Below are 71,743 nucleotides of genomic sequence, written 5' to 3' on the forward strand. Positions count from 1 at the left end.
TCTCCACATACTACAGACCCCTAACGGGCAAGCACCGGAATGACTCCTACCAATGGCTCAGTAAGGTGCAGGCACAAGCCGGAGACCTTTCCATTCTAGTGAGGGGAGACCTTAACGCCAAGCATGAAACATGGGGCTACGCCAAAGCTGACCCGAGAGGACGCATACTGCACGATGCAATAGAAATGTCAACGCTGGACATATGCAACACACCAGAAACACCAACCCGCATAGGGCTACACGCGCGACAAGACACAACGCCCTATTGGACACTAGCCACTCCAGGGTTCATAAGGCCATGGGACATAGAATCGACGACATGGTGAAGCAACCATTTACCAATAATCATCATGCCCAATCGCAGAAAGTTCCGAGAAAGGAGAGAAATGGTGTTTTTTTACGGGAAAAAATTTCGTTTGCAGACTTTGAACAATTCAGCGCCATGATAGTGGAGGCACGGCCGGAGGCCAGAGAAACTATCCCATGCGATGACACTACAACTCACATGGATATGCACCTTGCAAATCTATGGCGGAAGGTCAACCGCCTCACACAGTGTGTATCGGTATAAAGGAAAGCATCACAAAGATCTAATGCGCCTTAAACATCAATACCGACTCATCAAGGAATACCAACAACTCGAAGCAGACACGTGGCACAATATGTGCGTGAAGCTTGGCCAGGAATCCGGTCCAAAAAGGCTATGGCAGACTTTAAGGAGCCTGCTTGGGAGCAAGAAAGGCGCGCCTCCTCTCGCGACGCTCCTTTTGCGAGAAGAGCCTGCCGTGCTGGAGGACCGCATCATCCACACTTATTTACACTTGCTGCCGAGGCGCCTCCAGAGCCGCTGCCTTCTGCCACGATAGACAATGCGAAAGAGGAGCTAGACATGCCCTTTATGCTGAGTGAACTCGTAGCGGCTTTTGCACAAGGCAAAATGAAGTCAGCTCCCAGGCGTGATGGAGTGACTTCGCAAGAACTTCGAAACCTCAGCAATGAAGCTCAAGAACCGCTCTTAACAATTGTCAATGAATCCTGGGAATCCGGACTATTGCCAGATTCACTAAATCTATCTCTCATCTACCCTATACTGAAGCCAGGCGAAGACCACACAAAACCAGCTAACCTACGCCCCATAACTCTAACGTCAACTGTCTGCAAATTGATAGAAAGAATGCTACACACAAGAATGCAGCACTACACCGAATATGTACAACCGGGTTTGCATCCTGCGCAGGCAGGTTTTCGGCCGAACATGGGCACACATGACTGCCTTTGGTTGCTCTGTAGAGTGAGCAACCGCAAGTCTTGCAAACAGATGCCTGACTAGATTCTTGCAGTCTATATGCGTAAAGCATTCAATAACGTGAAACAAGAGGTCATCTTACAGGAATTGGCAACCAGGTACCCTAGCCAAAGAACATACAGCTTCCTCCAAAGCAGACCAATCCAGCTCCATGGCAAGGCACCGGGATGGAGTCCGAAGACCTACTACTTGGATAGGGGAGTGCCCCAGGGCTCCATTCTCGGACCTATGCTATTCAATCTGGCCATGACATGGGTGGCAGAAAGTCTTGAGCGAGACAATTCGGCCGGTTTTACTATTTACGCCGATGATTTAACAATATGGACGGAAGCTGCGGAATATTCCTATATACAGAGCATGCAAACTGAACTGCAAACAGCGATCCTGAGCTTTAGCAACACTTTAGATAACCTTGGACTGCAACTCTCGCCAGAGGAGACGGAATTGATCAGCGTAGACGGAAACAAAGCAACCAATGTAAATAACCAGATCACTTTACACATCAGCCAAAGCGATATTACGTCGACCAATGGACCAATTAGGATCCTCGGAGCACAGATTGCTAGCTGCAACAGCCCCCAGCTATGGATTTGCACACTAAAGCAAAAATGGAGACCGCTGTTGCACATGGTTAGACGAATATCGAGCAAGTATGGCAGAGCACGTCAGAAAGCGTGCCAAATGCTTCCAAAAGTGGTCATGGTTTGAAGGATTCTTTAAGGGGCACCCGGGTTCAAATTCTCTGAATGAGACCTCGGCGATATCAAAAAGTTACACAGGGCCACCCTCCGTACGATCACTGGGCTACCGAAGCACACGAGGAACAAGGACCTGCTCAAGCTCGTAACGATTCCACCCATATGGTACATAATCAATGAATCACGAATTCGAATTCAATCACAGTTGGAGAACACGACTCAAGGAAAACAGATCATGGCATGGGACAAACAAGTCCATGGAAACACCACTGGGCATACGGAGGTAACAACGCTCTATCGCCAGACGAAACATCGAAGCTAGAAAAATATCTGAAAAGAGATTGGAACTAAGAATGCCGCAGCACACCATTGACATCTACATGAATGCTGCAATCACAAACGACATAGCAGGCATGGCCGGGGTTAGCACATCTGCACCCCAATGCAATGGCTATCACACATGTGAGCTTCCAGGGGATGCAACCTTGCATGCTGAACTCTTAGCCCTTACTGATTTGTACGAAGCGGTGACTGAATTAACGGTGCCTACGACAGATGATGCTGCTGCCACTAACACCAGAAAAAAGCTAAAGAGAATACAGGACAGTGGGGCAAAGGTTGAAATTCTATAGACACCAGGGCACACCGGCACGGATGGGGGCAACGCAGCCGTTCACATATTTGCCGCGCAAGTGGGTGGGCTTGATTACACGTACCAGCTCCCCACACTCCATTTCCTCGCCAAACTGCACAGACCAAAATCCATACCTAAGGATATTGACCAAAGGCTCTCCTAGCAAAGCACTGATGCATTACATTCGCACTAAAACAAAAGCAGACAGTTAACGAAGACTATTAGAAGCTACACCAGTACATGTGTTTGATGACAAGAGTGGGCTTACTCGCATGGAAGAGGTTTTTTTGAATAAGGTTATGGCCAACGCTGCATACACAACACACATTCTTGAGAAATGGCATCAAACCAGCCAAGCTACGATTGCGAACACTTATACCCGATGCATACATTGCCAGGAGTCATGCAGAGCAGACTTGCAACACCTCACTTGGAGCTGGGCAGCGTTTTCACAAGGGAGATCCAAATCCAACATTCAACATTTACTACACGGAGACATTAGAACACTAGGAATTGGAATACAAACTAACCCTGAAACACAGGAAGCCATTGCGACATATGGCAGACAAAGTGGCTTATTTTGAGTAGCGTAGAAGGGGTTGACCAGCCCATGCGAGAGCGGTGGAACTAAACATGCACCTGAGTCTGCAAAAAGTGGAAAATCAAAGACTGAGATGAAGATGTGCTTCTGCCAACAATCTGGGAACCCACATTGCTTTCCCACCTAATCCCCATCAGCGGCGTAGAGCCGTCCCCTTCCTTAAAATAAAGGTTTTATTCATACATTTAAAAGTAGTCTCCATGAGCATTTAGACAATTGACCCCCTGACTAACGAGTCGCGCGATTCCCGTCTCATAAAGATCCTTGGGTTGCTGCTTCAACATACGGTATCTGTAACTGACTCTTTCATGTCATTGTCCGACATGAGTCTAATTCCCTTGAGCTGTTTTTTCAATTTTCCCAAAATGTGCAACTAGCATGGCGACAGGTCTCGGCTGTATGGAGGATGTTGCAGTGTTTCCCACTTGAACTTTGCCAGTTTTGTATTAACCACATCAGTGACATGGGGACGTGCATTGTCGTGGAACAAGGTGACTCCATTTGTCAATTTTCCATGTTTGTTCTTGATTGCGACACGCAGCCAAACTGACGTTTCACAATATATTGGAAACGATTGAGAGTCTCTCCAGGTTTAGCAAATTCAATCAGTAATGGCTCCTGACGATCGACAAATAAAAGTCAACAACACCTTCCCGGCGGAAATGACGGCTTTTGCTTTCTTTGGGGGTGGTGTATTCGAATGTTTCCATTGTGAGCTTCGCCGTCGTGTTTCAGGCTCGTAGTAGTGGCATGATGGTTCGTCTTCGATCACAATTGCAGACAAGAAATCGTCACCCTCATTGTGATACCGGATCAGATGAGTCAAGGAAGCACCGAACCTCTCTGTCTACTGGCGATGATTCAAAATCTTGGGCATCCATTGCGCACATAAGAGCCGATAACTGAGTTGTTCGTGAATACTATGAACCAAACTGTGACTGATGTTCACACGCTCTGCCAGTACGATGCGTATCCTCCATTCTTGTCGAATCAGCTCATCAACCTTTGCAATTGTGTTGGGGGTGATTGCACAGTAGCTTTGGCCCAGTCTTGGATCGTCTTTGCAACTTTCACATCTTTCTTTGAACCGTTTGCTCCAAGGCTTCACAGTGGCCAATGAAATGCAATGTTCAACGTACACAGCAGCCCTACAGTGACTAATTTCTTTTTGGGAAACACCTTTAGCTGTGAAAGACCTCACGACACCACGCTGTCCAACTTTTGGAGCATCCATTATGTCACATAACCATGTTCAACCCAATGTATAAGAGCAATAAAGAACATTTATCCTCAAACCTGCATGTCACTTTTATAAATGAGAGACAGAGAACCATACGCAAACTGCTCGGTATCCTACACCGGCGAGACGAGACTTTCCGGAGAGGTTGTGCTCGAGCGAACGCATTGCAATCTGTTGAGTCCACACAGTGAAGGCTGCGAGCGACCATTGTTTCTTTTCCTCGTCTGCTATCCAGAAACCGTCCAAAACTCTGCCAGGCGAAAATCCACTCGGCCAGAGAACAACGAACGCGCACCAAAGGGCGCCGCGTGGTGGTCGGGGCAACGCGAGAAAAACGCATGCGCTCTGGCTGGCTCTGGTAGCGTGCGGGTGGCGAGAACAAAAAAATTGAAGAGGCTCAATGTGTCCTCACTGATAAACGTCAAAGTAGAACCTGATGGATGACATGGATGCTTTGGTGCAGGTGAAGTGTTGGTGTTCTTTTCTGTGACATGACGGCACAAATGAAGCACCATAACGTTCCGTCTCATCGGACCTGGCTACGTGCTTCTCAACTTGTCTGATATTGTGTTGATTTGGCTTGTCTGGTTGTATGGTTCGATGTACAACTTTAGAAAAGTTGGTGCACCTTTGCCGCGAGATGCCGCGACGAGCCCACTTGTCATCAAAATGCCCTTGAAACTTCGTGCTCAGATGGGGCTGCTTTCGTTATGTGACTCCCAGTGCATGGGCGTTACCGCGAAATCTAGCACGAGTTTGCAATGTTCACGCTGAAATGTCTTTTCGAGTGTGAAAAAGACATTCTAAACAAAACCCAGAAAGATTTCCGGCGCCGGGAGTTGTTTTAGTCGGCGGTGCATAACAGCACGAGAAAATTTCGGAGGGTGGGTTCGACTTACAATCGAAGCCAAAACATGGCACTGCAAAAAAAAAAAGCGAGACCAACGGGATATCAGGGGAGCTAGCTGCACCCCTGATAGCCAGGTATCCAAGTTGGCATAAAAATTGTTTAATGAATTGGCACATGGGGTGAAGGATGTTCATTGAAGAACAGTACATAACCAGTGGCATACCTTGTGGCATATGCCACTAGGTATATGCGGCAGTTATACTGGGCATGTGCCGAGTGACTGCCGGAGCACAAACCAAGTGACGCATGCTCAATTTGGTGTACATCGATAAGGTTCATTGAAGAGCAGCCTATACCCTGTGGCACATACGCAGTCACAAATACACACGTGAATGGCCCACAGTTTTAGACTTCGCCACCTTTGGGATCACTTTAGACTTAACTTACCTTCGGTGTTACTATACTCATTATTCATTATTTTCACGTTTGTAACCACTGCATTTAATTGTCTCTGTATTTTCACGCTTAGCAAAAACATGTTACCATGTTTACACAATTGTAAGCAGACCTATTTCTTAAAATTTGAAAATCTGAAGAGGAGAGGGGGGGGGGTGTCAACTTACAATCAAAACCAAAACATGGCACTGAAAAAAAAAAAGCGGCACCAACGGGATTATCAGGGGAGCTACAATGTAGTTAGAGTTTTATGTTTGCTCTACGGCCCTACCTTTAGCTCTCCACTATCCTGCGCATTTGTTCACTTTTTGGAAGGGTTTTTCAACATTTCTGAGAGTTTTACAGCGCACACAGCACTCATTGGGGGATGTTGATAGTTCATGGAAGTGCCGCTGTTCCATTTGCGGCAGCACCCTCAGAACAGCGACACTTGTGGGGAGTATTGATGGTTCATGGAAGAGCAGGCACCGCTCACATGTTTCTCTTTTCCTGTAGCTCTTTAGTTGCATGCCTTCGATTTGGCTTCCAGCCACATGCTACTACCATGCTTCCTCAGTTGTCATGAGTGCTTTGAGTCCACTAAACATGTGGCACTTGTTCATAGCAGCGTTCAAGAGGGCTGCCATCCTTTATGCTGAAGAAACAAATAACTGCACAGCAGGCCGCAAGTTTGGTGTTTCTTAATAAGCGGTGCGAGAGTGGCGACTGTAGCGAAGCAAAGTTTTCCCCTGTGACGGCAAGCGAAGAGGTTTCCTTGGGCTGAAGTCGGGACGCTTTCCGGAGCTGAAGGCCAACCATACGTCGGTGAAATACGTGATCGGTCCCTGCCAGTTACGTGTGACATGGCCATGAGGTGAGCCTGGATCTTCGCCTTTTAAGGACCTGCTCCACTGTGAGTATGAATGGCTGGTGGCAGAAGACCGCGAACTTACGCCACCTGGACATGTCAAAAGAGCCTTCCTGACGGCATTGAGAATGGCAGCATTAGTGAGGACGATGGTACAAGTGAGGACGAGTAATCCAGTGACCATGCCAGCTACTAATAAATTTTCGTTATGGAATGCGCCCGCAGGTGTGCTCTCCTTTTCTTTTTTCCCTGTCGCACACAATATGGGAGCGGTCGACTTACATTCGAGTTGACTTACAATCGTGTAAATATGTTATTGTATAGGCTACACCATATTGCAGTGTATGTCATTGCTGATGTATGTCACTTCAACTATTGCTTTGTATCAGGTGATTGTAGACAGGTGTCCTGTGCCACGTCCGGCAGATATGTTTCCGTTGGTCCCAGTCTCTTGCAGAAATGTGCCAGATAAATTGGGATGAGGCCACAATCGCACATTCGCTGTTATTCTGTCTCCACAAACTGCAGCATGTGCTGCATTGCATAATGCATACGCATAAAGGCACATATGTGCTCGCACTGTTTCCATCAGGATATACAGACAGGAATGATGCGGGCGGATGAGTGCTAACATAGCTTACCAATGTCTTGCATTTTTTCCTTAACAAAAATCAAGCATTGCCATTGTCATTGTGACATCAATGTGTCGAGGCCTCAGAGTGCGCCTTTGCAAAAAAAGAAAGGTGCAATATTGCCGAAATTAGTAGTTATGTTTGCATCTCAGACGGCATAACTTGAGAAGGGTGTGGTGCATTAAAGTAACTATTGCATGACAGATTGATTCACAGGGTTGAATGTCCCAAAGCGATACCCTGGTTCAATGAGAAATGACACAGTGCAGGACTCAGAATTATGACCTGCTGCGGTAGTTTGACAGCTGCATGAAGTTAAGTATAAGAGTTTTTTTTTCCTTTTGATCTCTAGTCGAGGTTTCCAGAGGAGGTAATGGCAGCAGAGTCGGCGTATGCTACAGCCGCGGACGGAGTCCGGATAATGGAATGTAGAGCTGGTGGCTGTCCAAAATGCTCGTCGTCTTTATACATTAAGTCTATGGGGACGCTGGTAGTGCTGCGAAGCTGTCCAAATTACCTAGCATGTCCGAATTATCAGCGTCCAATTTATCGGTTGGCAACTGTACCAGCATGGGTGTTGGATGTTCATAACTTAATTTTTTGTGGGATCTTTCAGGAACCCTGCCACCACCAGCGCAGTGTGCTCAACGCCTCAACGACAACGCAAACCCAAGGGCGAAGGACCCCACGCATGTCCCATGTGTGAAAAGACCTTTGTCCGCAGATCGTGCGTCCAACGACACTTGAAGACCACGCATGAGGGCGAAAGACCTTACCAGTGCCCCATCTGCGAAAGGAGGTTCTCGCAGAAGGTGTCGCTCACAAGACACCAACACACACACAACGGCGAAAAGCTGCACGAGTGTTCCATGTGCGGAGGCAAATTTGCCTCCGAGAAAACCCTCAGCGCACACCAGCTGACGCACATCGGCGCAAGGCCGTACCAATGCCCCACCTGTCCAGCTGCGTTTGCCAGGAAGGACACGTTGAACTGTCACCTGCTTACTCACACCGGAGAGCGTCCACACAAATGCAATCTGTGCAGCGCAAGTTTTTCCGACAAGGCGGCACTCAGGCGTCACCGCCTCATTCACGTGCGTCAGGCCGTTGTCTCCGCGATCGAATCGGCGCGCCATTGCAATCTCGAAAGTCATGGTCAGGTGCCCATCACCTCAGATTCCCCACATTCATCTGGAACTTCTTCGCCCCTTATCACGCCACAAGCGGATGATGATGAACAGATGTATGTGAACGAGCAGTTCCCTTACCACTGCAGTCCATGTGGCAGGAACTTCGTTCGGAGGGAAACATTCACTAACCACATGAGACAACACGCAGATGGAAAGGTGCATGCCTGCAGCGATTGTCCAGTCACGTTTGCTCATAAAAGCCACCTGGACCGACACAAGCTCCAGCACTCCGGCAGGAAACCCTACGAATGCAACATGTGCGGTAGGAGGTTCACTAGGCCCTGGGGCCGGTCACGTCACTTGCGAGAAGCTTGCTGTGCTAGGGAGAAAATTGTTACAGGTGCACAGGCGACTGGCGAGGCTTCGCTGAGCAGCCACCAAATGCCAGCACTGTCAGAAGACAATGAAAACACCGCTTTAGGGCTTCATCTGTTCTACTTGCAGGCGGCTGGTAGGGCTTTAGTGAATAGCCACCAGATGCCACCACCCTCCGAAGGAGAGGATAACGCTTTAGGGCTTGATCAGTTCCACTCTGAGGTGGCTGTGAAGGCTTCACCAAGTGAACGCCGGACACCACCACCATCAGAAGGCGAGGATAACACCATCCTGGGGCTTGATCTGTTCCACTGCAATGTGGCTGACAAGGCTTCGCCAAGTGGCCGCCAAACAGTACCACCATCAGAAGACGACGGAAACACTGCTTTGGGACTTGAACTCTTTCACTCTGAGGTAGCTGTGAAGGCTTCGCCAAGTGAACACCGGATGTCACCAGCATCGGAAGACGAGAATAATGCGGTTCTAGGGCTTGATCTGTTTCACTGTGAAATGGCTGACAAGGCTTCGCCAAATGGAAAGGTGTGTTCATAACTTGGTCTGTCCTTTTGAGAGCCAATGGGTGTATCCTTCAAGGAGATTACTATCAAGCTTTCGCCAAAGAGCCACCAGATGTGTCCACCGTGAAGAAATTTGTTGCTGGTTTGTGGTTGGCAGTTATACCTTTATTTGCAGACTCAAGCAAATGCCCACTTTATCATGAAATACTGACACTGGACAGAATGTCTTCATTTCATTGTGCACTTCTCTAAACATGCAGTGATGAACCAAACAGCCAAGCAGCACCTTTAAATTATACTTCTGTTTCCTGAATATGTTACGTAATTTTTATAAAGGACTCGTGCCGAATATGTGTTTAAAAGAGCCCTTCATATAAGCCCCGTTTATTTCGGGAAATGCTTCAAATGCTAGCGCAGCTTTCATTTTGATATTTTTTTCATGTGCACTTAATCTCGTTATAACGAAGTCAAACGGGTGCCGATTTTTTTCGTTATAACCAGTAGTACGTTATAGCCACTGACTAGTTATTATACGGCTAATTATTGTACGCGAGGTTGTACTCACTACAAGTAAGTCATCGCAGAGGTAAGTCGAATCTCGTTAATTCGAGCTTCCGGTTTATTCGAACTGCAGCCGTGGTCCACTCAGTTATGTATGTTCGAATGGGCGAAAACGCCCGGTAATTCGAACGCGCAAGCATTTGCGACGGTCAATTCGAACGTACCGCGCTTCGACAACGTTTTTAGCGCGCCAAATCGCGAGCTGGTGCCTCCGACCAGCATTGCTCTGACCCTGCCATAGAGAGAAAGCTTAGGAAAAACCCCTCGACGCCGCGCGTGAAAAAAAAAATAAATCCGTGGCGGACATTTTCGCCCTTTCTCAAATCGCAAGGTCGCTGGTTCTGCGTCCCGTCGTAATGCCCCAGCCACATTAGAGAGTTTTAGTTTAGGGGACGTAAGCGCCTTGCGTCCTCTAACCTAAAACTCTCTATTAGCGGTAAAGCGCGCGCTGCGGGAGGCGTCGGTCCCGGGCCGATTTTTCGTGGCTAGTCGCGGTGGCAAGTGAGCTGTGGGCGCAGGAGACCAATAAGAGTGGTCCCTACAGTGACGTACGCGCGTGAAACTGGGATCATGCGGACCCGCCCGACTGCTCTGTTCATACTCGCGTCTGGTTCAGCCGGACCACTTGTTTCGCGTTATCGTCTGCTCGCTTCAGCTCTCGCTCGCGCTTGTTTTGATTGGCCTCGTTCGCGATTTTTTATTTTTTTTTCCAACGAGGCGTCTATGCCGAGACGTCCCGACCGAAGCGTTGTTGGAGACAGTGCGCCTTATCCGATTTAGTACAATACAGACCCTGTATATAAGGACGCAAAGGCGACACCCAATACCTCATTTTCCTTGTCTTTTGAACGCGGCGCCGCCGCAACAGAAGGGAGCACACCAACATGATTATAATCAGCGGCTTCGTCGTCTCCATAAGACATGAGTGGCGTTAAGAACGCTGGAAGAAGGCCATAATGCAAGCCCATAATGCAAGCGAAGTCTCTGCCTTTTCTCTGGAGTAGTGCCACCCCCACAACCCTTGTATCCAAAAACCACTTGAACAGCGCCTCTTCCACTGCTTCAAAGGCAGGAGATCGCAGCTTCCTCCGCGTTCATCTTACGCCGCGTGCAACAGGGCCAGTGGTGACTTCCTTGCTGAGAATCGTAGAAAGTGTGCTCGGCGCGATGCCGAAATCCGTGGCCAGTTGCCTTTTTTTCGTCCATGATGCAACAGCTCTTATTATGGCTGCCTTTTGATCCAGAGCGATAACTTTCCGTTTCGAGCAGGTGCTGCCGTCATTCATTTTCCTGCTGTGTAAACGGCAACGCGGCGTAAAAAGCAAACTGCTGCTGACTGGCCTACGCCCGCTTGCGAAGCAAAGCAAAAGAGAGCGCACAGCACGTTAACAGAAGTTAGGTTTGGCCAGCATAGCTTGGTCAGCTTTCCTTCGGGCGTAGCCGGTACAGGGCAGCCGCGGGGGATTTAATTTACCACATTAAGAGCCCTTAAAGCGCCGCGCATTTTAACAAGTATGTTGCGTGCAAAGCGGGCGGTTAATTGTAGTTTTGGAATGAAAATTTTTCGTTATATCTCTAGACCAGTATAAAACTTCCTCGTTAAAACGAAATTTTAAACACGGGTTTCTATGGGGACCTTCAAGGGAGGTTGATTATTTCGTTATATCCGTTATTCCGTTATAAACCGTTACGCTATAACGAGATTTAAGTGTGACAGATAGCATAACTCTTAAGCTTGATTATTGTTAGAGGCGGGCATTACTAGCACAACAAATTTATACATTCAAATAATTGACGAAAATTGTCAATTACAGTAGAACATCGTTCGTACGTTTTGGAAGAAAAACGTACTAACCGGGAAAACGTACAATCGGAAGTAACTAAAAATGTTGACAGACTCGCCTATTGCTGACGTCTACGTAATGTGAAGTGTCGCGCGTCGAGCTGGTGGTGCTGAGGCGGCCGGAGACTCGTTTTGTTGTTTTCCTATTGCGTAGTGTTTACGAGGACGACGGGACTCCGAAACGAAATTAATTTAAGGCACATATCGCAATTCGCGAATTGTGGCCGGTGAGTTTGCGAGACGTGGATCAACTTAGGATAACTCAAGGATGACATTAGTTTCACGATATTACTTCTCCATGTTTGGGACGAAATACATGGGCGTTCGATCCAGTTACTTTTGTGGTTCAGTGCATTGTAGCTTTCTGTTAAAAAGGTAAGCGGAACAACGGCGCATTTTTACGGTGAATTTGATGACGGATGCTTCCAAACTGGTGGATGGATGGAAACAACTTTATTCTGAATCCGGCAAATTTGATGACCCGGGCTCAGGTCTCCCATGAGGGGACTTCGAGGCCTTGCCTCGTCGCCGCCTCTCGGGCTTGCTGGACAGCCCACTCTTGTGTCTTGAGGTTGGAGCTGCGCAGAGCGGCGGCCCACTTCGACGCAAGAGCCTCCGGAGCTACTGCCATTGTAGCTGATGTAACCCGACACTCCCACAACATGTGTGACAGCGTCGCCCTAGTGTCCTGACATAATTTGCAAAGAGCATTCGGGTACTGCGCGGGGAAAATGTGCTGCAATCGCACCGGACTGGGGAATGTTTGTGTTTGCAATTGTCGCCAGATGACTGCCTGGCGACGTTTCAGCATGGGGTGAGGTGGGGGCAGCAACCGCCTGCCTAGCTGGTAGTGCTTGGTGATGTCATTATACCTGACCAGGCGTTCTCGCGTGCTTTGAGCCAGCAGTTCCGAACTCGAAGAGGCGGTCCCCGATTCTGCGCGGCGGGTCAGTTCTCGCGCAGAGCGGTGTGCTACCTCGTTCAAGTTAATGAGGACCTCATCGGTGGGGGTGGCGACGTGCGCTGGAAACCATATGATGGCGGTGTTATCGAAGTGCTGTCGACCAGCTTTCCTTAGAATCTGGAGAGCTTCGGAGGAAATGCGCCCCCGCACGTAGTTGCGAACTGCGGATTGTGAGTCGCTAAACACTACCTCGCAGAGGGGGTCGGTAAGCGCAAGCGCAATCGCTACCTCTTCTGCTGTTTCGGGGTATTCCGTTGCGACACTACACGCGTGCGTAAGCCTGGAGCTAACGTCTACGACTACCGCCGTGAACCGGCGTTCTCGCGTGTATTCTGCGGCGTCTACAAAGCGCGTAGTCCTCTTTCCACCCAAGGAGCGCAGCAGTGCCTTGGCACGGGCCTGGCGTCGGCCCCGATTAAATTCGGGGTGCATGTTTCGAGGTATAGGGGCGACAATCAGTGTGTCGCTGAGGTCAGGTGGAATGACCTGTTTCTGACCGTGTTGGACGTGGTAGTTGAAGCCGAGTTTCCGCAGGATGTACCGGCCCGTGGCTGTCAGAGACATGCGTTCGAGTTGAGAGGTTCTTTGCGCATCCACGATTTCCTCAAGCGTGTTGTATACCCCCAGCTGTAGCAGACGAGCAGTGCTTGTGGACTCCGGTAGGCCAAGGGCGATCTTGTAAGTCTTGCGTATAAGGGTGTTGATTTTCTCCCTTTCAGTGACATTCCAGTTGTGGAAGGCAGCCACATAAGTGATGTGACTGATTGCGAAAGAGTGTATGAGGCGCATGACACTGTCCTCCTTCATGCCCGTGTGCTTGTTTGTAATGCGTTTGATCAGGCGGGTAGCCGCTGTAACCTTGCCTTCGATTTTGCGAATAGCTTCTATGTTTGACCCGTTGGCTGTTATATGCATGCCTAGGATGCGTATCTTCGGGACTCGGGGAATGCAGGAGCCGTCTTGCGTATAGAGGATTATGTCGTCACATTGGCGCCATTCGGCTGTAGGCTTGGGCCGGCGGCGCGAGCGGTAGACGAGCAGCTCCGATTTCAGTGGAGATAGTCGGAGACCTGTGTCTTGTAGGTAGGTTTCGACTGCAGAGACCGCTGCTTGTAAGGTGCATTCTATCTGACCGTCACTGCCCTTGTTGACCCACAGGGTGATGTCATCTGCGTACAAGGCGTGATGGAGGCCATCGATCTCGTCGAGGTAGGCCGGGAGACCCAGCATCACGAGGTTGAAAAGGAGCGGGGATATGACCGATCCTTGAGGAGTGCCGGTGCTTCCTAGTGTATGTTCGTCGGATGTCATGCTGCCGACCGCGAGGGTGACTGTGCGGCGCGACAGGAAGTCTCTGACGTAGTTGTAGCTTCGCGCACCCAAGTTGAGCTTGTTTATGCGGCTCAGGATTGCTGCATGTGCTACATTGTCAAATGCCTTTTCCAAGTCCAGGCCGAGGATGGCCCGGTTGCCGCTAGTTGGGTCATTGATAATCTCGTGGTAGAGCTGGAGCATGACGTCTTGAGTGGAGAGGTGTGACCGGAAGCCCACCATAGTGGGTGGGTAGGCTCCAGTGTCCTCGAGGTGGTGGTTGATGCGGGAGAGGAACGCGTGCTCCATCACCTTGCCAACGCAGGATGTGAGGGAAATGGGCCGCAAGTGATCGAGGCTGGACGGCTTGCCTGGCTTCGGTATCAGGACTGCTTTAGAGCGTTTCCACGCCTCTGGGATGCAACCTGCTCGCCAGCATTTGTTGATGTATGCCGTAAGAGCGGTCATCGAGGCATCATCGAGGTTTCTTAGAGTCTTGTTCGTAACCTTGTCGGGACCAGGTGCTGATTTGCCATTAAGGTCGTGGAGAGCTGCGCGGATCTCTGACTCGTGAAATTCTTCATCGAGTGTCACATTTGTCTCTCCAGTGTAATCCCCGTGTTGAACATCGGGCCGTCGAGGGAAGTACTTGGCTAGCAGGCGTGTCACGAGCTGGTGATCACTCGTGGTAGCCTGTTCCTTGTGCAAAAGGCGTTGCAGGTTTGCTTGCTGAGCAGACTTGCTCTGCGTTTCCCCCAAGAGGTGACGAAGGAGACGCCACGTGCTGCCATTGTGGAGCTGCCCATCGACTGCGTTGCAGATGTCATACCACTGTTGGCGGCTTAAGGTCCGGCAATGGTCTTCCAGCTGGCGATTGATATGTGCGATCTTCTTACGAAGCTTTCGGTTGTGCCTTTGCTGCTTCCATCTTGCGTTTAGTGACGTCTTGGCTTCCCAGAGGTGGGCTAGTCGGCTGTCGATCTTGTCAACCTGGAATTCGGGTGCGAGCGTCTGCGTCGCCTTGTTCATGTCGTCGTTGAGCGTCTCCATCCATGCCTCGATGTCATCGATGTTCTCCTCACCTCTGTTCAGCTCGCTGCTTTCGGAATTTGTCCCAGTCCGTCCATTTGAATAGCTTAGGAAAAGGGGGTGTACCCGCCTGAGGAATTCGTGTTTCTATGATCATGTGGTCACTACCGAGATCTTCAAAGGTATTGCGCCACATTGCTTGAGGGATGTTACGGACCGCCGTTAGGTCTGGTGTCGTGTCCCGTGCCGTAGAGGTGCCCGTGCGGGTTGGCGCCGTGGGATCGGTAATAAGAGTTAATTCGGCATCATGTAGGTCCTGCCACAGGCGTCGACCTTTGGCGGTAGTGTAGCCATAGCCCCAGGCCTCGTTCGGGGCGTTAAAATCTCCCCCCACCAGAAACGGGTTTGCGCCCGCCAAGGCAAGCGCCCCTCGGAACAGAGAGAGGAAACGAGCCCGTGAGTGAGCCGGATTACTATATACGTTGAGGAGAAATAAACTGTGGTTGCGTGTTCTATTGGGAAGGAGCTCTACAAGCATGTTTTCCGCATGTGTGCCGCTTACGCTGTGTTCTTGCACCACTATTCCTTTCCGAATTAAAATTGCAAGTCCGCGATCAACGGGAATCGGCGAGGCATTCGCAGTGTAACCTGGAAGTTTTGGTACGGTACCTACTGTTTCTTGTATCATTATGATGTCGGGTTTGGGTTGCGCGTGTCGGACGTACTGTTGCAGCAGTGGTTGCTTCTTAGTGAAGCCCCGACAGTTCCACTGCCACACCACGAGCTCGTTAGTGGGGCTGGCCATCGTGGTGCTGTACTTGTGCGTTACCTGAAATAGGACTAGGGTGAATGACTGTAGGGCCCATGGTGGGCATCATTTCCATGCCTGGGCGAAGGCCTATGTGAGTCTCGATTTTGTCTATATGGATTTCAACCCTGTCTGTTCGAGCAGTGAGGTTATTGACCGCAACGCCGATGTTGCGGATCCCGGTTTGAATTTCTGAAAGCAGCTTCCTCATTTCTTCTTGTTCTTTCCGCCAGTCATTTATCGTGACATGTGCTTTGCGCCAATCACTTACTGCTGATTCGAGGTTCTCGAGCTGTTGAGACTCGGAACTGGCCGCCGCGCGTTTCTTTGCGGGCGGCGCCGCATTGTCGTTACCGTTCGTGACGGGAGTCGGGACTAAAGCAGGTTTAGGTATAGATGTCTGCGCCATCGACTGTTTAATCTCTCGAATTTCTTGGGTTAATTGTAGCACGACCGTACGTAATTGTGCGTTTTCGCGCTGCATTTCTTCCAATGCCACATCCCTGGGGTCCCTCTTATTATTGGGTTCGGAGGCAGTAGCTCCCTGAGCCTTGCGTCTCAGCGAGCCCTTAACCGCATCTGCCCAGCTCACCTTGTCAGGTAAGTCCGAATCTTGCTGGCCGGCTTGCTTCGGACGCCGAGAGCTCGAACGGCCATGGCTCGGCCCGGGGGTTTTGCTGCGCGCCCGGCTCCGAGACCTGCTCTGCCGGCGGGATGGAGGCCCCGCAACCGAGCGAGACCGGGCCCGGCCTCGAGAGCGGGAGCGGGAGGCAGGTGGGAAATGTTCGTCGTAGTTCTGTTGCTGTAGCTCGAGGGCGGCCTCCGCCGCTGCCCTCTGGCGGTCTCCGCGTCGTTTCTTAACAAGATAGGGGGTCTTGAATCGAGCCTTGCAGGCCTTGTCCGCAGTGGGATGCGCTCCCCCACAAAGGTGACACCTTGGCGTGCATGTGTGATTGGGGTCTGGGTTCGAGGCTCCGCAGCCTCTACACACACGGTCTTGGGGGTTCGGGCAGACGTCCATGCGATGTCCGACGCGTCCGCACTGGTGGCACACGTCAATCTGCTTTCTGTACAAGGTACACCTGAGCATAGCACCCCCGTAGTACACCCACGTTGGTACTCGGCCACCATCGAAGGCGATGATGACCGACGTGGTCTTGCTGAGTCTTTTGGCCGCTAAGGCATTCGGGTTCCTCTTGTTGACTATATGGAGGTGAATGTCCTTCGCGTCTTCTTCGAGAGGAATGCCTCGGACGACCCCCTTGACTGTATAGTCGGGCGCAGTTTCATATGCCCGTATCTCGAACTGGTGTCCGTCGACCTCAAAGCTGTCGAGTCGGCGGTACCGTTCTGCATTAGGAGAGTGAGGGGTACTCACAACGATGATATTTTGCTGAATATTTGGGCAGACAATGTCCTCCGTGGCGTCTTGTGGAGATACGTTTGCTGCCCTATATAAGGCCGAAGCGAGGCGGACGACCCCGACTTTTGCAACGTTCAAGCCGCCCCGTGGCCTGATAACTACTTTGTGGTGATCACGTGGAAGAGTGGGCATCTTCCCTGCCTTCAGAACTTGCTGCTTGTGAGCGCGCGGGCCTCGCTGCGCCTTGTTCGTGCCTCCAACGCCGGTTTGGGAGGCTGATGCAGTGTTAGGGTTAGCGCGCTTGCCCCAAGGAGAAAGCCGTGCACGCGGGCCAATGGTGCACCATCCTGTTTCCTCGGAAATCTCGGTGGGTGAGATATCAGTTCCTGCAACTTGTATTTCCATGGCGGCTTGAAGAAATGTGACGCGCAGCCGTAACTGCGGCTCACGTATCGGCCGGAGCACTAAGCTTATCAGTAAGCTTAGCTCGGCGGTGCAGCGGCTCGGCAGAAATGGTCCAATAAAGCGGTGAAAATGCAGTTCCCACCTTGAAGACGAATATCGGTAGAGTCAGGATAACTTGCGGGAGATGATGGTGCAAAATTACAGAGATATTTTGCATAAACACTGCGAAATCATTTACGAAAGACAGAGCCGGCGTGAAGTGCATCCGCTCACTTCGGCTTCTTCCTGCGGTGTCTCTTCCAAACTGGTGTCATTCCGTTCATTCGTAGCGGATGCGCCTTGCCAACTCGCCGGCTACAATTTGTAAATTCCAATGTGTGTCGTAAAGTAATTCAGTTGTTTTTGTTAATTAGTAGTATGCGTGTCGACTTCTCGTGTTTGTAATGAACGCCTCTTGCAATAATGCAGCTCAATGTGTCTTTTTCTCTTTTACGGCCTAAAAGGAGTATCTCTAAAACTAGTGGGCGCCATCAATTAGAAAATAAGCAAGTACGTATTTTTCTGTCACCCAAGTTCATTATAAACAATAATTGTATCTCTCGCAGCATACTTAGTAAACCTAGTAATGCTCATTCTGTTGAAGCCCAATATAGCGAGACAAGCGTGTACTTCGCTAGTTCTGCGAACGCTCTTTAAACTACTACGATAAATCGACATTAGCGTTCTTAATCTGGCGTTAAATTTATTTGAAAGACGAGCAATACAATACGTTTTTCACTTTATATTTCGAGGTTCATCAGTTTAGTTTGACCGGTTTTGTTTCGAACGCTAGCGCCACGTTTTTGGTGATGTGTCCAGAAGAAAAAAAAAGTGGTGCCGTGTCCCTGCTGCGCAACACCTCTTCATTAAATCTCAACTTGGTGAAAGACCACTGTCATAAAAATATTTTTTTTTCATGTGCCCGTGTGACAGGTATTAATTAGTAACCTCTTTAATTAGTTGAATATGTGTTTCGATTCTCCGTAAAAGTGAAGTCCGCCTCTCTGAATGATCCAGCTCGAGGACTAGAACTGTGCTATCCGAAACACGTGATCTTTAAAAATTCCGGGAAGCTAAAAAATTAACACCCCGTACATTTCACCACGGAAGCAATTTGACCAGCCTGACAATCTTCTAACTGCACTTTAAAAAAAAGTTTATGCCGTTTGGGGTTTATCTTGTCCCCAAGCAATAATCGGCATCTGTCTTGCTTTCGTGTCCTCTCTTGAAAACTCGGCGCTCGCTACTTTCCTGTTGATAATGCTGTCTCAAGCTGATAATGCGCAAGCCGTTCGTGGCTAGGAACTATCGGGCTCGCAGCGTTAAAGAAAGGAAATGCGGGCAAGACAGGTGACGAATATTGTTTGGGCATAAAATGCAACCCAAAGGGGGTAAACTCTATTTTAGAGTACAGGCGTCGCGAGCGCAGCTCTTCGCCCGTTCCTGCGGCGAGCGTCGGCGTTGTCCCTCGTAAACAAGCGAACGAACACAGCGAAGAATGAAAGCAAACACTTGAGCGCAGCGGGAGATGAAGGACTACGATAGCGAAGAGAGCGGAAGGAGGAGAGGGGACAAGGAGGATGCGGCAACCATGACACGGTAAGTGGAAGAGCACGGCGAAAGCACGAGAAGAAAAGTGTAGTGCCGCGCTAGACGGGCTTTGCTGCGAAATGGTGCCAGAGTAGTGTTGTCTGTAGGGAAACAAAGCGCTGCATGAACGGAAGTCCGTCTGCGGCGGCTGCTGTGAATAGCGCATACGCGTCACCCACGCGCCGGCTCTCACGATCTCCTGATTTGCGAAGCAGTCTCGCGCCACACGTCGCTCCGTTTTCAACGTGGCGCACGAGGCAGATTGTTCGCACCAGTCAGTATATCGCGAAGTGAAAACCAAGGAGGTCAAAGCAAACGTTTTTCTTTAACCTCCTTGGGTCTACCCAGGGACCCAGTTTAGTGTGGGTCAAGGTAATTGTAAAGAATGCGTGAAGTATTGTAACAACGCTCATCGCTATAAAAGCGAAAGGAATGACTCTTTCGGCGAGCTGGCGTGGACGCAATGGGCTGTTACGTTTCGCCTCCGGCGTGTGGTGTAGCCGGCGCGGATGCAATGGACGCCGGGGCTTTGTTTACAGCGGCAGACATTTTGGCCAGTTCAGCGCTGCCCCAACGCCTCCTACCAAGCGCGTCCAGGCATGTTTCAATGCCACGTGTCTTCGTGTGTGTGTGTGTGTGTGTGTGTGCATGTTGGTGCCCAGGCTTGTCAAAGCGCGGCAGCCGGGGAGAGGCGCTCCCCAAATGTGAAGCGATGAGGTCTGACCGGCGCCGGCCCGGCGGATACGTCACTTCCTGTCACAACGTGTCCGTGCGCCGCCGTCACGTGCGCCTCAATCGAGGCGTTCCTTCTTGCCCTCGACTCCGAGAGTATAAAAGCAGCTGTCCCCGGACGCCAAGAGAGAAGCTTCGATTTCTTCCGTCGAGTAATGTGGGCTCCCGTTTCTCCACTTCGGTCGACCTGACCGGCCGCTCTTTTGCGATGCTAGAATAAACAAGTTGTTCTGTTAGCAGTCGACTCATCCTTTGCCAGGACCTTCGGATGCTTCCAGCTGTGCCCCAGGCCGCCAGGCCAACGCTACCCTTGGGGCTTGCGACCCATTTGTAACAGCGCCCTAGTGCAAGCGTACCGGCTGAGGGCGACGAATGCAGCTGCCCGATGTTTGTTTTCAAGCGAAGCTTGTATTGGCTCACAAGTGACGTTGTCGCAGTCACGCAAAAAAAGACGGTTGCTCCCAGTGCATAGCAGCTGTGGGAAAGGGGGGCTTGATGAGTTGACAGCTGCGCCGGCTCTGGAGCATGAGTCGTTGCCAAGGATTCCAGCTGCATAGGCGCGCGCTCCCGCCACGCGCAAACAATCGGTGCCGCTTCGGTTCCGCCGGGGACGGAAAGGGTTTCACGCGCGCTCTGCCGGCTTCCATTCCGGTCAGTTCAGTCTCGGAAAACGGATGGGACGACCCCACCCCCGAGGAACGGGCAGGGCAGCTTCGACGCGCGGTGGCGAGAACTCGCCCATAAACGGACTCGCCGTAGGCGCCCCGATCCAGCCTTTAAGGGCTAAATATACTCCGACGTAGCGTTAGCGCGCTCGCACGTTACGTTACGTTGGCGAGAACAACAGCGTCTATAGTTCGACCGATGGTTCGACGCACTAGCTCAGCCAACGTGACTGGACGCGCCCAGCGTCGAGCGACGGCCGCCCGCGCTCCGATGACGTCGCTATAAACGCGCCACGTGATGTTTTCTGTACCTCACAACGCGACCTTGAAACAGAAATTTAAGGCTTTCTCCTTAAAATAGCTGTGAACTTAAAGAAAATTTACAGAAAATTTCTGTAACACAAAAGACATTTTCTGTGAACGAAGCAAGAACTGAAATTTTCGTTTCTTCGTGGTCTCCAGCATATAAATCCAATCAAAACTAAGAGATAATCATTCTAAATTATTGTAACCGCCCATAAAAAGTTGCAAAACACTTCACAGCTTTTCGATCTTTTCATAAAAGGCGTTTTTCTACATTATTTTCTGCATTCCAGTCTCAACGACAGTTAATTTCCCCAATGCTTTCCTTTGCTTCGTTGTCTATTGGCTTTATGTGGTAATGATTAACAAAACCGAGCCCGTTGTTCCTCTTCTTCTCTCGTTTATTCATTGCAAGGGTATCGAATCTGGCAGCCTTGACGTCATTAGGTAGCATGCGAAGGTTTATTAACTACTTGCTCCTAAGATCACGCATTACGTGATGCCGTCGGGCAACAGAGGATGTTCCACATTCGCCCGCCATGGCTCTGAGTGGCGCTGGCTAACACTCCTAGGGCTAGATCTAGTAGACATAGATACCCAAGTTAGTGAACGAATTGATGGCCGCCGCCGTAGATTGGTAGTGCAACGCACGCGTAATGCGTAGGTTGTGGGTTCGGCTCCCACAGGCGACCAGTTATCCTTTCATCCACTTTCATTTCCCCTTTTTATCATTATTTCTATATTCCAATTTCAACGACAGTTAATTATCCCGGTGCATTCCTGGGCTTCATTCATTGTCGGTTAGCTTTGTGTGGTAATGATTAACAAAATCGAGCCCCTTCTTCTCGTATCTATATTCAGGAATTTCTGTGGACGATTCCAGACCCTGAATCAAAATTCTACTTCCTCCAGTCACTAGAATTTAAGTTTCTTTCTTAATGCTAAAATTGGCCCACCAGTTGTCTCGCTGAAAAATTTCTGTGCTTTAGACGCATTTGATTAGAGAAATCATAGTTGGCACGGAATTGAAGCTTCTTAAAGGGCCCCTCATCAGGCCACTGATTCGGTTATAAGCTTATAAGCCATTAAGCTTCGGTTATACGCTGGAAGTTGTTACATGTCTTCTAGGGACCCACGTAACAATTCTGCCGAAAAAAAATTTTTACAATCGGTTCATTAATAGCCGAGATAGGAATATTTCCCTGCCGCGAACCCATGATTTCAGGAGGCGAGCTCCACTGCCAAGCGAGACACTCTCTCCACTCGCCACATCTAGCTCCGCAAGCGAAATTCCTTCCCTGCGTTCTCCCATGCCGGACCTCGAGGATCGCACGAGGAGAAGGGAAAACGACGTTCGGTTTGAAATCTCACATCTTTCCGCGGCGCGCAGCGATGTAATACTTTGCAGACACGATCATTATCGCGCAATGTATGCCCTGCGCTTGTCAGCTCAAAATGGCGAGATCTGAGGGGCCCTTTAAAATAGGTGCGCCGAGGACCACCGCATTAGCCACGCTCCCAATATGTCTAGTACACGACCAGGCCACATGGCTTCCTGGACTGAGGAGGCCACCCGCAAGGAAGGGTACCAAACAATTCCATCTGCTCCTAATAAAGTTCGATCATCATCAATCCAGCTAAACGATCGCAGCGCCAGAGTTGTATCCGGTAAGTTTAGCAGGAAGCAAATTGGAAACTCTATACCATCAGCACAAATATATAGCTTTTGATATTATAAACGTACGTGCGCCCGCGCGTGCCGCTACAGCCGGTGGCGCTACTCACTACTAAAATTCAAGCAAGACGCTCGTATAGAAAAAAAAAAAAACATCGCTCGTGCATCTATCGGCTTTGATGCAACTTGGCGCCAGTGTATAGCATAAGCCTTGTTTGTGTCTGCGTTCTGTGGTTCAGGGCGCAGGCGAGCGGTCGGCAATTTCGAGCGTATAGTTGCACAACACGCTGCCGGATTACACCCAGAACACGCTCGCTGCCTGCAAACTTGTACTCTTGCACGCGACAGCTCGAAGAAAGCGGGAACACCAATGGCACAAAACGGGACGCGCCGGGACGCACGTGAGGCTCGTTCCAGAAGGCAGCGTGGCAGAGTGACAATTGCAAAAGCGATTGCGCGCGTCTACGCGCCCAGAAACCGCGTTGTGTCAACGCGCAGAGGCAGGAATCGAGGTGAGTTCACTTTGCTTGAACGCTCACTTTGCAACGAAGCTTCCATAGCCGTTTTCGTGCGACGGCGGTGGCGGCCTGCTCTGTGTGCAGCTCCGTGTGCCGCCCCTGTCTTATGGTGCCAGATGCCTAGTCGGGCGACTTACCCCCGCATTCGGAAATGCATCTTAACTTGAAGCCCACGCTTGACTTGTTGATCTGTATGACGCTTGGCGTGAACGTGCCCAGCAGGACGCTCATTGCTGTTTCCTTCGGCGCGTTCACGACCGGCGTCATTTAGGTGAAGTCAGCCATGGGCTTTCACGGCAACTACGGCAAACCCGCCGTGGTTGCTCAGTGGCTATAGTGTTGGGCTGCTGAGCACGAAGGTCGCGGGATCGAATCCCGCCCACGGCGGCCGCATTTCGATGGAGGCGAAATGCGAAAACACCCGTGGGTACTCAGATTTAGGTGCACGTTAAACAACTCCAGGTAGTCAAAATTTCCGGAGTCCTCCACTACGGCGTGCCTCATAATTAGAGTGGTTTTGGCACGTAAAACTCCATAATTAAAAAAAAAAAAGTTAGGATTCACTTCTGAATCCGGGGGTTACTGCTGCTCTTTTCTGCGCCACCATGACAGTGACGTATTGTGAAATAAATAAATAAAAATCTTCGGCAGCAGGTTACACTCCTATAACACGTAAAGGTGAAACCTGCTGCACTCGTGGTAGTGCATTAAGTTATACGCTTGGAGGGGTCAGACTTCTTGCAAGACATAAGGAGCCGCAGTGTGGATTAAACTTGTGGTGCTGTAGGTCGACCTCCTGACAATGCTCCTGAACGTCGTATGCGAGCACCTAATACACTACGTAAAGGTTCTTTCATTTTTTTTCTTTTTGTTCTTTCGATCGTTCGTTCCTTCTTTCTTTCATTTCTTCATTCATATGCAGCCATTACATCTTTGCTTGCTTATGGGGGTAGGAGCCATTGCAACGAGCTACTTAAGGTTTTCACTTTAATAAATAAATAAGCAAATAACTGTCGCAGAGCAGTCCAATACGAACATTGCTGGAGTCCTGATTTCATGTATACCACTCTCGAAGAGACATCATTACGCGGTTGTTTTAGGCAGTAATCTGCAATCCTTTTGTATAAGCGAGTAAGGACCGCGCTTCGTCTTTCGATCGTCCGAGTTCACGTCGTTAAATTTCGTTTCCTGTAGCTGCTGCAGCGTTTGCGCGTCATTTAACTGGCTCCCGCGTTGGTTTCTTTCTTTAAAGCGGTCTATATGTGCGCGAAAGGCACGCAATTTCATTGCATCAAAGAAAACGAGTCTTCTCCTCGCTCTTTGGATACCGCGCCTGCACACTGCGGTGCCGAAATAAGAGATGGCTTTCGCTGAGCGCCTCGGATGTTTTCGTGCTCTCGCGCGACTGATTACGAGGCCCGTTCGTCGCCAAACGCCAACCCGCTCTTCAATACGCTATGGGCTGTTGCGCAAGAGCGAGATAAACATTTATTCGTTGCGAAGCCTTGTCCGCCGGCGATCGTGACGATGCCGGTGGTGCGGTTGGTGACGCGGCCGCTTGAAATGGCTTGAATATGTGCGATATGGGAGACCACAGGCGAGGCCAGAGGTCGCTGGGTGATACTGCCCTTGAAAGATTTTGCTTAGTACTGCCACTTATGCTGATTACAGGTATGTGTGATGAATTTGCGTCCTTGTTTGCGTCCTCGTCCCGGTCAGAAAGAGCCTTGTTGAGAGCTTGTGTCGCGAAACGCGAGGATCGTTTGTCCGTTTCCTGTCTGTTCTTGCAACTGTTGTCTTGCAGTTGCGGCGCGTCGTCTTTCGTGTATCATAGTCTGCACATCAGCGAATAGTGAAAGCGTAATAAAACAGTTGCTAATGATGCTCCTCCGGTCTGTGTGTTAATGCGCACCCCCATTCCATTGCCCGTGCTTGCTTACAACTTGTATATATCATATTGCCATTTGTTAGGCGTGTTGGTAAACTGACTTGGAAGAAGAAGAAGAAGAAACTTTATTAAAGACTAGTCCGGTAGTTTTTGTTGTGGCCTCAGGTGGCGGCTCGAAGTCCTTGGACTCGAGCGGAATCTTCGACTTGCCGGACGGCAAGCATATTTAGCCCCGGCGAACAAGGACAGAGGGGAGACAGCGCATTGTGGTGTCGACTTCCTTCTGTCTGTGTTCACTAGCGGTAAATATGCTTTCCATGTATATCGTAGTTATGTGCTTGTCATACTGTGCTTCATTTTATTTTATTTATTTATTGCTAGTTTACTGTATCCTGCTGCTGACTGTCCTCGTGGCGGCATGGCGAATTCAGGCACTCCTTTTGCCTTTAGCTTTGCACTGAAGGCAATATTCCACAGAATTTGCAATGCGTAAACCAAAAGAAAGAAAAATGCGTGGGGTACGGATAGACCAACTCGGATTCTATGAACGGTTAATGTCGAACGACAAGTTCCACTGGGAACTGATGCAGCTTCTTCGGGAACAAGGCTTCAACGCGTTTGTTTAACCATAGTAAGCCTTATGGCAAGCCATGCAGTCAAAAAAAAAAGTTTACATAGTAATTTTTGTCGATCGCATCCAGACGTGGCCGAAAGTGGACCCTCTGGATCAGCAGCCACGACTTCAAGTGACGTCTCCACAGCTGCGGAAGAAAGTGACCCAGAGGCTTCGGATGATCCAGCTACCACGGATGACGACGCCGAGTAAGTGCAGCTGAAACCCGCGATTGGGGGCCGGCTGATCATTGGCTAGAGGAAAGCGTCAGCTCATAAAGTTCTTTAAAAGGCTCCTCACCAGTCCTCATCAGAAATTTTGGTCATACACTGGAAGGTGCAAAAGGCCGTCTAAGCAGCAGTTTGCAGCAAGAATGTTTTCAAATTGGTTCATTAATAATTCATTAGAGGAAGTAGGGGAGAGAGAGAGAATCAACTTTTATACTGAGCCCTTAGTAAAGGTTGGTGCACGCTGGCACCAGATGGGGTGGAACCTTCTTCTCAGGTCCCATATATATATATATATATATATATATATATATATATATATATATATATATATATATATATATATATATATATATATATATATAGTAGGAGAAATTCAGATGTCGCGCTGACTATGACACCACGAGGAGAGGTTCACTGCCAATATAGACTATCTCCCTGTGACCCGACTAGCGTCCGCAAGCGGTCATTATTTCCCTGCGCTCACTCATTATATACCGACGCCGGTCGAATGTGTCACGTTTACGTCATGGGCCCTCGTCTCCATGATCATTTCTTTCTTTTTTTACCTGTGAGCGCATATGCCCCCACTTTGAAGGTTCGCGATGCAGTTGTACGAAGCTAGGCGATAAAAGCTGGCGCAGCGCCAATAATGAGGTCAGCGGTGCAGCTGTTACGGCGGATGATTAATGACCTAGATGAGAACAGGCGACCGACGCTGCGAATGACGTCATCGGCACAGCTGCCGCGGCGCCAACTCGCACAGGTAGCGCGGCGCGATGGGCGAAATGCGAAAACACCCGTGTGCTTAGATTTAGGTGCACGTTAAAGAACCCCAGGTGGTCAAAATTTCCGGAGTCCTCCACTACGGCGTGCCTCATAATCAGAAAGTGGTTTTGGCACGTAAAACCCCAAATATTATTAATTTAGCGCGGCGCGATGCGGATGGCGGCAGCGCCCCAGTTTGTCTGTGGTCCCCAGGTGTCAGAAATTATAGATAAGTGTGGGGCAAGCTCGTTCCAAATGGTATGCATTAAGGCGTTTAAAGCCAATTGACGTTAAATGAATAACGGGTTTTTAAAAGTAACTCAAAGCGCTTATGTTTTAGATAAAAACCAATTGGAAAAATATGTGGCCACGGTAACTCCTAGTGTCCTAAGGTCCGATCAGCGAGGGCATAAGGTCCTCGCGTAGAGCGTTTAATGAGGTTGGATTCCAGAGATGCGCGTGAAAAGTACAGTGATGTGCGAGGTTCCGAGTGCTCCTAGTTAGTAAAGTGTGGTAGCAGGACAGTCCTTGGATCCGGTTCATCCCGCCTTGCGAAGGTGCCATTTGCAGGAAGAACTTCTGAAACAGTTTTCAGTCATGCATTAAATAACACGCGACAATGACCGCCAGATTGGAATTCCACACGGCCACTGCCGAAGGAAAGGGCCTACCCAGATAAGGATAGAACAATTTGCTGAAAAATGACGAATACAACAATGCAAACAAACACAGGTAAAGATGGAGCGGGATTGGCAGCGCCCCGCACAACTCTACGTTCGGAGAGGCATGTAATCAAATCAGGTAAACAATTAGAGAATAATTAAATAAACAATGACGGCAGAAGTTAGAGGAAGTACGCTCACGCGAAATACGGGTTAATTTCGTGGAACGAGCGTGGTTGTTTTTTTACACGTAGCACACTTTACACGGCGGTATTGCACGTTCCGGATTGGATGACTTACCGAAGTCACCTGCCATAATCGGACACGTTGCAGGCACACCGTTTCGCGTAGAGTCGGTTTACCGTGCGACATTGACAAGGTTTCCTCGACAAGGCTTCCTCGAAAGGAAGGGCGCAGGCGTTTGCGTTTGAAATTACAGCGTTTTAGCATCACTCAACTGTTTAATACTGTGCAGGCACGGTCGTCAGTGCACGAGGTAAATTTCGATAGTACTCAACATATTGCCCCGGACACCCATAGCGGGAAGGTATCGGATAATACCGAAGCACCATGTGGTGTCATACGCTTTCCCCAAAATCAAGAAATGCGGAGAACAAAATGTTTGTGTATGAAGGCATCCCTTATATTTGCCTCAATGTGGACAAGGTGGTCTGTAGTCGACCTACTTTCTCGGAAGCTACACAGGTAAGGATCTGGTATTATGTTGCTTTCTAGGAGATAGACTAGGCGCCGGTTTATCATCTTTTCAAAGCGCTTCCACAGACAGCTTGTCAAAGCAGTATAAGTCGGGCCCACTGAAGTCGGGCTCACTGACCGCTTCAACCGTACGCATGGACGACGTGCTTGCCATGCACGTCGCCTCTGACCACTTAAACTGGGACCTCATTCTACCCTTTGTCACCTACACATACAACACCGCGATACAGAGCACCACTGGTCTTTCGCCATTTTTCTCATTTTACAGCCGCCATCCGTGGCACACTATCGAAACAATTATGCCGTATACCGGCCTGATGCATCCGAGTGTGCGCCCGTTTCTGTCGCTGCGAGACACGCTGAGGTGTCATCCGATCAGCAACACCAAAACAGCAGCCGCCCCGACAACACTGACGCGCCCACTTTCTTTCCTGGCGCGCTTGTGCGGCTGTCAGTTCCTGCCCCTGTGGCTCGTCTCTCTTCGAAACTGCTGCCCAAGTACGAAGGCCCTTACCGCATCGTCGAGCGCACAGCTCCCGTGAATTATGTCGTCGAACCAGGCGCGCCGTCTTCGGACTGGCCGAAAGGGCGACTGCCGATTTCCTCCATGTGGGTCGGTTTGGAGGTGTGCCGTCTACGTGAAGCAGAGGGCAAAGAGATGTGTTGCCTCCGACGAGGGGCCATAAAGGTCCAAACACTCGGCTTCGGCTCTACCCCCACGATCCCCTTTTCCCCGGACACGGCTATGGGCCGCGCATGGCTACACGCGGGAGGGTCCGCGACCCCCATATGCTCGGGTCCGTGGTGTCGCAACGCACCAAACGCCTGCTGACGCAGACGCCCCTGCGGGGAACGCAACCAACAGAAAGTGTCGCCGAACATGTTCCTGGCATACAACACGCAGCGCTCGCCCACGGCCGGGCTAGAGGTGCGACGCGCACGCCCTCCCCTCTAGCCCGGCCGTGGCTCGCCCAAGCCGGCATACCGAGTTCACATAGATGGCGCCACTGCCTGCGCAATATGGCGGCGTCGATGAAGAACACCAACGACGACGGCGGAAGTTTCCCCGGAGTGCCCATGCAATTGAATGAAAATAGGATGGTTAAGCAATAGAACAAGTTAAGGAGCGCGCAAAGAGCGATGGAACGAAGAATGCTAGGCATAACGTAAAGAGACAGGAAGAGAGCGGTTTGGATCAGATAGCAAACGGGTATAGACGATATTCTAATAGACATTAAGGGAAAAATGGCGCGGGGCAAGTCATGTAATGCGCAGATTAGATAACCGTTGGACCATTAGGGTGACAGAATGGGTACCAAGAGAAGGGAAGCGCAGCAGAGGACGGCAGAATTTCGTCGCACCACCTAGTGGTGCGATGAAATTAGGGAATTTGCGGGTGCTAGTTGAAATCGGTTGGCGCAGGACAGGGGTAATTGGAGATCGCAGGGAGAGGTCTTCGTCCTGCAGTGGACATAGATAGGATGATGGTGATGATGATGATAGTACACATCGCATAAAATGTTATAGCGTTTACTTACTACTTCGCTTCACATAGTAGTGCGTTGGGCGTGTCTAATTTTTCTTTCTCGTTAACTTTCAGAGACTCCGCCACCAGCGCAGTGCTGGGAGCAGGGCCACGACCACGGGGACTCGACGATGGCGGACTCCAGGCTTGTCACATCTGTGGAAGGACCTTCGCCCTGAAGTCGTCCGTCCGACGACACCTGAGGAATAAGCACGCCGACGAATACCTGCGCCTGTATTACTACGTCTGCGAGAGCAGGTTCGTCCAGGAGATACCTTCCGGGTTGCAACAACCCCCTCACACGCTCGCGAGAAACCGCACGCGTGTACCGCACACAGAGGCAAATTCGCCTCCGAACTCGTGCAAACGTGAAATAGCTATTTTAGAAGATTAGTGCGTCTATCACATCGAGGGATATTTACGCACAAAAGCACGTACGCGTGTGAGCCACTTTGCCTCAGGCGACAGAGGCAGACATGACACGGGTGAGTACTGTAACTTTTTAAGGATTGCCTGTCAGGTAACAGAATTCTAATACTTGATTCAATTAAGCTACCCGATGAGGCAGCCATTACTTCTACGTGAAATCAAAATGTTCAATTCAAAAATTGGCGTAATTACGCGAATTAACTTTTTAATTAATTAATTTACGCCACATATTTCAATCTACGAATTATAGCCGCTGAGTTCGGACGGCGTATCCACTTGTAACGAATTTTCTGAACCGCACCAGTTCCGAGATATCAATTTTCTAAGTGTCCGTCGAAATGCATTGGCGTTCCAGTCAATTTTCTGCTTTAATGCATAAAGCAGCGGTTTCTTAAAAATTTAACTGGAACATCCGTGCATTTCGTCGGACACAGAACATCATTATCTCGGAAGTGGTGCTGTCCAGAGAATTCGTTCCAAGTGGATACGCCATGTGAACTCAGCGGCCATAATTATTAGATTGAAATATCTGTCAAAAGTAATTGATTAAAAGGTTAACGTAATTACGGTAATTATTCAATTGAACATTTTCATTTCTTGTAATGAAATGGCTACCTCAACGAGTTATTCAGATCTAGGGTTAGAATTGCGCTATCCGCTATAAGTAATATTCAAAAAATTTTGATGAAGCTAAAGAAAAAGCGCCCTGTATATATAGTCGGTGGTAACCTAAGAATTCACTTCAAGCTCTGTTCACGAGAACTCGGCGCCTGCCCGCCTCTGAAAGAGCCGAACCAGCTGCAGTACGATCGCAGGTTAATGACTTTGGCGTGCTAATGTGTATGTTATGCTAATTACAATATAAAAGCTCCTTCTTTAAAGGTTATACATACCTCTGGCTGAACACCAATATCAGCATCAACCATAATATTCGCCAACAGATTGACTTCATCGTAGAACTATTGACACACAGACAGATCTCTGTGAAGGTAACAGCAGTTTTAAACACAGCAAACCGCTTGATGTCACTGAAGTCATCATCATCAGCCTGGCTACGCCCACTGCAGGGCAAAGGCCTCTCCCATACTTCTCCAACTACCCAACTACCCCGGTCATGTGCTAATTGTAGCCATGTTCGCTGTGCAAACTTCTTGATCTCATCTGTCCAACTAAATTTCTGCCGCCCCTGCTACGCTTCCCTTCTCTTGGAATCCAGTCCGTAACCCTTAATGACCATCGGTTATCTTCCCTCCTCATTACATGCTCTGCCCATGGCCATTTCTCTTTCTTGATTTCAACTAAGATGTCATTAACTCGCGCTTGTTCCCTCACCAAATCTGCTCTCTCCTTATCCCTTAACGTCACACCCATCATTCTTATTTCCATAGCTCGTTGCGTCGTCCCCAATTTAAGTAGAACCCTTTTCGTTAGCCTCGAGCTTTGTGCCCCGTAGGTGAATACTGGTAAGACACAGCTGTTATGCACTTTTCTCTTGAGGGACAATGGCAACCTGCTGTTCATGATCTGAGAATGCCTGCCAAACGCACCCCAGCCCATTCTTATTCTTCGGATTATTTCAGTCTCATGATCCGGATCCGCGATTACTACCTGCCCTAAGTAGATCTACTTAGGGCAGGTCTTAGGAATACATCGATGTATTCCCTTACTACTTCCAGTGCCTCGCTACCTATCGTAAACTGCGGTTCTCTTCCGAGACTGCTAAACATTAGTTTTGTTTAACCGTCACTGAAGTAAGCGAACCTAATTGGCTGGCGCATCTATGCAAGTTGCTTTAGTTGGGCAGGTACACATAGCTATCCTATTGCGATAACAATTATATGGACACTCCAAGCGCATTTCTGCCGTGGGCGTCGCCGTCGCCGTGAGGTACCGTATAAAGTCCAAGGGCACTAACACTGTCGTCGCGCGCCCTATGCTGTATGTGCGACTGAAAGCGTGCGAGGGAGCAGACGATCGCGGCTCGATCTCGCCCGCGCGAAAGGGACGAATGCGAAGAGGATGCGCGCCGAGCTCTCTCGTGCGAGGAACCTAACGTTGCGAGGTGCCGGGGAAACGGGAGGGAGGGAGGGGTGCGTTCTCTTTGGCTGCATTTGCGCATGTGACGACTGTGCGCGGTCGCACGGCCGTATCTTGAGAGCGATCTGCGTTGGGGGCAGAGTTTAGGTACGTCGGCGGCTCGTAGCTTTGTGCGCTGTGTGTCCTCGGCGCTTGCTTTGCGTTGAAGCGATGACAGCACGAATGTCACTTCGCTCGCAGCTGCTGCCGCATTTCCTCACGCGAGCGTTTTGACAGCGAGTGTCCATAGTCATCGAGTGTGATGTCTTCATGTTTGCTGTTTTCACTGACACCATGCTTAAAATTTAGTAAGAAAGCGAATGTTTACAAGTTGATACGGCTGATAAAAGTACGATCCTTACTTCGCATGGCTATCTAGTAATTTGCTATCGTAATGGATGCTTCGCCTTTCGGACGGAACTGCGTCTTTTTATTCCGAGTTCTTCGCCTATTATAGTCTTTGGAAATGTGCTGCCTTCCGCATCCCACTTCGACATATATATGACCTTCGCCGTCGTGAGATCGCTGCGTGAACGTCTTGGTTTGTGCATTCGCTTCAACGGCAGCTTGCATTTCGGCCAGCTTGGGAACGTTGTAGTGCATAGGCATAAATATTGCATGGCATTAAAGTTTTACGTGCGCAGTGTGGTATGGCAAACCTTTATTGAAGTTTTTTTTATTGAGGACCAAAACAAGACAATAAGCTAGGTTCACAATAAATAGAGGCTCGAAGTGATTAAGAGCAGTAGAACGATTGTCACTGAAGTCTAAATTTCAACCAAGTGATATGTCATTGTCAGAGCAGCAACTGCTTTCTTCATGAACGTTTCGTGTAGGCGCCTGGCTCACTCTTCCCATCCCACAGGTGGCGAGTAGCCAGACTCTGGAGGAATCACTCTCTCCCACTCTCCTCCCCCATTGAGGATAGGGGAGAGTGAGCTACACGGGCATAAAAACGCTGTCATGGAAAGCAGCGGAGGTATTCTGTAAGAGTCCACCGAGTGGACATGTCTATTTTGTCTGCTGTTGAAGTTATGATTGGCTGTGGCGCCTGGCTACTGTGGACGCGCAGCCCAGCCCAGCCAATCAGAACTTCAGCAGCAGACGAAACGGACACGTCCACTAGGCGGACTCTTACAGAATACCTACCTCCCCACTTGCTGCACCGACGTAGACAAGACCCCTTATCGAAACGTGGCTTTTCCTTGTTCTACCACTTTTGAGCTCATCGCATGAGATTACACATTGCATATGATAACAATAAAGACAGTTGTACGCATCGCCTTTAGTTTTATAGAGATTATTTACAGCTTCACAAAAGCTTCGTTTCACGGATTCCAACATGCGCGTCGGATGTGTATATATATTTTTTTTCTCCTGAGCTTACAGAGACCTTGAAGCCAGCGGAGCTCCAGCAACACTACGACGCAAGTTCAAGGGTGATGGACCCCACGTGTGTCACGTGTGTGAAAAGACCTTCGCCCGCAGGTCGTGCGTCCGACGACACCTGATGAACAAGCACATGGGCGAAAGGCTGTACCAGTGTGCCATCTGCGAGATTAACTTCGCCCAGAAGGTGTCGCTCGCTCGTCACCAAGTCACGCACACGCGCGGGAAACTGCACGAGTGCTCCGAATGCGGAGGCGAATTCGTCTCCGAGAGGACCCTTCGCGTGCACCAGCTGACGCACGCCCGCGCGAAGCCGCACAAATGCCGCCTCTGCCCGGCCGCGTTCGCCAGGTCGGACACGTTGAACTGCCACCTGCTGACGCACACCAAAGAGCGACCGTACAAATGCGAAACGTGCGAGGCAAGGTTTTCCGACAGGGCGACGCTCCGGCGTCACCGCCGGACTCACGGGCGTCAGGCCGTCGCCTCAGATCACCCACGCTCGTCTGGAACTTGTTCCCCCCCTTATCACTCCACAGGAGGAAGAGGAGGACGACGACGAACTGATGCACGCGAACGAGAAGTACAGTTGCCGTGCGTGCGGCAGGCATTTCTTTCAGGTGGAGACATTCGCGAGCCACATCGAAGAACATGCAGGCGGAAAGGTGTATGCCTGCCGCGACTGTCCGTACACGTTCGCTCATCGGAGCCACCTGGACAGACACAAGCTCCGGCACTCGGGCAGGAAACCGTATGAATGCAGCGCATGCGGTAGTAGGTTCGCTCAGCCCTGGGCCCGGTCGCGTCACTTGCGAGAAGCTTGCTGTGCTAGGGAGAAAACTGCGACGCAGGAGGACGTAACTAATGAGGCTTCGACGAGCGGTCGGCAAGCGCTCGCACCGTCCGAGAGCGACGAAAAGGCCGGTTCGGGACACGATGTTTTCCGTTGCGAGGTGGCTGTCAAGGCTTCGACGAGAAGCCGCCAGACGCCGCCACCATACGAAGGTGAGGGAGAGACTGCTGGTCACGACCTGATCCTTTGAATTGTGAGGTGGCTGGACAGGTTTCGCCTAGCAGACGCCAGACGCCGCCACAATCCGAAGACGAGGAAGAGAACTGACTTGACCCTTTGCATTGTGAGATGGCTGGGCAGGCTTCGCTAAGTGGCCGCCAGCTGCTGTCACCCTCCGAAGGCGACGAAAACACAGGTTCCAGGACTTGGTCCGTTACGTTAATTTGTAAGTTGCAGCAGAAAGAGTAAATGGGCATGTTGACACATCTTTACATTCAAGCATCGCAATTTACACAGGGAAGTGGAAGCATTCTGAGCCGACGAGCGTACCTTTGAAGGAGGTGGCTCTCGGTCCGTTCCTTTGTGGGTCAATGGGCGTATTCATGGTGACATGGCCCAACGTGCGAGTTCGTGAGCCGGCCGAAAGACAAGTTGACTAGTTGTTGACTTATCGATTGCGAAATCATACCTGTACCTACCGGCTCAAATAAGCGCACACTTTGTACAAAAAAGACACTGAACAAGAGCACGTCTTGTGTCTGTCTACCGTTGCGCGCTTCTTCAGATATATGAACAGACTATACAAGGAACTTCCTTTAAAAGGTACCTGTACCGTTTGACGGAAAGTGTATGAGAGATTGGCACCGAATACTTATTCAAAAGAACGCTTCTTATATATTCAGCACCCCCTTTCGTTTGTTTGGAAAAATGACACAATACTAGCATATCTTTCATTTTCTTTCGTTATATTTTCATGCCTTTATTACATAAGAATATGATTGAATAGATAAATTTAATGAAGCCCGAATACGCAATAAAATGTTTCATTGGCAGAGTGGGCCTGTTTGGTTGAAGTATTGCGTGATCATTCAATTCAAATGTACGCACTGTGCGGGAAAATACTGATTGCGCTCGCACAAAGATATTTACAAGCTCTCTTAGCGTCGTGCTCGACTCCATCACGCTTTGTCAATTGTATTCATAAGTGGGCACACGGGGTGATGCAGGGCGGAGCTACGAGGGTCGTTCAGTGAAGGTTTACCCAGACCCACGCTGGTGTGCAACAAAGAAATATCAGAGTGCCAGGCGTTCATTACTGCAGGAGAGAAAAAAAATATTCAGCTCTCTTCTAATAGCTATTTTTGTTTTACCGTACTGACGATGAAGCAGGTTGGAGCATGGAGCCAGTGAAGTGCGAGGAACTTGATAACTTTCATATTCTCAAAAGCAGGCACACCCTAACAAATTTTCTGAAGAAGTAAAGACTGTGTATAGGACGGATACCCCATCGTGCGACGTCGCTAAGTACTAACATCGGCAATGCAAATGCGGACTGAACTTGATCGGAACGACACAGACTCCTGGTCAACCTGATTCAGCCATTGAAGCCACTGTCACAAAAGAAGCTGCCATTCGGAACATCAAGCATAATAATCGAAGAACTAGCTGAAAAGTTCAAGATTAGTGTAGGATTCATAGGAAATAGTGTTCAGAACATTTGCACATGTGTGCAAGGTGCCAGCACAGTGAGTTTCCCGCTTCCGTTTTTCACAAGGATGACCAAGTGACCTGCAACCATGAACGTTTGACCGCGTGCGTTTAAATAACCGGATGAGTGCTTTGTAAGATTGATTACGATGCGTGAACCTTGGGTTCATTATTATAGACCAGGAACTAAACTCTAGCTTAAGCAAAGGAAGCAGAGCGATTCGAAAAAAAGATAAAGCACGCGTGCAACGTTCAGCTATCAAGGAGATTCCAACAGTTTTGTGGGACCGGCAAGGAGCAGTGATAAATTTCCTGCCATATTTTGCCACCTTTTGTAAAAAGCACATATTGCGATAACTTGACGACAAAATTGAGGCAATTTGTCAAAATAATTAGGCGCGGCATGCTTTTTTAAGGCGTACTATTCTTGCAAGACAATGCTGCTGCTCGCAATTCGCATTCGCATATTGCGCGAATGGAATCCCGTTCCCGTTTGTATTAAGTTGTTCTCCATTCTCCGTACTCCCCCAGCCTTGCGCCCTCAATTTTCCACTTCTTTCCTTTACGAAGTTATTTTTTGAAAAAGCTGGCAGCTCCTCGATGATCACACGCTCGTCACCTTAGTCATGGCTTCAAGGCCACCTTGAAGACTTCTACAAGAGTTTGCAGATGCGCAAAACAGTGTCTGGCTCTCGGTGGAAGCTCTCTGGAGGAGAAGTACAAATAACTATGCAAAACTCTCGTGCTCCCAGGCCCACAGTAAGTCGGCCAGGGGAGATCGTCATTGAATGCACCTCGTACGAGGGGAATTTGAAAGGCGACTGCCGCGCAGCGACACGCGTGATCTGGAAAATAATTTCAGTGGCTGACTAATACTGCGGCAACTTCCAAAAACACGGCAAACGTTTCAATTTCAAAACCACTTCGGCTTCCCTGTAATGAGGATCATCATCATCATCATCATGGTACTCGTACTAGCACGGGGGCCAGTGGAGCGAGCGCAGCAGCATGCTCCGTCCACTAATGTGGAAAGTTGGGCTAGTTGGTGATTGATCACCATACCTTGCTGGTGAAGCAGCGCCCTGACACGGACACGGAGAAGACACACTTCGTCTTGTGTGTCTTCGATGTGTCCGTGTCAGTGCGCTGCTTAACCAACAAGGTATGATGATGGATGGATGGAAACAACTTTATTCTGAATCTGAGCATACTCCGTACGGGGCCGAGGCAGGACCGGTTCGCGCGACGAACAGCTTCACCACTAAACGGCCCGTTGCCGAGACGTATTCGTGTGAATATAGTGTTTCCTTTTGAATTTGGCTGCGTATACACTCCACCACCGCAGCGATGATCGGTATTGCTTATTCAGAGCCTGAATGGTTCACTGGTTCAGGCTTTGGGTACGTTCGGGCTCGTTGGACAATTTGTTTAGTTATAGATTAAGCCATTGAAACCTCCCCACCCCCACCCCCCGAAAAAAAATAAAACAGCCAAGAAACTACAGCATGAAAACTACGAGCCAGATTTTGTTGATTTTTGGTACCCGATGGTCTTTTCACGCTATAAGTGAATTGTGAAAGTTTTATTATACTTTATTATTTCGAACGCTATGTTGGTGTACGTTATAAAGTACGTTGGGCCTTAATGGGAGCAAGACCTGATACCTGCAATGGTGTGCCATTGTGTGGAACTTCATGAAACGAAAAAGTGTACGTTTAATGGTCAAATGAAGCTTCGTACCGACCCGCTTAGCCTTCTGATCGCGAAATTAGTCTTTTAATGTTAAATACTCTTTCTTCGGGGGGGGGGGGGGGGTCACTAGTTAGTGCGTACCATATGAATTCGGCAGGTAATAGGTAAGAACTTTCGTGTTCCTTTCCCAGGCCACGCAGTGCTAATAAAATAATTGATATTGATGGTGACGTAATATGTTGCGATCGATGTAGGCTTACAAGAGTAAAGCATTTAGCATTCGGTTTAATAATGGTTGAAACATTCAATATTAGTCTGTACTTGAGATTGTTGTTGGTATGGCTTCATTAAGGGAAACCGCGAAAAATAACGGGGAAGGAAAGAAAGAGCGAAAGCGTCTGCTCCAGCGTTATTCCTGTCACATTCGTCCTGTCGTCACTGCGAGGACGATCGATTTATTGCGTTGTAATCGTTTTGTTTGATTTGCTCGGTAAGAGGTTCGTCACCAGTTTCTGACCTATCATGAGATGGGGTTTGGCTATGGATACAGAATGTGCGTTGCCTTGTTTTTATTCCATAGCCTGTTTCGTGTGCAAGAGGAATACACCGGTTGTTTGTTTTTTTTTTAGAAGGTCCACAATTTTTAAAAATTGCGTCTGGCAAGCAACACAATTCTAATCCTCGATCTAAATTACTCGATGAGGCGGATATCAGTTCAACGCGAAATGGAAATTCTTCAATAAATATACAAAATTACGCGAGTTAACATTCTAGCTAATTATGGCGTATATTTAAATCTGCGAATTATAGCTGGTGAGTTCGCAAGGCTTGGAACAAATTCTCAGGACTGCACCAGTTTCGGGATAATCATTTCCAAAGCTTCAGACGAAAAGCATTAACGTTGCACTTACCTCTTAAAAGAAAATGCTTTTTTTATGCATTGAAGCGCAAAAGCAACTGGGACCCGCCGTGGTTGCTTAGTGGCTTTGCTGTGGCGCTGCTAAGCACGATGTCGCGGGATCGAATCCCAGCCACGGCGGCCGCATTTCGATGGGGGCGAAATGCGAGAACACCCGTGTGCTTAGATTTAGGTGCACGCTAAAGAACCCCAGGTGGTCCAAATTAATGCGGAGTTCCCTACTACGGCGTGCCTCGTAATCAGATCTCGGTATGGGCACGTAAAACCCCATAATTAAAAAAAAAAAAAACGAACGCCAATGCATTTCTTCGGACACTCTGAAAATGAATATCTCTATACTGGTGCAGTCCGGAGAATTCGTTCCAAGTGAACACGCCTCGCAAACCCACTAGCAACAATTCGTAGATTAAAATATGTGATGTAAAGTAATTAAATAAAAAGTTAGTTCGGGTAGTAATGTTAATGATTTTATTAAGCATTTTGATTTCTCATGGAAGTAATGGCCGCCTCACCGAATAGTTTAGATCGTGGGTTAGAATTTTACTGTGTGCCACCGGCAATTTTGGAAGATTTGGTGCAGCTAAAAGGAAACACCCTGCATATCGTCATTGCTGTTTTGTGTTTTCCCCCACTTTGCAATTTGTTATAAAATTGTCATGGTGACCTGCATTTATTGAAAAAACGGCGGTGTCCACGGCGAGAGCTGGCTATTGCCGCACGCAAATAAGTTCAGAGCTGCGGGAATTGCTGAAATCAGATGATTATACATATGACAAAAATGGGGCTTCAGACACTAGATGAAACGCACCACTGCAAACACTTAGTATAACATTGGCTGCTGTTACTATAAAAAGTTGCTTCATCACTGGAAATATGGCTCTTTGGGAATCTTATATATTTTATTTTTGATTCACGGGTGCCTCCATGTCGGGGTATTACACGACCAATTTCCCAGTTTTGTGCTAATTGACGTCGAAATAGCATGGCCACGGTACACTCAACGCATGCATAAAATTATCTTCAGCCATACCTATCGACTATATAGCGCCCTGCCTTTGGTTGCTACATAGAAAACTGCAGCGCTAACAGCCCAATATAATGGGGCACTGAAAGTGCTTCCGTAATATATAGGCTGGATTGCCGTAGAACAATTCAAAGTTGTTTCTAGTTCGTACGGTTGGTTACGCGGGGGTTCTTGTCCGTGGCCTTCGTTTCTTGCGGCCACAGCAGGAGTGCATATTGTCTCTTCCTTACGTTTTCATTCGGTCAGTGAAAGCAGCGATTACTTTCTAAAGAAAGCTGACCAGTCCGTCCAGCCCTTGACTGCACACTTGTGACGTACGTGCAGGTATACTCGTGAGCAAAAGTATAGGGACCAGGGATTGCGCGACAAAACTAATCTTCTCTGTCTGTGAATGCGCATTGAAATGAGACTGCAGTCCAAACTTTGCATTTCGAATTCTCTAGTGCACCCTACTGTATCAATTTATGCGTGTTAATTACGAAAAAAATTTCCGTTTTTTCGGCGATCCTGTGGTCCGTATACTTTTGCTCACGGGTGTACGTCGTGAAGAACACGATGTTCGTCTGCGCGCGCGTGACGCCATGCTTGTTACTTTAGTTAGTAAGCGAATGTTTACAAGATTATATGGCCGATAAAGCTACTATCCTTACTTCGTATGGCTATATGCTACTTTGCTATGCTATGCTTTGCTATGGCCTGCTACTTTGCTATCGCAATCGATGCTTCGCCTTTTGGGCGAAACTGCGAGTGAAAAAAATTCTGGTTGTTTGCAAAACTAATAAAACAAAGGCGAAACTTTATTTTGACCACCAGCTAGGGTTTCTGTATGGAACTTGATATAAATCTTGATACAATTTTGGCATACTTTCGCATTCCGTCCGATATAGGAAAGCGACTTCCACGTCGGGGAATCTTAACTCACATGCTCCGTTCGTGGTCACCATCTGAACGCCACAAGCGGCATGGTGATGTTCAGCATTTATGGCGCCTGCCCGCTAAGAGGGACACGTCAAAAATCGTGCGGCAAGAGGTTGCTTAAAAGAAATTCGTCTACTGACATGGTTTCTTGTTCGGTGTTTTTTTTTTTCCGGGCGCAGGTAATGGACGGGAACAATTCCGCCTGTGCCCTGATCGGCTGCATCCGGCAAGAGTCCTCCGTGATATCACCGGTCTTTTCCGTGCTGGACGGAGAAAGGACATTGACCTGCTGATGAAGGGCCCCTTATGTATTATGGCCACCTTTTGCGAGGACGCGGTCTTTGACATCCTGACCAAGGACGGCCTCGCCAAAGTCGGCGAAATAACGACGATCTGGACTGGAGTGATCCGGGGGCCGTAACCGACAACAATATTACGTTCGCCTTCCCCATGGCCTTGGACTAGGAATATTAACGTCGTGCTGGTCGACGCGATCTGTAAGTGGTTGCTTGACTGATTGATTGATTCTTGAGTCTGGGGCTGTGAATAGAGGCGGGATTGCAGGGCTACTAATTTTGACTTGGTGTGGTATCACCACGCCAGCTATATTACGAGCATTTACGAGTGCCCGTTGGTTGCCGTTCCGCAGACAGAGTTGCTTGATTACTCGATCACTCTTGAGCCTTTGCCTTGCAATGCATTCGAAATACTCCTGTTGCGTACTCTCTATAGGTTGATGATAATTATGATAGTGAGCGTACCGTTTTTTAAACTGCGTGGTGGCACATTCATCCAAGCTTGTTCTGTTTAGTTTTCTGATGTACTGTGATCCGTAATTTTTTATACTCCAAGCTACATTATGCAATACGAAAAGTTCGCTTCACTGCGTGTTCTCCCACATTTTGCGCCACTAATACTCCAGCTGTCGCTCAGTGGTTCCTATACCGGCGAACCATGTAAGTGTGCCCCGCTCTCCCTACTGAAATCTATTTAATTTCTTGTTTCCCCGTTAGCGATTTTGCAAGTTCTAACAAAATAGACTCTATATAATCGACGCCGTGGTTTCCAAAGCCTAAAAATACAGTAGCCTAGGCGAGAATTTTTAACTTAGGATCTTGAGCATAGAGACCCAACTCCGCTCTACGCCCCCTACTGTTTGAAGTGAAATAATGTGAAATGAAATTAATTTCATACTCTGTGCCGACACCAGTATAGTGCAGAAAAAAATAATCATGGGGTTTCACGTGCCAAAACCGCTTCCTGATTATGAGGCACGCCGTAGTGGAGGACTCCGCAAATTTTGACCACCTGGGGTTCTTTGACGTGCACCTAAATCTAAGCACACGGGTGTTTTCGCGCCCATAGAAATGCGGCCACCGTTGCCGGGATTTGATCCTTCGACCTCGTGATCAGCAGCCCAATACCATAGCCACTGAGCTACCACGGCGGGTGACTAGCTTAGTGCATAATGCAGAAGTATTAGGCAAGGTAAAGGGCAGTGGTCACAAGTTACTGGGGTCTAAGATTGATTTCAATTTGAAGTAATAAATTTCTTAGCGCGAAATTAACAAAAATAGAGTATAACTGTACAATTAATCAGTCCAAACTGATTGAGTGCTCTTATTTATAGTCACTTTATAGTTTTAAGTTCCTTTAACAAATATGTTATGAGAAACTTAATGACTATCACCGCCGCACTACGTTGCACATTGGGCAACTAAGTAGTTTTTTTTTCTTTTTGTAAACTGACGCACATAGAGCACTCTGCGCAGGACTACATCTTCGAGAATGGCTCTCCGACCCACCATATCTGCGTGACAGTACGATAAATCAATACTTAGCCGATCAGTCAACGATTTCACTTCGCCTCGCCAGTACTTGTCGAACCTGCGCCTCATGGAGTTCCCTTTGTTATCAGCGGCCCGCGAAGAAGGGCACAATCAACATGAACGCGCCGCGATTCCATTTGCATGGGCTCCTTGTTTCCTACCGTTATTACCAGTGTACATTTTTTTTTAAATTTGAGCGTAATGAAAGTGATATTGTGCTCGAGGACATACAGTGGCACTGCTTTTGTGAAGCGGCGCTGTGTCGTCAAAGTATAAGATAACGCACGGCAAACGGCACATATATGGGTAGTATGAACCACATTATTTCTTACTGAATTCACTTGATCATATTAGTTCGATGGAAGACTCGCAAGGTATAGAAAAGAAAAAAAAATGGTTTTAGACCTTACTCTTCGGCGAACCTGCAAAGGAAACACGTATACAGTGTTTTTTTCTTCCAGAAAGATAGCATAGTATAATTCAAGTAAAAATTCGACCCGAGGATATAGCGCCTTTCCAGGCGGGTCGTTCTATCATCTGAATCGATGTAAATCCGGAGGCTAGCAGGACGCAAAGTGAGCCTGAGTTCATCGAAAACAGAAAGCGCGTGCAGGGCCACCAAATATGACACATCCGTAAAGGCGTTGGTACCAGGTGCGATTCTCAGAGCAAGACGATTTTTTCCCGTTCGCAACGCAGGTCGTCGCAAGGCAAGATCATCGAATATACTGAAGCAAATATACAAGGACGAGATCGAAGCAAGCTTCGTGGACGCCGATGCGTATCGAGACGGCAAGGCTTTTGCGGTTTCCGTCGTGGACACGCTGGGCCAAGTCGTCAACTGTGCCTCGCACTGTGGTGAGCGACCACAGTGCGAGGCACAGCTGAGGCACAAAGCTGAGCAACCGCACTGCCCTCAGATCGGGCGACTCTCTCACCGGACACAGAGACGCTCCTACCACGCACAACGAAACCACTGAATTCTTTTACTTAGAGAGAAGGGTTTTCCTGCCGCCTTATTCCAAGCTAAGCAGGCCGCAGGCGGTTACGCTCAGGCTCTTGCAAACTCCTACCCAAATCCGGCGTCCCTTAACAGCATATATCCTGTGGTTTACCCGAACGGTTCTTGCGTGGCCTGTGGTGAGGCTGTTACTTTGTCTCGCATGCTCTGGGAGTCCGGGGTCGTTGGGCCCCAAGTTCGCCAAGGAAGAGTGGGACGCGCTCCGGCGAAGTGCCGTCTTTGAAGAACAAATTCTGGCCGTCCAGTGCGGTCGCGCCGGCAGGCTAGACCTGTCAGTCCCGTCGTGGGATTAGCAGGGTGCGCGATTCGTCGCGTTTTGCTGGACCCAATAAAAGTTTATTCACTCACTCACTCACTCACTCACTCACTCACTCACTCACTCACTCACTCACTCACTCACTCACTCACTCACTCACTCACTCACTCACTCACTCACTCACTCACTCACTCACTCACTCACTCACTCACTCACTCACTCACTCAAACCACGTCATCGACCACGAGGCGCGCGCACTTCCGCGTTGGTCAACGTATGTTGCCGCCGATCTCTCGCTGGTGGTCGTTGTCGGAGGCTCTAACGTAGACATCTCAAAGCCGGAAACAGCAGTGGTCCACCCGATTTGTGGAATAGTTGGGCCTCTGTTACTTAAGCTATTTACAGTCAACTTACTAGCGTACACGTGTCATGCATCGATTTATTTTGGCCAAGAATAATCATCATCATCACTCTATTTATGTCCACTGCAGGGCGAAGGCCTCTCCCTGCGATCTCCAATTACCCCCTGTCCTGCGCCAACCGATTCCAACTATATTTATCAAATAAAAACGGAAAAGATCAGTGTGTATCATAGCTGCCACAAAGCGGTTATAGCAGTCATTACAACGTAATAAATACAAGGAAGGTTTTGTAAACTGCATTCAAACGTGTTTGTGTCGTTTGAAGAGCAATGTGCGTAATGGGCGAGCATCATGGGATCAGTGTTTGAAAAGTTGCCCTACATTTGGCGCAACATATCTACAGCTTCGCTAACCGGCCACCTTCACAGGAGTGGATTGGCGGTGATTTTTTATAGTAAGGCTAAAGAAATATAATCACGCCTCCCAAGATGTCATGCAACCTGAATGTCAAGACAGCTTCAAGCAGTCCTACTCCGGGTGTTGGTTCACGCCGTATGTTCGACATGGTGCGACTTTCTAATTCATTTTCTGCGCTCATTGTGTTTGGTGCCATGAATGAACGAATTTAGCGCTCGTCGTCACATAGGTGGGTATGGGGGGCAAAGAATAGAGTTCAGATACCGGGGTATTCAGCGGCCAATCCCGAAGAGGCCACCCAAAGCTCTATTAAAGGAGCTCTAGATGAATGAATGAATGAATGAATGAATGAATGAATGAATGAATGAATGAATGAATGAATGAATGAATGAATGAATGAATGACCAAGTTATTTTCGTATGCTTACAAAACCGTTGTTGTAGAACCATCTAGGCCCTTGGGAATAGTTCTAGTGCTTAGGGCACCTGTTTCGCGCGAAACCACAGAGAACCCCAAGGGTGCCCCGCGCGTTCACTGGCGGTCCGATTCAAACCTCGATGTCGGCCGCCAAGCTCGTTTGCTTGGCACGCGAGGATGCACTGAACTCCCATCATAATCAACATTATTATTGTTATGATCACCATCGTCACCTATTTATGTCGCCTATTTATGAGGAAAGCCTCTCCGATTGATTTCCAATTATGGTGCCGGCCCACACCATCCTATGCCTGCAAGTTATTTACAATTTCTTCGCGCCAGTTAATTCTCTGCCGTCCTCGATTGCGCTACCCTTCTCTTGGCACCCATTCTGCAACTAATAGACCACCGTTTATCTGACCTACGAGTTATGTGCTCTGTACAGCTTCATTTATTACTTTTAATGTCAACTACAGAATGTCACCGACTCCCCTTTGCTCTCCCATCCACCTCGCTGTATCCTTCTCGCTCAACATTACGCTTATCAGTTCGTGCCATCGCTCGTTGTGTGGTCTTCATCATCATCATCTCAAGTTGCCGCTCATAACCGGCATTTGCGAAGTGATTGCATGCATGTACAATGTAATAGAGGTGATAAATGCTTGGGTGGGCAGGTAGGTGTTCTGTGGAATAAAAGGTGCTCGTTCAACTATTTGGGCATCTCAGCCTGATGTTAGAAATGCACATTTCCATACACTTGAGCAAAGAAATGCATCGAGTGTATGCATTTCTGCCACACTTTCGATTTCACCAAGATTTCTGATATCATCCGAAAAAAATATATATGTATACATATTTTAATCTACTCAAGATTTGGCATCTCCAGCCATGGAGTCACAAAGAAGCAATGCGCTACTTGGTCACCTTGGCAACTGCAAAGCCAGCGCATTGTCTATTTACTGTAGTGGGTACATGCCATATAATTAAAGACTATTGCCGTTATATTGCCCCTAGGGGCGTCGGAACTAAGTTTCGGCTACGGGAACGTATGTGATGACTTCTTTAAATTTTAACTCGATAAGACGACCACGCCGTGCTAATTTTTCTATTTGTTTCTAGTCGTAATGACATTCATAGCATCCCTTCTTTATTGCATTTTTAAAATTCACAATAACTGAAATCTGACAAATAATTTTACCGTGGCTATATTTAACCTGCTATTGAAGTCGCTTCATTGTATTATTTCTTTATACATAAAGGAATGTTTCCCAGCTTTGTTTCTACTACAGCCCGATTCGTGGTTATGTACCCCGTAGTGGGTTGCACCGGGTCACCTGGGGTCAACCAACCAGCCATCGCCAACGTGGTTCGTTCGAGGGAGCTCTTCTGGTCGGACAAATCGCGGGAGACAGACGTGCTCACCGACTCGCCACGATCGGTGAGTAGGCGGACCAATTGTTTCAGGGCAGTGAGAAGCACGACGATCTTTAAGCTTTGGCTGGGATTAACGCTGGTAACGTTTGGTTTGTGTTGCGACTGGTGCTAACCTCACCGACCTCGCCAGTCATCGCTGCAGGAGTGTCGACGAAGACATTGCTACCCTTACTCAGGACAACTAACCTGTGCAGACGCCTTAAGCACTAACCGGCCTACAGTAATTGTGCCGATTTGTTTCGATTTTCTTTTTGTTATTATGGTAGGCTGTCAACTGTGTTTACGGTGTGGACCTCAACGCTGCGAAAGCATCGCAAATAATTACAGCACCTTCCAATGGCATCCGTTAAAAGCGCGCTAAGTGCAGCGTGGCTTCTTACGCGAAGCAGTAGACTGTTCGCGTCACTGAAACCGGAGGTAGTGGTGACATGCAGCGGGGGTGACGTATTGCCAGGTGGCGGTGTAGTCTGGTTACGGCCTATGAAACCACGAACTTCGTGTAATTGTCTAATACTTTGCGATATTTTTAATGATCAACTTTCCGGCAGTAAAACTGCGACTTTTGCTCACCCTGGCGATCCACAGTCGGCCGTTAATCTTCTTGGGGGTTATAAAACGATGCAAGCATAGTTAGCGAGCCTTGCCTTCCCCGTTACATGTTTTTCCTTGGAGAACACCACTGCGCGATGTGTTCCCCACGGATGTAGAACGGCTCCCTAGACTAAAAAGAGTGGTGCAAATTTCGTGTAAAGTTGCTTTGCAAATGTTACGTGTTCTGTCGACACAAGGCAGAGCACTACCCGAACGTCGAGATGCACGCTGGGTTCGAAATTAATTTCCTTAACGGCATGAAAAAGGTCCGTACCGTGATGATTCGATGTATACTTTAGGGCCATAGTGTACCAGTACGGTTATGCTTAAGCCCCCTGAGAAAAAAAAGCTAAATGCGGCGACATGCTTTTATCGCGTCTCCTTTTTGGTGGAGTGAAGCCACGGGGTTGCGCTCGTGGCGTTTCCACGGAAACGCCCGCGCCTTTTTCTGTTAGCGTTTTGCTTCGATTTGCGTCGGGGCAATGACAGTTGCTCTTGATCGCATTGACGGTGGATACTGCGATCGCTGCGATTGCGGCGTGTAACAAGGAAAAAATGTCCGAGTACCTTCACTTACCACATTAACGGCAGCACTATAAAGGATGTTGATAAATATAAGTACCTAGGGGTAACTCTTACCAGTAATCTTTCATGGGGTGTGCACATTTGAGACATCTGTGCGTCAGCTTTTCAAAAGCTATGTTTTCTTTAGAGGAAACTTAGAAATGATCCTGTAAGTGTTCGGCGTCTAGCTTATAACGCATGTGTTAGGTCGAAGTTAGAGTACGCGTCTGCGCTGTGGGACCCATATGTTAAGAAAGATATAATAAAACTTGAGGGTGTTCAAAGAAAGGCTGTACGGTTTATATTTGGAAAATATAGAAGGACGGATTCACCATCATCTCTGATGAAACGTAATAACATTACAACGTTGGAGATACGTAGAAAAATAAACCGACTTTTGTTACTTCACAATTTTATGTCCGGAAAAATCGCCCTATCTGAATCAAGTTATGTTCAACCTTCTACTACTAGGAAAACAAGGCACACAGCACAACATTCACTGAGACCTATTATTGCGAAAACTAATTTCTACAAATACAGTTTTTTCCCTAGAACAGTTAAAGAGTGGAATGAGTTGCCGCCAAGTGTTATCAAGGCCGAAGACTTTTCGGCAGAACTGGAACGTTTCTTTTGTGAGCAATAGATACTCGCAATTGTATAAATGTAGCTATTTTCTGCTGGTTTAGTTCTGTTCTGTCTGTTTTGGTTCTTTTTCTTTTGTTGAAAATTGCTTCTTCATTGTGTTAGCGCTGTTGCTTTTGCCCCTTTTGCTTTTTGCGAATTTATTGCTGTTATTTATTGTTTGTCATTCCGAAAATGCCCCTCCTGCTAGGGCCAGAGAATTGGCCTGCAGTATGGTTAAATAAAATTAAAAAAAAAATAAAAAGAGCGAACAGCAAGGACTATCGGTGAAGGAAAGCGAGGCCGGGAGAGGAGGAATTACACTACCTTTAGTTTATCCAGGGAGCTTACCTATATACTGGCTGTATCGTACTCGAACTAAAGATCTAAAGCTATCGCAAGGCCGAAAGTTCGCAGCACTGACTACGTCAAGTTGAAGCGCAGCTCATAAGACCTGTCGCGTCTGAATGGTTTCCGTGGTTTCGCTTCGTGCCTAGACAGTGCATATTGATACGTTCATATCTACATTGCACCGCGTGATAGTGAAATATAGAGAGAAATCAAGGATAAGCAGAGATAACAACCAGACGCGTGAGCAGTTTGCTGTATAACCTACGCATGGGGAAAGGGTGAACAACAGGCTTTAGCTTGCCGCCAAGTGGCACAACCTTGATGATGATTTCATCGCTGTTGTGCCACTCCGCGGCAAACTTCCAACCACATCAGCGCAACAGGCCTCGTATAGTGATAACGTGTTTTCGCCGGGCCGTTTTCTCCTTTACGAAGTGGAATCGTCGGTGCGTGTTTGTGTTTTCGTTGAGTGTTCACCCGACCCGTTTCGTGGAATGGTGCAGATATGGCCCGGAAGGCTGGAACCACGGCGCCAACCGCGAAGTCCGGTGGCGGCCAAGCAGGTCCAGGAAAAAGCAGCGTTGGAGGTTCCAGTGATTCGGGCAGCTTGGACGACGACCCAAGGTGACCCTTCTACTTGATAGGCCTGCTCTCCCACAACTGAATGTCGCCAAAAAATAACATTATTAACGACTAAGCGAGAGCGGAGATCGCTGCGTTTATAGCCGTTGTGCATGCTATTCGATATTTTTTTTTCTAATTTCACAAAAATACATAATTTGGTTTAATGAGCTAATCTTTCATTAATGACCACTACGATGCGGCGCCAATCCAGAAGTCGTGGAAGATGTCGATAAATTACAGCATTTTTGTAAACCTGGTATAGCGTGTTTTGTTTTTGTTTTTCTCAACGAAAGAAGAAAGCCCGGGGAATCGCGAATACCACGAGACAACGCGTCTGCCCGCCCGCGATACCAGTGGCCTCGAACGTAAGCCTCGATCGTCATCTATTCTCCGTTTCATACTTAGCGTGTAACACTGTGGAAGGTACTCAAAAATAGTTTTGTAGTTATACTGTATAACTATTCGCGTTTCGTGGTCAAGCTTCGTGGTCGCACCTGTTCGCGGGAGCCTGCACGTGAGGCAGCAGTCTGGGTAGGCTGCAATGCGAAAATCCGTATAGAAAAACAACCCAACGCCAAATCATCTACAGAACACCGCATTAACATCGGCGTAGCACGTACAGTTTCTTCATTCTTAAGGGATAATTTTTCCCAACTAATTCCCGTGTCTGATTAAAGGACGATTAACAAAAAAAGACGCATATTTCTCTATGGCAATGCAGCAACTGCTAAAAGTTTTGCTAGTCTCCGCGGTGTTGGACGCTATGGGCAAAACCAAGCGTAATATCGTGCATCTTATGCGAATTGAGATCTTGGAGGGCTACGCGTTGATAAGGACCGGAGATACGCGCCGCAATTTGCTGATGTGTTGGGGAAGGGGCGCGGTCGGGTTATCGCCCGTTCCCAGTGCGATAAGCTAAGCCTGTATTCGACGTCACTGTAATTCGTGGCACGGGGACGCGCTGACACGTGGTGCTTTATTTCTTTTCCCCGGCCTGTATTCCTTTGTTTCTGTTTTTTTGTTGTTCGGGAATCAAACCACCATGCAAGGCATTTTAGATTGCTACGAATGCTTTTGTCTGCCATTTCTCGGCATCCTCCGCAACTTTCTCTTTGACACATTATCAATCGGGTGAGTTAATTGAAGATTACCGAATCGAACTTCATAGAATAAAATTAACAAAAAAATACACTGGGATTTACATTAGCAACCACCATCAACCTACATTGATTGCCATTATTGTACAGCCCTCCGTTACTTCTTTTAATTGATGGTCCGGACTCATGTCTTCGCGGACGCCATGTTGTCGTACTAACACGTCGACAATCGGCGGAAACAAGAAACGTGACGCTAATATACTGGCGAAAAGCGGCCACCGCCACAAAGCGGGAAAAAGTACGTTCGATAATACGGCGCACGGACCTCATCGCGTGGTCGCCATGGTACAGATACGTGGGCAACCAGCGGCGAAACCACCGGGGCAACAGCACCGCCGTATAATGCACACAGCCAAGCCAGCGCTAGAAACAGCCACACTAGAAACAGCGCTAGAAGCCACACGCTGCGATTTCGCAGCGTCATCAGTCCCCCCCCCCCCTACCCCCGCTCATCTTGGGGGTATACATGCGTGTCCGTATCCTGGCCTTGACTGGGACCCCGCGTGCTATAAACGTATGAGCGCGCGCGCTTCCTCCAAGGTGCTTCGGCCAGAGCTCGGATGGACGCATAGAGCTAGAGCAAAACGTTGATAAAAGTCCACGCGAAAATGCCGTACCATTTTCTTGGCCTCCCTGTATTGCATGGCCAGCGCTGGTGCTCCATTATAGAGCAGCGCGAGCTGCCGTGTTGGTGATGTCACGTGACAACTACTTGTTCTCGGCGGAGTTTAGTGATGACGGCCGGTGCATTCGCAGTGTCCGCTACCGTAGGCAACCATCGCGCACGACGTCCTATACTCGTACTGCGCGTGACAATGGCCGCCTCTTTCATTGTTTATCGTGTCGTAGGGCCTCCGACAGGTACGAAACGCCGCGGCCGAAGCGCGGACGCAGGCGGCGGCGCGACGCCAGCTCCCGGATGTGCGGCATCTGCGAGAGGACCTTCAGCAACCGCTCGGCCGTGCGGAGACACCTGGTGACCCACACGGGCGAGAAGAACTTCTCGTGCACCGTGTGCGGCCGGCAGTTCGCCCTGAAGGGAACCCTCGTGGCCCACACGCTCACCCACTCGGGAGCCAAGCCCTATCATTGCCGTCTGTGTCCCGGGGTGTTCTCGCAGCGCTGCTCGCTCAACCGCCACCTTCGAAGGACGCACAAGCGAGAAAAGTGATTTTCGTCGGAGAGTCCGAGGTGTCTTCTCGTCGACCACGCTTTGGGCCGGTCTTCGTTCGGAGGACAAGACTTTCTTTGTCCGCGGATGGAAGTTGGCTTCAACGGGGAACCACGTGACACCGAACCGATGAGCTAGTCGATTGGCGATCGCGTTGGAGAGACATGTATATTCCGCATCGGTCCAGGACACTCGGTAGCTTACTTTGTTCTCGTTTGTTCTCGCGCGATTTGTTCAGTGTGAAACACGTGACACAACACCCGCGGGCCAGCCAGGCAAGACGTGTGAACGAGGTCGTCTTCCCACGGCGCAGTCGACAGCGAGACAGTGGTTGGTCCAGCACAACGCTGCTGCGATTCCAGTGTCGAGTCCAGCCGTGGTCGTACCGACCTGTGTGAGACGAGTTCGTGTGAAGGTTCCGGGCCAGGTTACATGTCTCTTGCCGGGCGGAGGGAGGGTGTGTGTTGTGCTATCTGTCTTGTTTATTTGTTGGTGGGCGGGAGCAGTGCGTTACACTACACCGCGTGTTACCCCGGGGAACACAGTTCTCTACGAGTCGTTTGTTTTACACTGCCTATAAGTTATTGCACTTATTAACCATGTGATAATTAAAACCTTTACATTCCCTGTTTGTTTTTCTTTTTTCGCGTGGATTTCGTCTCGAAAGAACAATAGTATACGCCATGTTTCATAGCTTGATTGATTGAATCAAACGATGCGCCTGAAACTACTTCCAAGTGGCATTTAACTGCCGCACGGGTAATGTTACTTATGCATGAAAACAAAGCTTCGTGTGGGTCACATTACGTTCTTGTACAATGACCTACACCGCTGGTAGCGGTGCTGAAAATGAAAGGCGTGAGTTTACTAGAACGACGGGTGGCCGACATTCAGGTGTGTAGATACAGAAGAAATGTGGACTTGGGCCGGTCGTACAATGCGCGCACCACATAAGCGGCTGTATATTGCGGTAACAAAACGGTGCGTCACGGATCACTTTTGTCTCGACAAATTAGTCGATTGGAGGCCCCCTATTGCACGTAGGAGAACGAAAAAGGCGTCAAAATCAAGTGTATGCGTACATTAGACTTGTCTTCCCAATGAACTGCTTTACTATTTTTTTTCCCGTTTGCTCACAATTTTAATGGTGCATGTTGAGTCGGTGCTTACGGCACATTCATTTTGGTGGAATCATGTGGCCTAGCGCTTGTTCGAAATATCCTTCCTCCAAAGGAGGTGTCACAATATATCGCGGTATTTCCTTTAGTTTTGAACCTTATAGTGGAAGCGAGGCTTTATGTTAATAATCAATAACAGAATGCTAATGAATGCTCCAACAATTTTGTGAAGGGCTGGCTGGAATTTGGCCCAGTTCTCATCCCTTCATGGCCTCTACAGAGAAGACAGCACCCGGGTTGGCCTCTTTCGGGTCTGGGCAACCTATGCCGGTTTTCGATGCGTTAAGGGCAGTCATGCGTGGTTGATATATTTCATGAACATGGCACAACTCGCAGTACGGAGACCCAGTGCGTCGCATTAGTTGCACTATAACAGATTTGCATGAACCTGCCTTGCGAGTTCTCCGAGGTTAAACGAATCTGCCAGGCTTTTTTTTTTATTCTTGATACGTGTAATCTTTTTTTTTTCGGTAACGCCTGGCAAGAACATACGCGAAAATGAAATAATCAGGCCAAAAGGAATCGCAGACGCAGGTACCTATTCCACGTCTGCGATTCTCCATTATACTGAATTGTGTCGCGTAGGCATTAAAAAAAAAAGAGGCTGTTTTTAATCGCCTTATTCCTTGCGAAATGCCGCTGAAGACATTTTTGGTTTCTGATTTCAGCGGCACCTTGTCCCTGTATGCAGCGAATCCATGTCCCGTGAATCCCAACAGTCTTCACGGGACAACAGTCAACTACAGGTCTGTTCAATTAGGCCATTCTTTCCCTCAGTTTTATCCCGCAGATTTATCAAGTCAATGCCGCGCCTGGATATACGGAATACCAAATACAGTATAAGTTTCCGTTAAAATTAACTCGGACCGGCCGTGGTTACTTAGTGTCTATGGTGCTGTCTGCTAAGCACTAGGTCGCGGGATTGAATCCCAGCCACGGTGGCCGCATTTCGATGGGGGCGAAATGCTAAAGCACCCGGCACCCGTGCACTTAGAGTTAGGTGCCCGTTAAAGAACTCCAGGTGGTCCAAATTTTCCGGAGTCCCCCCACTACGGCGTGTCTCATAATCAGATCGTGGTTTTGGCACGTAAAACCCCATATATAATTTAATTTTTTTTACGTGTCGTGTTTTCGTGCGACGAACGAATGAATGAATGAATGAAATGCCTCAATTGATTTAAAATATTCTTGAGTCATTCTACTCTGTGATGGTGGATGACCGGCGAAGCTGATCCGATCGACGTTGAGCTTCGGAAGATGCGCCGGCACATATGCGGGCACACGTAACCGCCCGTCGTCGAGAAACATGGAACCCGAGCCTTTAGCAGAGCCTCTCTACATTTACCACACACCCGAAAGTCCGAAACACGCTCGCAGAGGAAGCACAGCGTTAACACCTTCGCAGCGCACTTTGCCGCTTCTCATCGTCCCTCACGGCTGCGACTCTAGTGGAGCCGTCGTCGAACCATAGTCGGTCACAGACGTCGCAGGCAAAGCCGAAATGACGATCAAGGAAGTCTCTTAGGAACCTCGCGTTCTCGCCCTTGAAACTCGTACACGTTCGTGATTATATTGCGCTTAGCGTTACGCTTAGTGTTGCACGTTGACGCCGAAAGCGCTTCGCGCCATTTTCTGACTCCCGGCGTGCTTCGTCGGTTCTCGCTGGTCGCTTACGTGCCGTCTCGCGCTCACGCTCGTCGGTCGCCGCGTTAGCGTCCGCAAGCCGTCGACGATCACACTCGCGTCCCACCGTCGCTCTTCACATATACGCGCGCCGTTCTTCTGCAGTCCCCGTTACACCGGCGGAACGAAACTGAGAGCAATCACGTCGTTCACCTACCGGGCCGCGACGTTCGCCGCACTCGACAGAGCCATTGCTGATGGTGATAGCTTCTGTCTGCACGACGGAGCCAGCTGTGGTAGAAGACAGCGACGACGAATGTGCGAGCGGTGGCAGGAGCGCGTTCGCGCGGTTCCGCCGAGGGACATTAAACGAAGAAGACGACGACGCTCGAGCCGTTGCTGAGGATGATAATTTCCGCTCGCGGACGCCAGGATAACCCGGATCTGAGCCATATATATGGAACGTGAACGCTCTTCCCTGTGCCGTACGGTTCAGCGCGAGCAGCTCCATTCCCTGTCAACTCGGAACAGAGCTCAACTCTGCACCCATGCCAAATGAGCAAGCTTTTTCTTCCCCCCCCTTCCCCCCGCAGCAATCGTGCGACTCTTACTTTTTTTGCCGAGGCTGTCGGCCTCGCCGACCGCCTTTAGCTCCATCACATTTCCGCGGCGTGCTGCTGTTTCTGGTGCTCTTTCTCTCCCCCTACTTTCATTCCCTACCCCCTGTGCAGCGCGGTTGAGGTGTCCTCTGCTGAGAGACAGTTACTGCGCTGCACTTTACCCCAACCTTTCCTTCCCATATTCAAGAATCTCCTCTCTCTCTCGGCAGTTTCGTTGATGTGCAGTGGTGTTTTGGCTGAGTATTGGGCGGTTTCGGGTGTCTCACTAACCTTATTGTAGTCCCTGATTCGTTGTCGTTCCTTGCGTCAGCCGTCTTGGGCTGATGTCGACCAGTTCCCCTGGCCAGGCGCGATCCCCCCTGGTCAGCATCCCTGCCACCTAATGAATTGTCTCGATTTATTTTTTCGCAGTGGCGTCAGCACCATTCCTGTTGCGCTTGTGCCTGCCAATGGAGGTTCCATCAGGATCACGAATCCATAAGCTGTCCAGAAGGAACTCGAGACCATGTCCAACCACTTCCTGACTATCACTGACGTGCGAGCGTTCGGACGGGGAGGTGGAGTGTGTCGGTCGCCCGATGAGACCTGCGTTGAAGACCTACTGAAATGCACTTTATTCGCTTCCACCCCGGTGAGTGCTTTTATTCCGCCTCACCTTGCGTGTGCTAAAGGTCTCGTACGGGGCGTAAACTCCCGATTAAGTCCGACTGAAACCCTGGTAAATAACGGGAGGATTCCGAAGGAATAATTGCAAAGTTTGTGGATACATCATGCCTGTCAGTAATAAAGGTGTGGCATCTTGTGTTCCGTGTAGAAACCACTCTCGTCACGTCCAATATAATGTCAGAATTGTTGGAGATTCGGTCACAGCACAGAAAGATGTAAGTCGAGCTTGCGTTGCCGCACCTATGGAGATGGTCATCCTTCAAGTGAATGCACTGCGTAATCTCAGAAGTGCTGCCTCTGTGGGGAGAACACACCCAGCAGACTTATTCGAACTGCTCAGCTTGTGCTCAAGAAATATAAGTCTTGAAATAATTGACCTCCGTCGCTGCTTCCAAAGAGATGCAATTGCAGTTATTAAGGACAGGGCCTTCGGATGCTGTGGTGTTAAAGCGTGCAACACACCAAGCATGGATCTTAATCTCTCGGAAACAATTGACTCTGCTGTGGAAAAAGCAATGGCTAAAGCTATGAATAAATTGTTATCTAGCCTATCTGATTGCTTAGCACGAATCATGTCCAGTCAGATGATGCAAATAATGCGCACCACTAAGACACCCATGCAGTCCTCAGTATCTAACGCCACACCTCGAATGCCCAGCAACAAGGTAGAGACGTCTTCTACATTTGTAGGTCAGTCGACAGACACTACACCACTAATCCAACCAGGCGAGGATGATCCCTCTTATTCAGACACCGTTAGTGTCACAGATATGGAACTTGACACTCGAGCTCCTGAACGTACGGCATCCCCAATTTCTGCAATTATGGAACCAAAATGAAGAAAGAGCCAACCATTTTCTATGATTGAATAGAGTATTCTAAAGGCGGCAGTTGCCGTTGCTGTGCGATCAACACCATTAGACATTTGAAAGTGCTGCAGTGGAACTGTCGCTCGATATTCTCAGCTTTAACAGACTTATCTTGCCTATCTATTCAACTTAATCCAGGTTACAGACTTCTTCAAGAAACTTGGCTTTCACCGGAGAAAAATTTTCACTTTAGAGGTTTTCGGTCTTTCCGATTAGATAGACACTCGTGAGATGGAGGATTACTGATACTTGTTTCCAGTAAAATTTGTCACAAGGCAAAAATTTATATTCAAACCATGGATTCCGACTGCGAAATTTTGGCAACACATTTATGGCTCCCAGGGTATCATCCATTTTCAATTATAAATGCTTATTCCCTCACCAGTGTGCAAAGTACGCTTCAACTTGATGGGGCTGTGGCTGCCTGAAATTTTATTTGCAGGAGCAAATCATATTCTCATTCTCATTCGCATCACGTGTCGTGGGGGCTCAAAACAGATTTGCGTGGTAAGCGACTATGGGAGTGGACTATTGATAGCCACCTTTTATGTCAGAACGCAGGACATGCAACATTTGCTAGAGGTTACCTTCATTCAGTGTTAGATTTTGTAGCGCTGGCATCAGGCTTTCGTCGTGGGCAGCAGTTGACTCATCAACCAACAGTGATCATCTTCCTGTGTCATTCGAAATAATTTGTCCAATAGCATCTTTAGAATTCCAGGCATGCACATTTGTTAACTAAAAAAAAATTAAGACTTCCTTGTGTTGAGCCCTTTCGAAACTTGCCAATGTCAATTATAAGGAAATTGTTTCAACCATTTGCTCAGTCATTGAGGGTTCCCGGAAGCAAGCTGAATTTGTCATCCCTTCGGCTGAAGGCACCGCTTGTCGTTGGTGGAATGATGAGTGTACGCGAAACTATATTAAAAAAAAAGCCGATTGGAAAATGCTTCCGCATAATTAGTGCCCGACAATCGGGAATCAGTTTCACGCTGGTGCATTTAAGCGTACTGTTAATAGAGCCAAAGATGAATATGATATTAGGCATTACGGTTATCTATCAAATTTTAAAAAAATATGCGTGCTTTATTCACATTTCTTCGTGCTAGGATGCCGCTACCAACGCCCTTAGCATTTGACTCGATTGTTTTGACCCCGCAAGAATTGAACACCTACCTAGGCGAGATTGCGAAAGGCTTAGAAAATCGATTTACGGCCCGGCTTCGGGCTGTTCCTTGTGCATTAGATCCTTCGGATGGCTTTACTCCAATTTCTCTATCTGAGCTAAATGAGACTGAACTATGCTTGCTGAATACAGCCCCTGGGCCTGACAGTGTCAAAATTGCAATGTTAAAAACCTTGTTACAGGAATTACCTAACCTTCTTTTAGACCTGGTATATTATTCAATAAAAGGTGCTTGGGTTCCGCTGCAATGGAAGCTTGCCAAAGTAATAATGATGCTTAGGAAACAAGGCAGAAGGTATGTATTAGAGAACATTTGGCCCATTGCGCTTACATCAGACATAGTAAAATTAATTGAGAGGCTTCTTCACCGTCGTATCATAAAATTTATTAATGATAATTCCATTCTTAGTCCCTGTTGGTTTCATGGCCGGCTGCTCTATCTGGCATGCCCACGTTGACTTAGAAAGCCGAATACAACTCGCTCGATGTCATAAGCAATACGCTGCCTTAGTGACGCTCCATATCGTTAAAGCATATCGATACCGTAAAGCACACTGTATTGATAAATCGGTTAAAATCTTGTGCTGTTCCTGGGTATATAGTAACGTGGATTCACTCAATTTTTAGGTGAAAGACAATTCTATTGCTACAAAAGCGGCTTTTCATCTAGGTATAAACAAACGAGTGGCATACCGCAAGGGTTAGACCTTTGCCCGGTGGTTTTTAATATTCTCATGAGCACACTTCCCTTTCATCAAGAAGTAATTACTTAAGTTTATGCAGACGATAGTGCATTCTTGGCATCTGCAAACGACATCCACATGCTATACCAACTATTGCAATCCTACCTTTGCGCTCTGGAAAGGTGGTTAGGTGTTGATCACTTTTTACTCAAGGCCAGCAAATGTGCTGTTCTCATTTTCCCGATACATAACACAGTGCACATCTCATTGTCTTACAACCTTCAAGACATACCTAAGGTAGTCTGTTAAATACCTTAGAATGATTTATAACGCCTCTCTCAACTGGCACCCACACATAGATCATGTGACTGGAAAAGGTGCCCATGCAATTGGCATATTGCATAGGCTGAGCAGTCGTCGAATAGGATTGAGAAGAGATACACTCCTAATGATATATCGTATGTACGTTCGCCCTGTGTTACAATTTGGTTGCATACTCTTCTCTGGAGCTGCAGTCTACAAGTCCCATCCTGTAATGCTCTTAAAAAGAGAAGCATTACGTTTGTGTTTAGATCTTCCTAAATTTGTTGCAAATTGTGTTCTTTATCTAGAATCTCGTGTTATTCCTCTTTCATGCACGTTCTGGCTTTTGACAGTGCACACGTTCTTGAGAATTTATGAATCACCGCTGTGACATCCCCAAACAATCTTTAAGTCATAGCCTGTGTTGTTTTTTTGTGTCATCTGGCCACAATTACATACTCCGCAAATTACATTCGTGCATTAGACTTGCACATATGAGACGTACTTCCTATTCCCGAGAGAGATGTTGCCATGAATAATGCAAAAAAAAAAAACTTCCACATCGTATTCTAGACGGTAGATTACAAGATCATCTGAAGAACCTTAAAACAAACATTGTAATTGCGATAGACACTTCTCAATGTGCAGAAAAGTCAGGTGTAGGTATATGTTCCCCGATTCTTGATTGGGCATTTTCTCTTTGGCTGCCAGATTTCATACTGATCTTTTTAGCCAAATTCATGGCAGTGGTGCTGGCAATACGCAAATTAGGACCACCAATTGCATCAGCCGTGATAATCACTGATTCGTTATCATTGCGCTCATCCCTTACTGCTTCTTGTGAATCTCGCGCAATGAGAACATTTCATGCATTGGTACTTGGGTACTTGAGAAGCATGCATTTGATTTGGGTGCCTGGCCATAAAGGACCAATAATAAATGAAATTCTTTAGCCAAGGCATCGATAAGTGGCCCGATTCTCCCTTATTGCCCTTTGACTGAACATATTACTGCTGCTAGATTTCGCAGGAGTGTCATTATGCAGACAGTATCAGGCTCCGCAATTACTAACTCTGTGGATTATCGACATCTTCTACACCCATGACACGGAGATTTTTTCCAAGCACGAAAAAATGAAGTGTCCATCACGAGGCCGCGCTGCCGTATACCTACGTTGAACTTCTATCTACACAGGTCTGGTCTGGTCCCCTAACCATTATGCTCATTCTTTGGCGAAGCGGAGGCAATAGATCATTCCTTGTTGTATCGCTAGCGTTTTTCTGTTATAGAAAACGACTACTCGAAATTCCGCTTCACAATATTGTCCTAAATTTATGAGTGCCTGTGATCCTATCTTTTGGAGCCTCCATTATTGGGTTAAATCATAGAAATGTTTGCTTGGCAATCCAAAATCACCTAATTGAAATCAGTCGATTACCATGCTAGACTGATTGTCTTCCCTCCCCACCATAGCTTTCTTTTATTTATTATCTATTATTAGATATCTTTATACACGGTTTTCTTCCGATTGTTTTTTTTTCCACAGACAAAAAGTTTACTTTTTAAGCTCCAACGTTCGGATTGTTAACTCCCTTGTTTTTACACACCTCATTTAACCACCAAATTCATGGCTCATCCCCTACTGTCGGTATGTGCCGCAACTACTCAAGACAACAACAACAATAACAGTATACATTGAAGGGGAGCACTGAAGTGCAAAGTTTTTGTATGGCGAATGAATGAATGAATGAATTAATTAATTAATGCAACGAAGGTTGTAGGCTTATTATTGAGATGCTCTAAAAAGTGCCAACGTGCTCTGTTTTCTTAAATCGCATACGCATGTTTGCAGATCATCTAGATGCTGATCGCCAACCACTTCATGAAGACCACGAATTAGCAGTGCTCGTCGAGGCCCAGACCCGCGCTGAGGGTTCCTACCGATGTCCCGTAACAAGAAGCGACGGCCGAGGAACGCTGGGATATCTATGGACAGTGATCGGTGAGGAGACAGAAGGCAGACGGCATACCAGGCACCAGCCGTCCCACTGACACGGAATGACGCAACCTTGACACCAAAGGAACAAATAAAGAGAAAAACACTCAGTGAAATTGTACTGGTAGAGTGTTCTTCCACCACGCTGATTTTATTTATTTGGTAGACGAAGGATAGTTAATACAGCGGAGCAAAACTTAAGACCCAATTTTTTTTTCTAGTCTTGGAGACGTCACAAATTTCACTGTTTTCCTGTCCTTGGGCATTTTATTTATACATTCATTTATTAGTTACTTTCGCACGAAAATTTTTCGAAACTTGTCAGTGCATGTCTCTGTCAGTGTCAGGGGGCATTTCAACCCAACTGTTATTGATGAACAAGCAACTCCGAGCAGGCACTCAAATGAATGACATAACCAAGAGCTACTCCGGGATCTGCAAGGAGCCATTGCCACCAGTATTTATTGCTTTCATTGCTTAGGTGCTTTTACTCACATTACGACTAAACTTTAAGGTAGTCCAAAAAAAACATAAAGTACAAGAACGTTCACTTTACGGCATACTTGCAAGAGAAAAGTGGAAAAGAGAACAAGAAAGCGAGTCACCAAATATTCCAGTCTGAATCACAATTGTTCAGTGTAGTCGAATGGCCGGCTACAGACAGCGCCAGGGTCTCGCAACTGATACCTTGAGTTATGCAACCATTATTTTAAAGAAACAAATAAAGAGAAAGCACTCTGCAGTTACACTGTTGTAGAGTGTCCTTCAAGCACTGAGAGTTCATTTAAAAGGACAAATCAAGACAAGCACAGAGTCAGATTGTACAGGTAGAGTTTTCTTGCAACCCGCTGATTTTATTTAATTAGGGGTAGAAGGGGGGTTATTGGCAGAGGAACTGAAGGCCTTCCTTCTTTTTCGTACAGTCTCGGAACATTCACGAATGTCACTATTTTCCCCTCTTTGGGCCTTTTATTTATTTTAGTTTTTCTTGTGCAGAAATTTACAAAAGTTGTCAGTACAAGTCTCTGGCTGCTTAGGAAGAAATGTAATCTAGTTGCTTATCAATAAACAAATATCCCAGAGCAGGCACTCTCGAATTCATGAAGCAACCTTTAGCTACTAACGGACCTCCAAGGAGGCTTTTCCAACAGTATTTAATGTGGCACCTTTCCTTGCTTGGGAACCTCCACTGACTACAAGACTAAACTTTCAGGCATTCCTAAAAATAACAACAGTGAGAAAATGCTCAGTTTGCCACTTGCCAGCACTCGCACATAATTGCAAGAGAAAAGTCACTATAGGGAGTCACTATAGCACTGCAGTCTGAATCACACTTGTATAGAGTGGTCAAGTGGCTGCCAGCATCCGCAGTTATGACCTTGAGGTAGCTGCAAGGTTCCATTCATGTTTGTCCTATAGCGCATGGACCTAGCATGCGAACTGACCATGCGTTGCCTAATTTCGATGATGGCCTGTGCTTTTTTTTGGTAAACGACAACCAAATAGATTTACCACTCTAGACAAGTGATTCAGAAGGTAAATCAAAATCGTCACTAACACTCATGAGCACACGTCCTTGCTTACAAAGAAATATCACGGAAGTGAAAGCGGCCATTTCAAGGCAAGACTAAAGGCAAGGTAAGTACAAGATCACCCAAAAATAGCAACGGACACCCGAACAAGCACGACGCAGACTGGAACCTCTGTAGAACGGTAAGACGAATTAGACGAGCCTCCATGATCTTCCAGAAACTGCCGAATCATGGAGAACGGTAAGAAAAAATAAATAAATAAACTACGGCGTTTCTATACGGCAAACATGGCCCTGCCCTGATACTCGGGATATGTTGCACAGGATGCTCAAGGAGGCCAGGCTGAATGTTGCAGATAATTTTTAACCATTGGATAACGGTCAACGAAATGACGTCTCCGCCATGACCTCACTTAAATGAGCGAACATAATTAATAAAATATACAAATTGGGCAGCAGTGTCATTGCCACTAGAGTCTTAGTATGTCACTTTGTGATAGAGAGTCGCCAAACAATTTCGAAAGCTGGTCGTGAAAAAATATGGCCTTGGAAAAAGAAAGTGCCACGTGATAGGCAAGCGGTAGCTTCTAGCCCGTTCGAGCATTGAAGAGGGCGCGGAGAGCGTGACACCGGCGTCGCTATATGCTACCACGAACCATAAGGTTTCCTACAAAAGCCACTATATGGGAATCTAGAGCTGGTGTCGCTGGTGTATCGTCATCGAAGGTTGACTTGCGGAGATTAGCCTCGATCTCTCTCTCCCCCTGTTCTTGTAAAAGGGGAGCGTCAGAGGTAATTGCAACTCCTGTAGTCTGTCCCCGCATCCCGAATGAGCCGCACTGTTCTTTACGATTAAAAATTTATTGAAGATTGGCATGCCAAGTTTGAAACATGGAGATCCAGGGAAAGGGCACTTCTAATGGGTCCGTTTTCAGCTCGCTGCAACAGCTACTCTCGAAAAGAGCGAAAACTTGCTCAAAAATTGTTGTTTTGGCAACTTGGTCGCTAGCTCAAACGCAAAATTATCGATATAAGCCTCTTTGTGAGCCTAGCCTTCGATTTAGGCGTGGACGAGTGGTTTCGACGAACGTTGATCGTTCTCTCAGATAAGATGCCGGCGACGTCAGCGGTTCGATTCCGGTGCTTCGGTTTTTACTTTTTTTTATGTAGTTCCGTTGATATTTAATTAATCGCCACACAGGGCGCTAGCCGTAGCATCAGTTCCGGATCAATGATTTCGTAAAGGCGCTCCAAAGCCAAGCAAGGCTTCGCCATTTCATACTACCGCTCGATTGTTAACGAAAGTAACGCCTACGGTTGTCTGTTCCTTGAACGCATGGTGGCAACGTTGAATAACTGTTGTCACTAATTGAGTCTGCAAGCGGACAAATACATACGCTAAGTGGTGGTTCGGGTTATGGTCTAAAATATTGAGCTCTCTAGTTTTAAAACATGTATTCACGTCACAATCGATGCGGATCATGGTATTACGACTGACCTCACAAAGACGCCGACGACATGTGACAGCATGCGTCGGCCTAACCGCAATGTGTATCATAAAGGCTGCGGAAAAAATGTTCATGTCATTTGAGCGAAAAATACGCTTCGGAACGTCGGCTGCACCGCAATGCAGTACGCTGCAGGAAGCGGGCTTCACCACAGCACAGACCGTGGGAAAATTTTTTTGGTCGTTTCGGGCCGATTCGAAGCCCCTCAGTGGGTACGCAGCTCAATCCTTTTAAACTTCGCGCCGATGTACGTTCCTGTTTCTTTCTTATGTTCCCGCAGCACGCGCTCCTATTTTGCTATCTCCTATTGGTCTACAACCATCACGTGACGTGTCAGCCCTTTTCGCGCGTTTTTATACCGCTGTAAGCGGCTAAGCCCGATCTACGATGAATCATGTCCACGCATTAGTAAAGCTACGCAGCGCCCACGACCGGAAAGGCCGATAAAAAGAGAAAGAAAGGCGTGGTGTCACGTGACGTAAAGTGTAGTCCAATAAGAAAGAGGCGACCGGGAGGGCGAGGCCCGAGGAAAGGAGAAAGACGGGGAGAACGTTTGGGGCGCGAAACTTAAAGACTGTGGCGTCGCTTATACAGTGCGAGACTTATGTTTCGCAAAATCAAGCCAAAAATTTTTTCCCACGGTCTGTGCTGTAGTGAAGCCAACTACTTGCAGTGCCCTGTCTTGCAGTGAAGCCACATGCGCTGTATAATATGTACGTGTTCGCATTGTCTATCAAAATATAAAAATAAAATAAAAGGGAGGGAGAGCGGGAAATTACTGCACACTGCGCTGTAATTATCTACCGCTAGGCTACTGACACCTGAACGACTGTCACCAGTGTGGGTGATAGAGAAGGCAGGTATAGAGGATAGAAGGACATACTTAGACGTGCTGCCCACCACACCACGCAAACTCCAGCAACAGACCCGATTATCGAGCGCGGAGAGAAGCTCTCCGCCATCACCGCATGGAATAATTCGTGGCAACAATGGGTCGGGTAGCTACAGTTCACGTGTTGGATGAGTGTGGACTCCAGGTGAACTTCCGTCGTTGAGGCATTTGTATAGATGAATGTCTCGCAAAAATTCATGTCTGCATTATTCAATAAGTGAATATAAGGAAGCTGCATGACATTTGAACAAATTGCTTTGTCGGTAAAAATGTTGTAGGGATTTTGCCAGCTTCAGTGAATCCGCTTTCACCTCGCTGCAGCAGCTAGTCAAGAAACAGGGATAAAGTTCTGAGTTCTTTATTGCGCATCACGATATTTGAGAAGGTAGTACACAACATATGTGTGGTTCCATGGCCAAATGCTAGTACGAGTACAGAAATACATCTGAAAAACTGCCAGTAGAATTATACAGCGAATACAGAAATAGCAGTTGATTACGAGGAAATGCAAAAATATGTCGCACAATAGTGAAGAAAAAGAAAAGAAGTAGAAAAATATACGTTACAGAGAGAAAGAAGTAGTTCTTTGTGAAGAAAGGTTGGCGCTGTCTTCTGCAGTCATTGAGGGAGCACGGCCCAGCACAGACGTCGAGGTGAGGTTCTTCAGCTGATAAATGTAATAGAATAGCATTATACAACACTTGACAGTAAGCACAAGTTTAGGAGGTAAAAAAGAATTAGACAGGAATTGACAAAATCAAAACATAAAAACCTCAGTCGAGAAAGCAGAAAACATTAGTTAAAAATAATACCTTTCTTCAGTTATCTTAACAATTTCTGTGACACCCTATTTTTATGTGGCGTGCTATTCCCTACTTTAGTTATAATAAACACCAGCAGGCGTCTGCCGTGTACACATATTATTGGTGGGAGATTTAAATTATCAAGTTTGCTTCCTAATAGAACGTTGTGGAGTGCAGAGTAATGAAACATGAAATGGGCTCGCTGAGTGTTATATAGTTGTTCACGCAAGTGGTTCACCTCAACTCCCGTAAAGAACGAAAACGTAAAATTTAACTTAGAAAACAGGGGCTTGCTTGGTTCGTAACATCGCAAGAAAAAGTTAGAATGCGCATTGCTCGTCGCACTGTTGATTCAATCGCGTACTTATCGTAGCTATGAGTATACGTTCGCTACAATTTCGCAATCTTTTTTTTTTTTTTACTTTGGGTAAAAGGTGTGCCGCGCTACGTTCAGCTCATTATTGTAGAATACGGGTAAACATGATCGGCCCATTTCTCAGCTCGTAACTGTGTTTTCTAGTAAAAGCCTACAAATGATAATCCCTTATTACAAACCACCGCCTTATTAGCTACTGAATGCGCTTAGTCTGTCAGCCCGTTCGCGCACATTTTGAATGACATTCAACGAATAACAAAATAACAAAAGTAAGCTAACCATGCTGGGGTTGCTTAGTGGCTATGGTGTTGGGCTGCTAAGCACGACGTCGCGGGATCGAATCCCGGCGAAATGCGAAAACATCCATGGTACTTAGATTTAGGTGCACGTTACAGAACCACAGTTGGTGCAAATTCCCGGAGTCCCCCACCAAGACGTGCCCCATAATCAGATCGTGCTTTCGGCACGTAAAACGCCATAATGTAATGAAAAAAATTAATGTGCATCGACGCGCCGAATAAAACGAGCGCTAACGTGACTCGAATCAGCCGTTGTTAGCCGCGAGATAAGCCCAAGGTGTCATCATAAAGGAAACAGGAAATACGTCACGCTAGTATTAATCCCGGCCGTTAGCGGCCGCGAGCATCGGAAAACAAGAATGCGAAATGAAGTCAACAGACGTTGTTTTACTTTTTTTGCTCTTACCTGCTTGAACTGAAAGGTTCTGAGTACAGACGAACTTACACTTGGCGACTTATCTTACTTGCGTTACCTAGCAACAAGCTAACGGCGCGGCAGACGAGCCAGGTGCATACGTCATGCGCCAGACACGCCATCGAAGCGAGCGAGGCCGGCTGCGCATGTGAAGTTCGCCTATTCGACGACCCGTGTCCTTTTTTCTCCCTCCCCCCTTTTCTTTTTTGATGTAGCCTGGTTTGTTCGGCGCTCGGCGCATTCTTGCATTCCTTCTTCACTTCGACACGGCGCCACTGCCCCATTGGACTACGGCAAGACGAGACATTTCGTTTGACAGTCGGCGACGCATTTGAAGCGATCAGGCTTGCGGCACGTACCGATACTTGTGAAGCAGTTAGCGGAACACCTTGGCCCTCCTGGCGCACTTAATTTGAGTTAATGACTCGTACTGGGAGATGTTTGCGACGCTTTTCTATGGGCTCTTACGTGATCGTTACTTATTTGGGTAGTTTTTGGGTACGCTCGTCGCACTATGCTTTTGTGGCACAGCGAAAAGCAGCTCGCCCTTGTGACATAGTTTCGCGCGTACTGAATCTTACTGGGCCAAGTTCGTGATGCTTTCTCTGACGCCCAACATCACTTTAATTAATTTCGTTACTTTTTAGGTTAACTATGAGGCATGCTCGCCGCGCCTGGCCTTCTGACGCAGTTAGCGAAAAGCAGCTGGGTCGTGCTGACAGTTAGTTTGGCGTGTGCTGAATCTTAGTTGAGCAAGTTTTTGGCGCCTCTTAGGGTCCCGCAATAACGTATACCTTCTTTGAGTGCTCACGCTTGTCGAAAACGCGACGAGCGATTGCCTAGCGCGACAATACGGGAGTTGTCGCTTGTGACAGAACGCGCAATAGAGAACGCCGAGGGACCCAGAAACCAGACACTTGTAACTAGAAAATTGTCTTCTCAACGACTGAAAACAGGCTTTGAACACACGCATTTATTTTAAGTGCAAGTAGACGGCATTCTGCGAGCGTCCAGCATGGTCTGGCTGAGAGCCTGTGTTGTGGCCACCTCTGTGTACGTGGCGTACCATCGCGTCGGCTGAGGCCAAGTTGCTATGGAAACGCGCAGTAGCCAGTGTATTTGCGCTCTTATAGTACAGGGACTAATGTCCGGGAATGTGGCAATGCTTGGAAATGAAATGCTTTCTTCACATTTTATGGTATTGTTTGGGAATAGTCGGGTGTTTTCTACGTCACGAATGTAAAAGCGAATTTCTTTTGTTTGTAATGCCGCCCATTCACAACTTTGGCATTTTCCGCCTCTACACGTCGTTTTCCCAAGACCTATATACTAAAACCACACATGCTCATTATTTACTTTTTTTTTTTTCAGTTGATGCCGTCTGGTGGAGCTTCGTACGGGAACTGCTGCTGCTTACGTGCTGGCACAACGTTGCATGAATACACAAAATGGCCGGAACGAGCATTTACATAAAGCAAAATAAACATTTCCTCATTTCATAAGAGGTTTTACGTCTACTTCATGAAATTGCCCGGGGCACAGATTCGATGGAGGCTTGTAAAGATGGTTCGAAATCATTTGTACTTAATAATAAAACGATTAAGCACAGACAGCGCACGGCTGAGCAGTATAAGCAAAAAAAAAAAAAAAAATGCCGCGCCGGACAGCGCAACCAGCGTGACGCGTGCGAAGCAGCGTTATAAACGCGCTCGCTCAAAACCGAAACCGGAAGTGTGGTTCAATAATAATAATATTTGGGGTTTTACGTGCCAAAACCACTTTCTGATTATGAGGCACGCCGTACTGGAGGACTCCGGAAATTTTGACCACCTGGGGTTCTTTAACGTGCACCTAAATCTAAACACACGGGTGTTTTCGCATTTCGCCCCCATCGAAATGCGGCCGCCGTGGCCGGGATTCGATCCCGCGACCTCGTGCTCAGCAGCCCAACACCATAGCCACTGAGCAACCACGGCGGGTAAGTGTGGTTCAGGTATTCATGCCGGCTGCTTAGTGCACTACAGTCGATTCGGCCGCTGGGTTCTATGGGAGTGTCTACACCTGTTGAATTTCTTTCTCTACGGTGTCATCCTCGGCTGAGTGGATTTGGCAGAACGATGCGCAGTACGAAAGAAAGGGCTTGGGCATGGCGACTGTGAGAATAGAAAAGAGCGTGAAAGAAAGAAAAAGAAAATAGAAAAACGGCCCTCTTTCCACGAAGTAAACCCGTATTTCGCGTGAGCGTACTTTCATTCCTTTCCAAGCGCCGACGCAGAACTGATCACGTGTCTCTCCGAGCGCCGAGTCATGTCGGGGGCTTAATCCATCCACTGCGCACGATGCTACCTTTGTCGATGACGTCATCTGCAGCTCCGATCGCCGATTCTTATCACATTCGTCCATCATCCGCCGTGACAGCTGCTTCACTGAACTGATTCTTGACGCTGTGCCAACTTTTATCACTTGAGCTTCATACACCCACATCGCGAATCTGCAAAGTGGGGGCCAATAGAGAGAGGCTTCGATCCAGCTCGCGCTATTACTGCTGCATGTCGCCAACGGAGAGCAGCAAGCGTTCGCCTTCGCACGACTGCTGTGCGCAGTAATTGAATTAATGGAATCAAAAAGTCAGTGGTGTCTGCCAGTATTTTTTTTTAAAGGATTACTTTCAAAACACACGCATACCACCGCATGCGATAGGCTGCACTGACTAACGCGCACGCGTACCACATCCTTGTAAATAAAAAAAAAATGGCCTGCCTCCCCTTCGCGGGCATATGTGTGCCCAATGTGAAATAGCGCAAGCTGTTGTTTCCTTTAGCGTTCTAAGCTGTTTTTACAACATTCATTTCGCCATTATCGTGGAAGCAACTCTCGGATGTTGCCGGTCACAGGATAGCAGCCAAGTCGTGCACGCTACACATGAAAGTATTGAAAAAAAAAGTGAGTGCCGGTTAACACGTTCGGTTACAATCTTCCGCTCAACTCGCTGACGACGGCGCTTCGTAAAGTGACCGGGATATATCCGGTTCCGTGTCGACAGCTCAGGACAGCCTTTACGAGTGAACGTTCTCCTCAATCAAGCGGCTGCTGCTGAGCACGAAGTCGCAGGTTCGATTGCCAACTCCGCGGAACGCATTACGTTTGGGGCCTTAGCGAAAGCACACGTATCCGCGGTTTTGGGTAGAGTTTGGGTGGTCTAAATTAACTGACATCGTTGCTTGACAGTTTCCTGTGCGATACTGTTGTTCGTAATTATTGCTTTAAGCGCGTCTTTGTAATGTCGTGCTGCTATTTGCACTTGTCTGTCCTAACGCAACCTTATAACTGCGTGCTAATGCTAATGCGTTGTATGTTGCAACTGTATGCTGTGTTCAAGAGCGAAGAAGTCGCCTGCGCCGTACTCGTGTCCCAACATCTCCTTATCTGACGTCAATAAAAATTTCAGAAATCGACAGCCTCCATTCTAATTACTTCTTGCCGCGTAGCAGCGCCTAAGCAAACCGTAAAAAGTCGCGAAGAAGCCCAAATGAGCACGGCTTCCGTCATCCGCTTCGGTAGTGCAGTCGATACGCCGTTCCGTTACGGGACCAGAAGGTCGCGGGTTCGAATCTGGAGCGCATTGCACTGGGTTCCGAATGCTAATAGCGTACGTGGCATTGTGACAATGGCAAACACGTTGCGAAAATCCATCCGCTACGAAACCTCTGAAAGGCGAGTCACGGCTGTGCCCCTGGGGATCTTTTTCATTATTGTATTTTTAAACAAAAAGAAAGCGCCCGTACACATCAACAACTCTAAATGCCTCACCGGCGTTCGTTTTGATGGCGCCTCGCGAACGTTTCTCGCTCGTATTTCGCAGGAACGTGGTTCGAGCCCTACCGAAACTTACGATTTCTCTTTTAATATATCTACATTAATTTTTGTTAAACAAAGCAGTGAGTATGCAATTTTTTTCAAAAGCAACAAAAATGAGTGAAAGAACGAAATTAATTGTAGTACGTGTCCTCTATTTTTAATCACCGTATTACAGTGAAGATGTTTACCTCTACCAACCGGCGAGTCTTTCGTGGCGGTCCACAGAAAACTCGGTTTTCAGGAAATCGACCATTTTGCGCAAAAAAAAAAAAAAAGCGACATGTAGCGCACGCGCACAGGGGCGGCATGGTGTCATCGTGCGTGATGGATCGCGGCGAGAGTCGCCGCACAATGGGTTGGCACTGCTGTAAGGTTCCTGCGTAGAAGCGAGTGGCGTTAGTGGGAGGTGCATATGAATACGTGTGTCTCGGTTTACGTATGAAACGACAGATCGTATGTAACGTATGCACGCGGTTTAGTTAGATTATGAGCTATAGGTAGGCCACGCAAAGAAAGAAAACCCGAGGAGCAACGGGAATACGATGCGCGTTAAGGTTAAGTGGATAATAACAGCTTCGCAGGCAATCCACCTTCACAGAGTGGATTGGGCCTTGAAATTTTTTATCACCACAAGTACGGCTCCGCTGGTCATCCCCTTCCACAAAGTGAAATGACCCTGATTTTTTTTTCTTTTTGCGGAAGGGTAATTTAATAACAAACGTCCAATTGCTTGTGCGGGATAAGCGTTATTATTACGGCCCCGGGAAACTTTCGCGTGCGTCTGCGTGCGCACTGTTTGCTTCTGCGCCATAATGACAGTAATTATAATATGCTGAGTCCGATAATTCCAACACAGTGATCTTCAGGAATGCCATCCCCAGCAAACAAAACGAGGAGACGCACCAGCGGCGTTAGCGCAATGGTTAAGGCGCTGCGCTGCTGTGCAGACGGTCGCGGGTTCGATCCCCTCTGCGGAGGCTGCAAGAGCGCTCGTGTATACCACGCATTGCATGTCGGTGGTGGTAAAAAGTAATCTGAGCGTGTTGTGGCATGTGAAGACCGTGGAAATATTATTTTTTTTTTTTGAGTAAGCTTGCCGGAAGTTGGGTTTGCTTGACCAACATCCGCCCACTCAGTTTGCAAATGGCGTTCGAACAGCGGAGGGCGTCGGTCCGCAACCTTGCCTTCAGGGATGTAAGCACTGATTTTTGTGTGCGTTTTAACGGTCTTTTACGAGAAGACGAATCGACGGCATCAGCGCATGGCGAAACGAGCACTAGAAAAGCTGCGGGTTCCAGCCGGCGTTCGTGTAAGGGCCTGAGCACTACCGGCCATGGGCGGAACCAGACGCCGAGGGCGAGTATCATTCCAATCGTTTTCCTTTATTTTTCTGATGCTTCACTTGTAATAATGCAGTTGCTAAGCTTTGCCGGTTGTTAATCTGCTCGACGCAAGAATACAAATCCAATGCATTCAACGTCTCTCAGTTTTGGGGTGTTCTGTGGTTCGAAACATTCGTAAATTTCACGAATGTACGGCGAATGTCTACTCCGTTAAATTCTGAGGACTACTCAAATGAGTGCTTAGTGAAATGAATGCAAGAGATATGGCGCGTTACAAAAAGAATGTAGATAAAACAAATTGTTCGCTGCCTTATTCACGTGTTATTCAGCAACGTCTGC

At 48.0% G+C, this 71,743-nt stretch overlaps 3 protein-coding genes across 7 annotated transcripts in view; all 3 read left to right on the forward strand.

Moving 5' to 3' along the window:
- LOC142560297 (uncharacterized) overlaps positions 1–9,636 on the forward strand; it is a 21,255-nt gene extending 11,619 nt beyond the window's left edge. For both annotated transcript variants that reach the window (XM_075672282.1, XM_075672283.1), the window contains exon 4: positions 7,881–9,636. In XM_075672282.1, coding sequence (XP_075528397.1) covers positions 7,881–9,321 — 1,441 coding nt within the window. In that variant the 3' untranslated portion in view covers positions 9,322–9,636. The remainder of the gene's footprint in view (positions 1–7,880) is intronic.
- A 13,080-nt stretch (positions 9,637–22,716) lies between these two features.
- LOC142560298 (uncharacterized) lies at positions 22,717–46,217 on the forward strand. 4 transcript variants are annotated; one of them, XM_075672286.1, is made up of 5 exons: positions 22,725–23,087; positions 25,683–25,803; positions 29,569–29,751; positions 40,620–40,937; positions 46,032–46,217. In XM_075672286.1, exons 1-4 carry the CDS (start codon positions 22,946–22,948, stop codon positions 40,621–40,623), a joined length of 450 nt encoding a protein of 149 aa, XP_075528401.1. In that variant the 5' UTR covers positions 22,725–22,945; the 3' UTR covers positions 40,624–40,937; positions 46,032–46,217. The 4 variants fall into 4 exon arrangements, with proteins under 4 accessions (XP_075528400.1, XP_075528399.1, XP_075528401.1 ...); XM_075672287.1 differs by having other exon boundaries at positions 46,059–46,216; XM_075672285.1 differs by lacking the exons at positions 40,620–40,937; positions 46,032–46,217 and adding an exon at positions 33,487–35,008 and having other exon boundaries at positions 22,717–23,087.
- A 2,591-nt stretch (positions 46,218–48,808) lies between these two features.
- On the forward strand, positions 48,809–51,991 carry LOC142559202 (uncharacterized). The gene is made up of 2 exons (XM_075670831.1): positions 48,809–48,927; positions 50,934–51,991. The coding sequence occupies exons 1-2, from the start codon at positions 48,809–48,811 to the stop codon at positions 51,253–51,255; spliced, it is 441 nt and encodes a 146-aa protein (XP_075526946.1). The 3' UTR covers positions 51,256–51,991.
- Positions 51,992–71,743: the final 19,752 nt, after the last annotated feature.

This window comes from Dermacentor variabilis, chromosome 10 (genome assembly GCF_050947875.1).
Source record: "Dermacentor variabilis isolate Ectoservices chromosome 10, ASM5094787v1, whole genome shotgun sequence".
NCBI classification, from domain to species: domain Eukaryota; kingdom Metazoa; phylum Arthropoda; class Arachnida; order Ixodida; family Ixodidae; genus Dermacentor; species Dermacentor variabilis.

Bases quoted from the DNA above. Each gene is read 5' to 3' on its own strand.
- LOC142559202 (XM_075670831.1), top strand. From the start codon at position 48,809: ATGGCCCGGAAGGCTGGAACCACGGCGCCAACCGCGAAGTCCGGTGGC. The intron at 48,928-50,933 runs GTGACCCTTCTA...ATCGTGTCGTAG, and splicing joins AGCTTGGACGACGACCCAAG to GGCCTCCGACAGGTACGAAA.
- LOC142560298 (XM_075672284.1), top strand. From the start codon at position 22,946: ATGGCACAAAACGGGACGCGCCGGGACGCACGTGAGGCTCGTTCCAGA. The intron at 23,088-25,682 runs GTGAGTTCACTT...GATCGCATCCAG, and splicing joins GCGCAGAGGCAGGAATCGAG to ACGTGGCCGAAAGTGGACCC. The intron at 25,804-29,568 runs GTAAGTGCAGCT...GTTAACTTTCAG, and splicing joins ACCACGGATGACGACGCCGA to AGACTCCGCCACCAGCGCAG.